This window comes from Pinus tabuliformis, chromosome Q, assembly GCF_031772625.1.
Source record: "Pinus tabuliformis cultivar Carrire ecotype Pingquan chromosome Q, CPIR1, whole genome shotgun sequence".
In the NCBI taxonomy this organism is placed as follows: domain Eukaryota; kingdom Viridiplantae; phylum Streptophyta; class Pinopsida; order Pinales; family Pinaceae; genus Pinus; species Pinus tabuliformis.
In genome coordinates, this window is record NC_142296.1 from 215728142 (window position 1) to 215800230 (window position 72089).

Sequence of the window (72089 nt, forward strand, 5' to 3'; positions counted from 1 at the left end):
CTTTTGAATAAGTGGCCATACTTATTCGTCCTTCTTCCATTCATCCCTTGCTTCGTTTATCCAATCTGGTTGGATAATATAAATAGCACAAAACAATGCTTCCACATCCTCATCCTTGAAGAGTCTTCCCATTCGGTAAGGTCGCCATTTTTTAAGTGCCTGCTGTTTCGTTTGATTTTGCACCGAAGTGGCGTTATCCTTTAAAAGTTGGAGAACTTGTTGTTGATGCTCGATGTGATCTTTCACTGCTTGAACCTTTTTTTTCTTGATATGTCCTTCTATCTCTAGAGTTTGAGGAGTGGTAATTTCTTCTAATCCTTTACAAGATATGGTCGGATTTATTTCTTGATGCTCATTGTGATCTTTCACTTCTTGAACATTTTTCTTCTTTATATGTCCTTCTATCTTGATAGTTTGAGGAGTGGTAATTTCGAACAATGAATTACAAGATATGGTTGGATTCATTTCTTCTTTCTCGATGTGATCTTTCACTTCTTGCACCTTTTTCTTCTTGATATGTCCTTCTATCTTGAGAGTTTGAGGAGTGGTAATTCTTGCCAATGCTTTACAAGATATGGTCTGATTCATTTCTTCTTTCTCTGGGGTGGGTTCCTGGCATATATCTTCTTCTTTTGTTGTTTCTTGATCCTTTTCTTCCTCCTCTTCATATTCTATGTAAAATAATTTCTTCTTAGCACACTTATGACCTTTAGTGCATTTGCTATCACAATTGTAACAAATCCCTTTTTCTCTTTTTTCTTCCAATTGTTGTGGTGTAACCCTTGTAGGTTGTGGAAGGTTAGGAGAAACAACACTTCCATCTTTATAGTTGTGAGGGGTACACTTCCTAGTTTCCATAATTTTTCTTTCCACTATGTCACAAAGCCCTTTTACTCTTTCCAATTGTTGTGGTGTTGCTCTAAAGAAGGTGTTGCTCTTTGTATCCTCATAATGTGCTATCATTTCCTCCGTGAAAATTGACCATGTAACAAGTTGTTTACGAGAACAAAGCCCTTTGTACCATAAAAATTGATCTGGTTCTAAATATGAAGATGCAATACATACCTTTTGTAACAATTGTACACCATGTATATCAAAATATTGCTCCATCTAAAGTATCCAATTTACCGGATCCTTGCCATCAAACTTCCTCATCTTGCTTTTTCTTGATTTTAGGAGCTCTATCTTGAAACGACTGTAACTCTGTACTTTCGGATCTTTAAGTTCTGAAATTGTGACCTGTAGTAGCCCTCTGTGTCCTTTTTCCAATGCCACCAGTCTGATCCAAATTGGATTCTCCAAGAAAGAGTTATGCACAATCTCCCAAGATGACCTTATTATAGACTAGTTCAGTAGAGCGAACTTGTACGACATGCCATGAGTAATTGTTTCAACCTTTGGATCTGAAAAATGCATACAAGAAACTACAATCTGTTCTATTTTTGTACCTTCTTATGAAATTTCAATCTGATCCCCAGAGAGAAAGTTATGACGATTTTCCCCAGGTCACTTGTTTTGAATGTAATTCAGGAGTCTGGAAAAAGACCAACTTCCTCAGATCATATCTCTGCAAATATCGCGCGAAAAGCTCTGCAATTTGGACCCAAGGTTCAGCGCGATTTATTCTCAAATGGGTTTTGTTTGCGACTTCTGAAACGTCACAGAAAACAAGTTATAGCGAAAATGCCACGATGACCTGTTTGGAGCAGCGAAACCCTAGAACCCAAAGCTCTGATACCAAATGTTATGAAACCAACTCAAGAAAAGATAGAAAAGATAGATCAACGCCTTAGAATTCAGCCTCTTTGAGGGGGCAAACTCCTTTACATTACATAAATGAACAGTTCTTGGATGATACAAATGAAAAGACCTCCTTTCTATATATAGGAGTCTAAGGGGTCATAACATAATCAGAGCCCACATAACAATAATAATGTAAGGGCACAATAATAACAATAGTGGGCTTCTATGGGGCACAATAGTAACAATATGGGCACTACATGGGTACATCAATATAATAAGTGGGTTATACTAATAACAATAAGGAGTTACACTAGTAGTATAGGGGTCTAACATGATCAAACCCAAAAGCAATAAGAACTTTCCTTATATAGGTCCAATTTACTTTATCATAGGCTTTTTCCATGTCCAATTGCATAATCATTCCTGCTTTCCTATTGCTGGACAGAGAGTGCACCACTTCATGAGCTTGAATGATATTATCAAGAATTTGTCTACCTTCTACATATCCAGATTGTTCCACAGAAACTAGAGAAGGAAGGAGAGGTTTGAGTCTATTGGCCACCACCTTAGATATTATCTTATAAACCACATTGCACAAAGCTATGGGTCTAAACCTGTCAGGTGTTTGAGCTAAGTCCTGTTTTGGGATCAGGGAGATAAAGGAGGTATTGAGCACCTTCAAAATGGTTTTATTTCTCCTGGAATCTTCGACTACATCTAGAATATCCTGTTTGACTATACTCCAGCAGGCTTTAAAGAAGTCCACGTTGAAACCATCAGGGCTGGGCGCCTTGCCATTCTGCATTTCCTTAAGGACCTCACTAACCTCCTCTTCAGTAACTGGCCTATTAAGGTTGAAATTGTCCTCACTAGACACCAGCCTGGGTATATGTCTTGTAAGAACCCTGATGTACTGTTCTCGATCTGAAATGGTTTCCTTTGCTATATCACTAAAGTGCTGAACTAGCACAGCTTCAATTTCTTCATGAGAATTGAGAACATTGCCACCCTTGTCCTTGATCAAAGAAATCTTGTTATGAGCTCTATTTGCAATTGTGGATCTATGGAAAAATTTGGTATTTCTCTCCCCCTCTTTTAGCCATTGAACTCGAGACTTTTGTCTCCAAAATATTTCCTCTTGTTTGCATAAACACTCCCAGTCTTGATGATATTTGGAAACCTGATCACTTTTATCCTTATCAAAGCCATCCGTGATAAGGGCTTGGTTGAGTACCTGCATTTTGCCTTCAACAGATTTTTTGGCTTCAAAAATATTGCCAAATTCATTTCTATTCCAATCTTTAAGCCTAAGCTTGATGTGTTTTAGTCTTTTTTGGAGAAGGAACATTCTTGAGCCCTGAATGTTCAAATCTTCTGCCCACCAGTTGGCAATGTTGCTTATGAAATCTGGGTGGGAGAGCCATATGTTCTCGAATCTAAAAGGTCTATTTCTGGGGGTTCCAATGCCTTGAACCTCCAGTTGAACCGGCCAGTGATCAGAGCCTCCAAAGGGGAGAACTCTAGCTATCATTTCTTTGTCTATGAGCATAAGATCTTCTGAAATTAAGAATCTGTCTAATTTAGAGGCAACCTGAGACTCACCTCCTCTTTTGTTGTTCTAGGTAAAGAGACCATTACTTGTTACAATGTCCACTAACTTCAAGTTATCTATGAAGGTTTGAAAAGCTAAAGAATCTTTTCTTGTAATTCTGGTCCCCCATTTCTTCTTCGAAAGTGATTTGATCATGTTGAAATCACCCCGAGGATCCAAGGTAATCCTGCATATCTGTCTCTGAGATCCTCCAGAGAATTTAGAAACCTGAGTTTATCATCCAATCTTTGAGGACCATACACATTTGTTACTAGGTAGGTTTCCTTATCTCCCACAGGCTGAATGACCACTGATAAATAATCCCTAGATGCCTCAACATCTATGATGCTAATTTTTTGGGGATTCTAAAGGGTGAGTATACCTCCTACAGTATTCTCTGCTTTGACTTCCAGAAACTCGAATCGATTGAGCCATTTGCTATGGATTTATTTTATTTTTTGAATGGAACATTTGGTTTCCTGGATGAAGATCACATCCGGAGCTACTTGCTTTATTCTATTACTCAAAATTCTTTGTTTTCTTTTACTACCTAGACCCCTATTATTCCACAAAGTGAACTTCATAGTTGAAGATTTGTGAAGGAGTAGCTAGTAAGGTATTTCATCTTACCTGAATCTATCATGAGCTTTCCACATTCCATCAGTAGCTCATTCTGATTTTTCCTACCTCTTTTCTTTCTTGGGTTTCTGGGTGCTAATCCTAGTGTGGTTTTCATCGTTTTCACACCTTCGCTGCTCTACTTATCACTATTTCTTTGTCTCTACATCCCTTTGGTTTGGGTTTTCCATAAAAACAACTGTTGCACTCTTGTGAACTCCTCTGGAGGTAACAAATCCACGCCTTCCCTAGTTCCTTGGTCTAAGAACCCTTCCAAATCTAGGTTCTCTTTCTCAAGTATTTCCTGTAGTTCCTGGTCCTCCATTTCCATCTCACTCTAGGTCATTTCATGGTCCATCTCCAGTTCTACCTTAGTAATTATAGTTTCTTTCTGTTTGATATTATCTTGTGCTTGATCAATATCTTCCTCTTTCCCCTCCTCCACTAGACTTCCTTCCTTTGTCTGGTCTGCATTTGTAATCCCGTCCTCCTCTTCAAGGACTTGGAACCTGTTCTGACTGGATTGCTGTCCTCCTGATTTTTGTGTCTTTGGCCCCATTTTGCTTCCTTTTTCCTTATGTGCTAATTTTTGAAAGCTTTCATCATCTTTCCTTGTGTTAGCTTTACTCTTATTCTCCATTTTACTGAGAGGGCAGTCTTTGAATAGGTGCCCATGTTCAGGGCATTTGCGGCATCTGAATGGTATGTGTTCATAATCTACTGCTTGAATCCATTCCTCATCAAATACTTCCAAGATAAATTCATTTGGTAGAGCTCCAGAGAGATCCATCTCCACACATATTCTAGCAAAGGAAGTATACTTTCCCCTTCTAGTGGCCTTAGAAACTTTGACAAAGCATCCTAACTTATTTCCTATGGTAGCCAAGGATTTTGTTTGCCAGTAATCAAGAGGTAGAGAGAATAGCCTTACCCAAACCGGTACCGAAGTAAAAGTCTCTCGCTCCGGAACAAAATTCATAATCCAAGGTCGCATATAGAGGCCTACTGCAGCAAAAAAGTAGGGCCCTCCTTCAAACACTCTGTCCTTGTCTTCAATATTAGAAAATACCACAGTGAAGAAACCCTTTGACCCAAGGTGTAGGTTAATGCTTCCTTTTGGTTTCCAGTGATATTTAATCCACATCTGTAAAGCTTTTTCGGTGGGCCATAAACCCATGAATTTGCAAATGATAGCATATGTCTGCATGTGTTCCCTGTGTGCCTACAGAGCAGGATCATTTAAAACAACTCTAGGAGTAACCGCTGATTTGGGTTTACATGGTCCCTTTTGTGCTTTGTCTTTTATTCTCTGTTCCTTATCTTCTTCCTCATTTTCCTTGGTGCTGTTGTTCTCCCACGATTTAGAGCCATCTTGTTCCTCTTCACTATTTCTTTGCCTTCCTTCTGAAGGACCTCTATCCTTCTCCATTGGTTTTTTACCCCTACTGACTACAGCCTGCTTGTAGGAGGGAGTGGAGCCCCCTCCTTTGTGACCATCCATGGTGAAAAAACTTTGCGCAAGCCTGTAACCCTAGCAAATCGCCTTCCGCACTCCCCTTCACTCCATCGTCCCAAAACCTTTCCACTTCGTATCTCGGGAGGTATTAAACTATCCGTTTACATTCATGTTTTTATTTGAGCACAAGTTGTCTATATAATTGACCAAGTTCACACGTTAGAGAATGAAACGTGTTGTAAATAAAATGTCAAGGATTAGACATCACATAGATTATTTGTTTTGACAAGTTATCTACAATCTGAGTTTTTCAGCATGTAACTTAGTTGGCTTGATTATGCATAAGCATTCTCTAAAGGTTGAGTACTAAGTTACTAAGTTTTCCTTTTCTATGGTGACATTTTACTTTATTTGTTTATACAGGTCATTTAACCACATAGTGTCCATTATCTAGACCAACTGAAGAAAACTAGTTCATGTTTCTTGCTTTAATGGAGAAAAATGGTATTGACATTACTAATGTTGAGGTATATGTCATATAAATCTTTTATAGTCTACTTTAGTTTATATTCCAATATTCACTGTATTTCATGCCCTATATTTGTTGGCATTATGAGACAAGTGTTGTCCTTGATGGAAAATCACACAAATGATAAATTATAGTGTAGCAAAGTTATTTTCAAGTTCACGCACTTTCATGCAGAGAAAAGTTTCTTTCATGTAGAGAAAAGTTCACGCACTTTGATGCAGAGAAAAGTTTCTTTCATGAAGAGAAAAGTTTCTTTCATGAAGAGAAAAGTTCACGCACTTTCATGCAGAGAAAAGTTCCTTTCATGAAGAGAAAAGTTCACGCACTTTCATGTAGAGAAAAGTTCCTTTCATGAAGAGAAACATTCACGCACTTTCATGCAGAGAAAAGTTCATGCACTTTCATTGTTGGTTCATGGTATTAGTCCGACAGTTTTTGATCCTATGGTTTTGGTCCATGGTATTGCATCCAAAAGTGTTGATCCCAAGTATTGGGTCCATGTTATTAAATTGTTATGGTTTTTGGTCCGTGGTATTGTGAAAGGCCTAAGGCTATAAAAGAGGAAGGAGATCATTTGGCAAGGTATCTTCTGATTAATTGAATATCTAAGTGCTAGATCTAGAATACGGTGATTGGGTTATGGTGCATATCTAGATCTGAATAAAGAAGGAACCTGAGCTTTATAAGGCGGATCTACTGATGGGTCAAGATCTCCTTGGTGCATGATCAGATCTGTAGATCTGATAGTGTGGGGTATGAGTAAAGTCTGAAAAATTGATCTATACCTGCAGGACCGCAGGTGCGACACGGCTGTAGGTGTGGAGGACCGCAGTCCAGGCACAGATTAGGTGCAGAGGTCGACAGGCGGTTTGCAGCAGAAATTGCGGAGGTTCGCAGGCCCAGAAGCACCACATGTGCGGAAATTCGCAAGCCTAGAAGCACCATAGGTGCGGAGGTTCGCAGGCCCAGAAGCGCTTCAGGTGCGGAGGTCCACAAGCGGGTTGTAGTAGCAGGTGCGGAGGTTCGCAGGCCCAGAAGCACCATAGGTGCGGAGGTTCACAGGCCCAGAAGCGCTGTAGGTGTGGAGGTGCACAGGCAAGCCATAGACTCAGGTGCGGAGGTGTGCAGGCAAGCAGCAGGAGAAGGTGCGGATGTACGCAGGTTTTCTATTGGTGAAGTTACGTATTTTTCATGAAATCTATTTAGCTGCTCCTGATTATTATTGCAGTATTCTGGGATCAGAAGTGATGTATGGGTACTGGTAGTGTGTTCTGATAACAACATTATGAGAAGTGATTGATTGATTGATTATGTTCATAATGACTTATCCTTATATGATCTGATGGACTAGATCTGATTGCTAACACACACATATTTTCCTTGTATATGTATTGATCTGGTGATTGGGTGATTCAGAAGATTGATTGATTATGTGCTTCAATGATATTTATGGGTCCAGTATGAAAATTGGATGAAATGTGGCCTTTCAGATTATGTGTTGGGCTTCAAGTGTATCCACTCTGAAAATGTATGAAACGTGGTACCTGGAGGAGAGAAGATTGTAGGCCGGCACCTACTTACTAGTATCTTAGCTAATACAAGAGATAAGGGGGTGGTAGCTCCTTTCCAGTAGTAGTTGAAAACTTTGGAGCATTGTAGCAGTTAGCAGCCTGCGTACTAATAAATGGATCGGCTAGTACAAGAACTATGGGGGTTGTAGCTCCCTTCCAGGAGAGACTGGAAAACGAGAGAGGGTTGTAGCTCTCTACATGTAGAAGCCTGTGTACTGGTATAAGATTGCACCAGTACAGAAATATTCAAAAGGATTTTCTTATTAAGAAGAAGATTGAGATGACTTGTAGCAGGTGGTTTTCTCCCACATTGGATTTCCACTTTATATCATGGTGTTCATGTGTGTGGCTTATGTGTGATGATCTGTTCTATTTTACTGCACTTGTTTACTGTTAATATGGTTGATAATGTTCTAATGCACTCATTGAAGATCAATTAACTGAAAATCCTTGTAATATGACTTGTTTACTGTTAATATGGTTGATAATGTTCTAATGCACTCATTGAAGATTAAGAAGTAATGTCTGGAAAAGGAAGAACAACTTCAGATTGAGGTAAATATCTTAAAAGAAGAAAAGGATAAACTGTTACAATTTCAAGATAGTATTAAAGTCTTGGATGATATTCTTAGTAGTCAAAGGTCTCCTACTATCAAAACTGGTCTTGGTTTTCATGAATCTGTTGAAGGTGAATCTAGTTCACAAGGTGAGGCAAGGGACTCTCAAGAGAAATCTAAAATGATCAACAAGGAGAGGAGAGGTCAACCCCATCAACAATCAAGGAAAGAGATTCTTCAAAGAAAATCTTTTACTCCTAACTGTGGAAGTAATAGTCGTCCATTTACTCAGATGAATAATATTGAATGTTATGAATGTCATAATCTTGGACATGTTGCAGCTAGATGTAGAAGAAGAATGGTTCAAGATCATCGCACAGAAAGATCATCACATTCCAGGTACTTTAATGGATATTTCTTTGCTTGCAATATGTTTGGTAACAAAGTTACTGATTGCTACAGAAGGAATATGAAACATGTAAGATGTTATGCATGCAACAAGCTTGGACATATAGCCAAGGAATGAAGGAACAAGGTACGAGCACCACACCAAAAGGAGAAAACATCATCACACTTGAAGATATGGAAGAAAAAGGAAGTACAGTCAGAAAAATGTGGCACAACACAATGTACAGGCACAACAAACTCAGAAGGAGCTAAAAGTGTGAAACTTCAGTATCCTGAATTTCATACAGAAGTTTCATAAAGGAAATTTGCGTATATACGCGAGTTGGTCACTGCACAGTCGTGTATATGATTGTTTGAGGAAAAGCAGTAGGGACAGGCTCAGGAAAGAGGGTCTGATATGATTCGGTCAATTATTTAACATGTTTGATAATTGTTACAATATGTTAATGATGTGTGGAAATGTCTTGATCCTAACTTGATGATGATGATGTCTTGATACTTCTTGTTGATATATGCGTGATTAGATTTGACAGTAAACAGATGTCACAGGTTCAGGGGGAGAAGATACTTTTAATAATGCATTGTTGGCATTATGGTTAGTGGTCCTTGGTGATGATGCTTAGGATACATCTTGCTATGATATGATTATGAGTTGTCCATATGCTGTTTGGGGTTACATAGTTGATGATCAGATCAGATTTGTGGTTGATTCTCTGATGTAGTGCTTACATGGTGATCTTTATAAGAATAAGGAAAAGTACAAAGATTGTATACACATCTTCATCACTTGATGATGAGTCTATCATATGCTGCTATCATCATATGCATAAAGATCATATAATGTAGTTGATGCAAGTCTCCTATAGTTCTTGGCTCTCATGTGGATGAGGATTGATACGGTTGATGATCTTGAGCTAAAGATATATAGTACTATATACAGTATGCTGGATACATGAATGATTACTCAAAATTGCATTGTTGAAGACATGATGATGATAAAATGACAAATTGATACTTACATATGCTGATTGATACAGATGTCCCCGATTGATGATACATGGATGATATATAAGATCATGCAAATCTTGATGTTGATGAGATGGCTATGATGTCTTTCAAGAGGATGAGTTAATATCTATAGGTAGACATACCTTGCTACAAGACATGTACAGGTTGCTGATTTGAATAGTGATTGACAGATGCTGCTGATATTAGTTATTGATAACTTTCATAGTCTTGCTCTAGATATTTCGTCTCTATGTCATATATGTCTTTTGTTATCAAGGTCATGTAACGACCTATTTTGGTTTCCCCACTATGCCTGGGATGAATGATGTAATGTACTTGTTTATCATGAGTAAAACTTCTGGTGTAAGCCCACTTGGATGGGTGGATGAGTCAATATTTGTATATCCTCACTTGGTTGAGAGATGGATGTATGTATGAGTCTTTGGTGATAGGAAGGTCATTTAAGATAGAGTCATGTTCTTCTTGTAGAACATCCTTTTGCAGATCTTGCCTACAGTCAGGGGGAGCATGAACAACACACTTCAGTGGTGCAAAGACTCAGCATGTACTCAGGGGGAGCATGGACAGATTCGTACACCTTGGCATATACAAAGGGGGAGCTCATTCAGAAATTTTAGTAGGCACTCAGGGGGAGTATGGACAGCAAAGGAAGAGAATATCTTGGTCCGCCCTTTGCCCTTGATGTCAAAGGGGGAGAGTGATTTGGTATTGTTGCCATCAAGTCCAAAGGGGGAGATTGTTGGAATTATGATGCATGTGTTGTACTTGATGGCAACCAACTCGTAGAAGATCAACTCACTTATATATATCTAGATGAATCTACGGAAGAGATATCAGATGTGACAGAATGCATGGGATGCCGGACAACTCAAAGGAATTAGATGACAGTTCTCAGTATGACAAGTTAGCTTTGCCATCAAGTCCAAAGGGGGAGATTGTTGGCATTATGAGACAAGTGTTTTCCTTGATGGCAAATCACAAAAATGATAAATTATAGTGCAACAAAGTTATTTTCAAGTTCACACACTTTCATGCAGAGAAACGTTTCTTTCATGTAGAGAAAAGTTCACGCACTTTGATGCAGAGAAAAGTATCTTTCATGAAGAGAAAAGTTCACGCACTTTCATGAAGAGAAAAGTTCCTTTCATGAAGAGAAAAGTTCACGCACTTTCATGCAGAGAAAAGTTCCTTTCATGAAGAGAAACGTTCACGCACTTTCATGTAGAGAAAAGTTCACACACTTTCATGGTTGGTTCATGGTATTAGTCTGACAGTTTTTGATCCTATGGTTTTGGTCCGTGGTATTGCATCCAAAAGTGTTGATCCCAAGTATTGGGTCCATGGTATTGAATTGTTATGGTTTTTGGTCCGTGGTATTGTGAAAGGCCTAAGGCTATAAAAGAGGAAGGAGATCATTTAGCAAGGTATCTTCTGATTAATTGAATATCTGATAAAGTGCTAGATCTGGAATACGGTGATTGGGTTATGGTGCAAATCTAGATCTGAATAAAGAAGGAACTTGAGCTTTATAAAGTGGATCTACTGATGGGTCGAGATCTCCTTGGTGGATGATTAGATCTGTAGATCTGATAGTCTGGGGTATGAGTAAAGTCTGAAAAATTGATCTATACCTGTAGGACCGCAGGTGCGACACGGCTGTAGGTGCGGAGGACCGCAGTCCAGGCACAGATCAGGTGTGGAGGTCCGCAGGCGGTTTGCAGCAGCAGGTGTGGAGGTTCGTAGGCCCAGAAGCACCACAGGTGTGGAGGTTCGCAGGCCCAGAAGCACTACAGGTGCGGAGGTTCGCAGGCCCATAAGCGCTTCAGGTGCAGAGGTCCGTAGGCGGTTTGCAGTAGCAGGTGCGGAGGTTCGCAGGCCCAGAAGCACCACAGGTGCGGAGGTTCGCAGGCCCAGAAGCACCACAGGTGTAGAGGTTCGCAGGCCCAGAAGCGCTGCAGGTGCGGAGGTGCGCAGGCAAGCCGTAGACTCAGGTGCGGAGGTGCGCAGGCAAGCAGCAGGAGAAGGTGCGGATGTATGCAGGTTTTCTATTGGTGAAGTTGCAGATTTTTCATGAAATCTATTTAGCTACTCCTGTTTATTATTGTAGTATTCTGGGATCTGAAGTGATGTCTGGGTACTGGTACTGTGTTCTGATAACAGCATTATGAGAAGTGATTGATTGATTGATTATGTTCATAATGACTTATCCTTATATGATCTGATGGACTAGATCTGATTGCTAACACACATATTATCCTTGTATATGTATTGATCTGGTGATTGGGTGATTCAGAAGATTGATTGATTATGTGCTTCAATGATATTTATGAGTCCAGTATGAAAATTGGATGAAACGTGGCCTTTTAGTTTATGTGTTGTGCTTCAAGTGTATCCAGTCTGAAAATGTATGAAACATGGTACCTAGAGGAGAGAAGATTGTAGGCTGGCACCTACGTACTAGTATCTTAGCTAGTACAAGAGCTAAGTGGGTGGTAGCTCCTTTCCAGTAGCAGTTGAAAACTTTGGAGCATTGTAGTAGGTAGCAGCCTGCGTACTAATAAATGGATCGGCTAGTACAAGAACTATGGGGGTTGTAGCTCCCTTCCAGGAGAGACTGGAAAACGAGAGAGGGTTGTAGCTCTCTGCAGGTAGAAGCCTGTGTACTGGTATAAGACTGCACCAGTACAGAAATATTGTAAAAGGATTTTCTTATTAAGAAGAAGATTGAGATGACTTGCAGCAGGTGGTTTTCTCCCACATTGGGTTTCCACCTTATATCATGGTGTTCATGTGTGTGACTTATGTGTGATGATCTGTTCTGTTTTACTGCACCTGTTTACTGTTAATATGGTTGATAATTTTCTAATGCACTCATTGAAGATCAATTAACTGAATCATAAGTTTACTAAATATACGTGGGTATTCTTAACTGAAGCAGCATATATGACTCAGAGTATGGAAATGAAAAAGTTTTATTGACTTGATAATACTGATTCACCCCCCCTCCCTATCAGTATTATTTCCAACAATATTCTACATTGTATCTTCTTTCGTTTTCAAGAGATGAACTAAATATTGATGGTAAGAAGCAAGAATTGACGAAAGAGGAGAACACTAACAATGTAGCGACAAATGAAATAAGAGAAAGAAGAGAACCAGTCTAGTGATACCCTTACATCCAATATCTTGCATAAGACACACAGATAGAGATTGATGGTCAAGTATTCAAAGTTGGTGAATTCACTTGCAATGTATTGGAAACATAGTGATAATGTTTTGAAGTGATGAAACAATATTTCATGTATAAATTGTAGTTCGACCAATATTAAGTTGGAAAATCATATTATAATACTTAACATTTTATATAATATAATTTATGGTTGAAATTATTTATATTTGCACATGATATTATTTAGTATTGTAATTAACATATGTAACTTTGTGTTTTCATACTAGATGAATATGCACATTGTATGACCTTTTTTTTACTTAGTCGCAAAACCATACTAATTAATATGCGATGATTAATAATGAACACATAAAATCAATATAAAACTACTAAATTAGTAGTGATATTGATTAATGATGAACACAAATAAAATGAATGCATGACTCAATTAGTCGTTTATAATGATTATTAATGAAAGTAAATGAAATTAATATAAACTACTAAATTAGTCGTTTATATAATGAATATGAAACTACCAAAAAAATATAAATGACTATTGCAAATGATAAAATTTTTATTACAAATGATGATTATATTTTGCATTAGTATGACTATTAGTAGCTAATTTATAGTATCTTATAACATGACCAAACTTTAGTCATATTTCTTTGGTCATTAATTGGTTTCAAATGGTGACTAAAATTTGTATATATATGACTACTTGTAGCTAATTTACAGTATCTTATAACACGACCAACATTTCGGTCATATTTCTTTAGTCATTAACTGGTCTTGTCAGGAGATCATATAGTAACATATTTTTTTGTATATTTGGTCATTAATTGTGGCAATTAATTACTAAATCAATGACTAAATTAATGACCAAATTTATGACTAAATATACTACTCGATGATCAAATTGAGACAACTAATTAATGACTAAGCTAAAAATGACTAAAAGTTAGTCGCATTATAAGATACTGTAAATTAGCTACTATTGGTCATCGACTAAAAAATGATAATTTATAAGAAAATTTTAATTGTTTTTTAGTAACTAATTAGCCATTTTCTACTAGTGATATTGCAGATAAATTGAAATTGATTTTTTTTATTAAAATGAGTTATGTGAAGAGAGAGCTAACAAGTAGTCATTGAAACTAGGTCGTTATGGTGGCCGTGTACCTCAGAACCATTGAACAACTCCCATAGTTGACATGTAGAGTTTTTCCACTTATTAAATCAATCAATTAAATAACCTATGATCATATATGTAGTGAGTAATTTTTATGTCTAAATGTCTCTATTTCAATTTATATTGTGTAATTGGAGATTGAAATAAAATAAAAAAACATAAATAAAAATTTAAAATTTACATTGAATAGAATATAAATATAGATTGACATATACATGGACAAAAATGTCTTATAAATTGACATATCCACTAAAATCAATACGTTAGAATTTAAATAGAACTGAAATAGAATGAGAAATTAGGAAGTCCACTAAAGTCAATATATTAGAAATTGACATTGTACATTAAAATCAATTCATCTAAAATTGACATGTACATAGAAATCAACATGTTTGACATTGAAATAGAATTAGAAGCTCACCTTAGAAATTGAATAGAATTGAAATAGCATTGAGATGTACACTAAAATCAATGTGCTGAAAATTTATATGTACATTAAAACCAATGCATCTAAAATTGACATCTACACGTTAGAAATTGAAATGAAAATAGATGCTCACATTGAAATAGAGATAGAAATTGAGCTTGATGTGTACACTGAAAAAAATATATATGTATATGTATATCGAATAGAATATCAAGAAGCATGTTTCTATATCAATTTCTAATATGTAAAATATTCCGGAAATTTTAAGGTTAAGTTGCATTTGAAATGAACACTAAAATCATGGCGTCTAAGAATTGATGGTCACAAATAATTTGATGCACCAGGACTTGAAATGAAAAAGGAAATTGACATTGAAAAATTAATAGTCATAGAAATTAAAATTGAAATAGAGGTTGACATTTAATTAAAAGTAGCATTGAATATAAATTGAGATGTACAAAATTAAATTGAAAATGAAATATAAATGGAATTTAAATTGAAATCAAAATAGAAAGAAACTGGAGTAGGAATTAAGGTTGATAATGAAGAGAAATTGAAATTGTATTTTTTTTTTGTTTTTTTTTTTTGAAATGAGTTATGTAAAGAGAGAGTTAACAAGCAGTCAAAAAGCACACATGTCAAAAGAGTTCATTGAACCTAGGTCGTTATGGTGATCTTGTACCTCGGAACCGATGAAAAAATCCCATAGTTGACATGTAGAGATTTTCCACTTATTAACTCAATCAATTAAATAGCTTATGATCATCTATGTAGTGAGAAATTTGTATGTCTCAACATATTTACTTCAATTTATAATGTGTAAATGTAAATAGAAATAAAAATTGAAATTGACATTGAATAGAATATAAATATAAATTGACATGTACATGGAGGCAATGTCTGAGAAATTGAAATGTACACTAAAACCAATGAATTAGAATTTGAATGGAACTAAAATAGAATCATAAATTGGGATGTCCACTAAAGTCAATGTATTAGAAATTGACATTGTGTTGGAAATAATATTGAGAGGGGGGTGAATCAGTATTATCAGATCAATAATTTTTCATTTCCCAAACAGATTTATATACGCTACTTCTGTAAAGTGAACTAGTGTGTACATGATACTTCTGTGAAGTGAACTGGCGTGTGCACACTACTGTGATTAGTGAAACCAACGTATACCCAGAGAAATTGTGATTTAGTTAATTTATAATGTGTTGATCTATAACTAGTGCATCAGTAACTTACTAAACAGTGCAGTAAAAAACAAGAATAAACCATCACACATAAGCAACACACATGAACACCAAGATTTAAGGTTGAAAGCTAATGTGGGTGAAAACCACTTGATGCTGTCGTCTTTTCCTTCTTTTAATAATAAGAAAACTTGTTTACAATATTGTACTAGTGTAGACTCATACCGGTACACAGGCACCCACCTGTAGAAGGCTACAACCTTCTCTCGTTTTCTACCTTCTACTAGAAGGGAGCTACAACCCCCTAGCTCTTGTACTAGCCAATGTGTTTACTAGTATGTGGGCACCAACCTACAGAAGGCTACGACCTTATCTCTTCCTCCAAGGACCACGTTTTAATAATTTTCAGACTAGATACTCCTGGTACACAATAATACACATGAAGGCCTCCTTTCATCAAATTTTCATACTGGACCCATAAGAAACTTCAAACTGCATCAACCAATAATCAGTTAATCTGAACAGTCAGATCACTGTCACCAGAACACTGTGTTGAACCCAAAAACTTGCATCATCATTCAGAACTAGCTGCAACCTCAAAAATCATACATAAGAATGTATATGCTACTTTACTGAACCCAACCTGTGTATAGACACTAATTTCTTTAATCAAACCTGTGTATACCTTCAAAACTACTGAAACATAAAACTTCTTAATCAAGTATGTACCAACCAACAATATAGTGAACATCTACTGTCAATTTACAAAGCTTTACACAGGCAGTAGCAGAGATTACCCTTCTCATTTATACAATCAATCAATCAGATATCAAACTCCTTATTAATTCATTTTTTCATTCAAATCTAAGAAGACTTCATTGACAAACAATTGCAAAACAATAGAACTAATCAAATAGATCAGTCAGACCCAAAGAAAAATATTTTCCTTTGTATACGCTACTTGGAAGAGTAGAACCTGCGTGTACATGCGCTTTTACCGAGATGAATGAGCATACATATCTGCAAATATTAAATCATAACTTTGCTACTATTTCAAACTTCAGAAAAAATCCAGATCATGACATTTAAAGAATAAAATAGGTGTACATAATTAGATCTGGCCCAACCAATATCAAATCATTCAATGATAAGTCATTTCAGGTCTCATGATCCTAATCCAACATTGAATTCAAGGTGCACAAAATATTTCAGATCAACTCACCATCATAGCCCTTGCCACATAAAATATACTTCAGATAGAATCATTCCTTAGAAACCCTTTTCACTTGCACACATTGGCCATATGATCTTCTCCTCCTTATATAGTTTTAGGCCTTTTTCAATACCTTGGACCAAAACCACTTATGACTCGTGGTATTCTTGGGCAGGATCAACTAGTCGTTAATCTGCTCAATATTGTGGGTATATGTATACATGATTTTTGTTTTGTGGACCTGCGTGTATACGCTGTCTTGACTAAGTGTACCTGCATATACATCTTAAACTTATTTTCACCATCCTTTACCTCCAACTTCTTCATTCTAATTAGTATAATTTAGTTCCATCTTCCTGTTATTTTGTACCAATGCCCTGTTACATCTGAATGGATCTGTTACACTGTGGGATGCCTTTCATCAAAACTAAACTGACCTGTGAATGAGTTGCCATCAAGGACAACACTTGTATCATAATGCAAACAATCTTCTCCTTTGGTCTTGATGGAAACCATGCTGGTGTTGATTACTGCAAGTTGTAGAAACTATTAGAGATAACAAGCAAAACCAAAATACTCTTACCCTTTGACATCAAGGGCAAAGGGCAGACCAAGTTATTCTCCCCCTTTGATATACATTATGCTGTCCATGCTCCCCATGAGTACATGCACTAGTACAAAATGGCTAATTAGTTACTAAAACAACAACTAAAATTTTCATATAAATGACTATTTTTCAGTCAGTGACCGTAGTAGCTACTTTGCAATATCTTATAACGCGACCAACTTTTAGTCATTTTTAGCTTAGTCATTTATTGATTGTCTCAATTTTATCATCTAGTAGTATATTTAATCATAAATTTGGTCATTAATTTAGTTATTGATTTAGTCATTAATTGCCACAATTAATGACCAAATATACAACAAAATATTTTACTATATGATCATATGAGAGAACCAATTAATGACCAAAGAAATATGACCAAAATGTTCATCATGTTATAAGATACAGTAAATTAGCTACTAATAGTCATACATATGCAAATTTTAGTTATCATTTGAAACCAATTAATGACCAAAGAAATATGATTAAATTTTTGTTGTGTTATAAGATACTATAGATTAGCTACTAATAGTCGTATATATGTAGAATTTAGTTGTCATTTGTAATGAAAAATTAATCATTTTTTGTAGTCATTAATATTGTTTTGGTAGTTTCATATTCATTATATAAATGACTAATTTAGTAGTTTATATTCATTTCATTTATTTTCATTAATAATCATTTTAAATGACTAATTTAGTCATATATTCATTTTATTTGTGTTCATCATTAATCAATATAAACTACTAATTTAGTAGTTTTAGATTGATTTTATATGTTCATTATTAACCAACAAAAGTTAATTAGTATGATTTTGCGACTAAATTAAAAAAACATCATACAATGTGAATTGGTTCATCTAATATGAAAATTCAAAATTACATATGTTAGTTGAAATACTAAACAATATCAAGTGCAACTATAAATAATTTCAACAACAAAAATTATATTGTATGAAATGTTGAGTATTACAATACGAGTTTCCAACTTAACATTGGATGTACTACAATTTACACATGAAATGTTGTTTCATCACTATAAAACATTATCATTGTGTTGTCTAGTCATTATAGGTGAATTCACCAACTATGAACACTTGAACATCAGTCTCTATGTGTGTGTCTTATGCGGGATATTGGCTTTAAGGGTACCACTATATGGGTTCTCTTCTCTCTCTTTTTGCATTTGTCGCTTCAGTGTTAGTGTTCTCCTCTTCCTGCAAACCCTGCTGCTTACCATCAATACTGAGTTCCTTTTCTGAAAACAAAAGAATCTAGAATGTAGAGTGTAAGACATGAAAGACGATGAACACTAGAATATAAATGAAAGTAGACTATAAAGGATTTATATTACATATAGCTCAACATCAACAATGTTAAAGCCATTCTTCCCCATAAGAGCAAGAATCTCGAACAAGTTTTCTTTAGCTAAGCGATAGTAGCCACTATGTGGCCAGATGACCTGTATAAACAAATTAAAGTCACCATAGAAAAAAACCTTAGTAACTTAGTATTCAACCTCCAGGGAAAGCTTAGGCACAATCATGCCAACTAAGTTACATGCTAAAAGGCTCAAGCTGTAAATAACTTGTTAAAACAAATAATCTGAGCTGTGATGTCTAATCCTTGTCATTTTATTCGTATCAACAATTTGTTGTTTAATGGATGAACTTGGTCAAGTATATAAACAACATGTTCTCAAATAACAACATGAACTGAACTTTTTGAATAATCATGAAAATATTTCAATACAAAACAGTGAAAAGGATTTCAATCAATATCGTGTAATATTAATTTCATCTTCAAGCTTTGGTTGTTGTTTAAATAGACATAATACCAAGTACTTTCAATTTCATAGTTAAAATACAAAGAAAAATTGAAATAAACGTTCAAAATACAATCAAACAATAAAGAGAGGATATCATGGAATGGAAATTGCAATTATATATATATTTTTTTTACATGTCCATCGATATCTTATCACACATTCTTAAAACATTTTCTTGCCCGAAATAACCATGAGGTGAAAGAATCACAATATTAAAAACCATAGGAATACTTACTAGAAACATTTCCACTGTCGATGGCTGAAGTGCCTGAAGGATCTCCAACAACAAATGAATCATATCCAAGACTTGATCTCTATATTGTGTCCCCATCATTTTTCCAATCACATTTCATGTAACCTTCCCACACTAGAGTCAAGTAACAATCAAATGAAGGAATTGGAATTTTTTTATATATTTTATATGTATAAACTTTGAATATAATTTGTTTTGGTAACATATCAATTAGTATTTACAGCCTTCTTGTCATGAAAATGTATCAATCAAGTAGAACATCAGAAAAATTGACCTCAATTAGGTCGTCTAACAATTTCTACAATATTAATATTTGTCTTGCTATGATATCTTGGATAGAAAAAGGAACATATCTGCAAACAAAGAAGCCATATATTACTTATGTTCAAACTATGTATATGGTGTATTCTTAGGTAACTTTTTAAGATGTCCCTCTACCTTTATCAAAGAGGATTGTAGCTTGGTTAAACTCTTTATCCTTTCATTGAACATCAATTTCTGCAAGATAAATGTCACACATTATTCTTTCCCATTTCTCAACATGCTAGATATGATAAATTGAAAGTCACATAAAAGAAAAAGAAAACCATTTTATAACCAAAACAAATAAACAAACAATGCCTCTAGTAAAACTTCACACCTCAGAAATTACACTGCCACGTCCTCAGACTAAAAGTGATATTATTTGAATCATCTTTAGGTCATATTTAATGGGATATTCATATTTTTACCATGATTTCAATTTGGTGCTAAAAGGAATATATAAATCTAGGTTATTATTTGTGAACTTCAAGTATAATTCAAAAAAATAATGTCATTATAAGGTATGGAGAGAGAAACATCTTCATAATTAGGATTCTCAATTTTAGTTTGGCTTAGTTGAGTTTGTATTTGAATATTCAGTTTTCTCTAAAGAAGTAAAATAGAAAGATGAGAATCGAAATAACTTTGTGAATTTTTAATTAATTCATATTATATATCTCTAAAATAGCCAGGTCATCCTTCTCTACTATTTGATAGAGATTTATTGTCATAGAATAATAATTAATTAACTATCAAACACAATGATACAATATATTAACCAAGGAAAGAAAAATAATTGTGTGCTTGAAGGAAATCCAACAATGGTTGTGTTCTTTCTTTATCATGAAATAGTATTGAAGACAAATGTTGGTTCAGAAATTGAACTCCGTTACCAATAGGAGATGGTCGTGTTGGGTAAGGAAAGGATGAATTGAAGGGCTCAAGGTCTATCTCCAATACATAGTTATCATTGTCACTACAAAATACAAAGTTGTCATCATTTGCTTATCCAAGTAAAAAGAAAAGTGAGTTTGTATTTTTGCACTTGTGATAGTATATTAAAAAGAGAGCACTAGTGGAAATCAAAGTGTGTTGTCCCATCATTCAACCTAACAAAAAACTTATAAATTTAGTTGTTGACTATAGTGGAAATCAAATGTAAAATCCACTCAACTTGATCTTTACATGACATAGTCGTAATGAACTAGTACAATAGAAGCATGCTACTCATAAACAAGAGATGATAAAAAAGAATAATGGAAGATTATTTCCTACCACATAAATGGCATGAATAAAATTTCCACATAATTCATCCAAAAAATGAGAAGAACTTATGGCAAAATAACATATCATTAGTGTTTTGTACTCTCATTAACACATGTAGCCTAGGGAAGTAGAGGAGGCGAAATGTAGCAAGATTCCAATTGTGTGGGATATAAAACAAAAATGTGGAAAAAAATTCCTGCCAAATCATGAAATCACACTCTAAATAATATAACATGTTGAGGATAGTAATGATGAAAATAGATCATGTATTAAGATCAAGCCCCTTATTGTTCATCATTAGCAAGGTGGCTAGTAATTTTTACTCGTAAAAAAAAAATAACATAATTAGTGTAATGACTGTGTGGATCTTTTTGCGAATTTTTATAGATTTATATTATGCTGTCCTTGCAGGAGAGAGTGATGAAAGTTCTCCAGGTTTGGTCTGACTAGTTTCTTCTTTCATATTCTTATGTGAATGGATGAAGAGCTATCTTTCTTCAGTTTGGAAATTCAGGTGTCCCTCCCTTTCATTCAATATGTGGATATGCCCCACCATTGAAGGACCTTGATAGTTCTGAATCCATAGACATAACAGATGGATCTGGTCCAAATCAAGATGGTTCTATGGTGATTGGAGAGGGAGAAACAACTCAAGAATTGTTTAGTATTCCTCTTGTGGAGCTTGAATGATAGTGTAGGAAAAATGGTTTATCTATTTGTGGTGATAGGGAGGTAATGTTTTTCCAATTGCTTAGCTTAGAATAAGAAGAGAATCATAAGAACCAAGATCAAGATGAGGATTTCAGGTATGGGTATAACTTTGCAATCAGAGGGAAGCATGCAAGAGAAACTGATGCTTATATACAGTTGGGAGGGGGAAGGTGGAGCATGGGTGAAGAAATAAAATCCATAATTTATGCTAATAAGGACTATATATCATTATCATCATCTAGGAAAAATTTTCAGGAAGAATCACCTTTGCGGTCATGGGTTGAGGAACGTGAATTAGTGCATGCCTCTTGCAGTGGAGCTTTACCAAAAAAAATTGGTGTCATGATGGTAGTGCCACGTGATGTGCCCCCAAAAGTTCAAAATATTCTAGGCAATGTGAAGGAAAATTTCTTTCTCAGCTCAACTCATATTTTGCCCCATCCATGTTTTGATAGACCAATAATCAAGATCATAGAATGATCTTTTCTTTAATGAAGGAGTCCAAGGGCTACAATTTATGGATATGATCAATTTTTTAAAAATGGATAGTATTGTCTGACTTGCAAGCACTTGGGTGTCAAACTTACTGTCGAGCCAATGTTATTCACATGCCAAAATTTTGAGTATGACTTGGGGTTGAGTTTGAATGAGAGGATTTTTCTTAATCCTGTTAAGTCAAGAAAAAGAACCAAATTCAGAGTCCATTTGAATTATGATTCATGAAGCATAGTAACAGATTTGGTGGGCTTAATAGGGCTCATCCTTGTCATGATGTGTTACATTCGAATGACATGAATGCATGAATTTCAAAAGGATGAGATATGATATAAATCTTGGGAAATTTTAACCAAATACATAACCCAAACCTTAAACCTAGTAATGTGAAATGCATTGTTTAAAGTGTGGCTATTGAAGACAAATTTCTTAAGTACTTTTAAAAATTAACATACAAATATTTTATAAAAGCATGGAATTTTGTTGTCAATCAAATGTCAAACTAGACAATTAAAGTGATAACCCACAATGACAATCCAAAATCGAAAAGGCATATTAGACAAATGTTCAAAACTCATTGGGAACATCCTAATCCTACAGGCTGCTCATCTAAAGCAACCGAAGATGTTACCTAGCTTGGGAAACTATTGGGTCCCTATAATACTAGTGATTACCCCATTACTATAGTAGTTGTATCCCTTATTAATATTGTTGTGCCCCTATTGTCCCCATATTGTTATCACTGTGCCCCATAGAATCCCTCTATTGTTATTTTTGTGGCTTTATATTATTATTGTTAGGTCGGCTGGGCTATATTGTGACTCCTTAGACTCCTATATATAGAAAGGAGGTTTTGTCATTTGAATCATCGAAGAATTGCTCATTTGTGTAATGTAAAGGAGGTTGCCCCCTCGAAGAGGTTGAATTCTAAGGCATTGATCTCTCTTTTCTATCTTTTTGTGAGCTAGTTTCATAACATTTGGTATCAGAGCTTTGGATTCTAGTGTTTCGCTGCTCCAAACAGGTCATCGTGGAATTTTTGCTATAACTTTTTTTCTGTGACGTTTCAGAAGCTAAAAAAAAACCCGTTTGAGAAGAAATTGCGCTGAATCTTGGGTCCAAAGTTTAGAGCTTTTTGCACTATATTTGCGGAGATATGATATGAGGAAGTTTGTCTTTTTGCAGACTCCTGAATTACATTCCAAACAGGTGACATGGGGAAAATCGTTATAACTTTCTCTCTGAGCATCAGATTGAAATTTCGTAAGAAGGTACAGAAAGAGGACGGACTAAAGTTTTTTGTACATATTTTTCAAATCCAAAGGTCAAAATAGTGACTCGTGGCACATCGTACAAGTTCACTCTACTGAACTAGTCTATAATCAGGTCATCTTGGGATATTGTGCATAACTCTTCCTTGGAGAATCCAATTTGGATCAGACTGGTGGCATTGTAAATAGGACACAGAGGGCTACTACAGGTCACAACTTCAGAACAGGATGATTCGAAATTGCAGAGATACATCAGATTCAATATCAAGCTTCTACAAAGTGAAAAAGGTGTGTAGTTTTTTTTAAATTTTTGTATAAGCTTGGTTTGAAAAATTAGTTTGAATTGGTAATTGATGCCCCGAGGAAAAAAAATGCAAACACCTAGTAAGCAACCTGAAAGCTCTAGCATGACTCATGAAGAAGAGGAAGAAATGCAACATGATATATCAAAATTACGAGACCAAGTGCAACAAGTGTCACTTGCACAAAAAGCAACAGAATCTAAGATGGATGGTTTAAGGAAAAATGTAGAAGCTAAGATGGATGGTTTAAAGAAAGTTCTAGAAGCTAAGATGGATGGCATGGAAGCTAAGATGAATGGCATGGACGCTAAAATTGATGGCATGGATGATAAGATAGAAGAATTGAAGATAAATATGAATAAGTTGCTACAAGAAATGGTAACTAATGGTGAAAGGGTAGTAAAGGAAACTCATGATGAGAACAAAAGAAATGTTAATCATGATTCCATAGACTCTAATGTTGGATTGAAGACCCACCATATTCCAAAAATCGATATGAGGAAGTTTGATGGCAAGGATCCCGCAACATGGATATTACAGATGGAGCAATTTTTCGATCTCAATAATGTGCAAAACACAAAAGGTACGTATTGCAACTTTATATTTGTAACCAAATCAGTTTGTATGGTATCAATGGCTTTGCTCTCGTAAACAAATTATCACTTGGGCAATTTTTACGGAAGAATTGATAGCACATTATGAGGATACAAAAAGCAACACTTTTTTTAGCCAATTGATAAGTCTCAAACAAAAGGGTTCAATAATGGAGCACATTGAGGAGTTCCAAAAATTGAACATAAGGGTAAAAAATATTCCAGAGGAGCATAGGATTGATGTGTTCATAGGGACTTTAAAGGATAATATCCAACATGATGTTCGCCTTTGGGAACCTGATTCATTAGAGAAGGCATTCAGGTTAGCAAGAAAAATGGAAAGCAAAATTATGGCAACCAGGAAGCATACCACTCACAACTATAAAGATGGAAGTGTTGTTGCCCCTAGTCTTCCACAACCTATAAGGTTGACACCACAACAATTGGAAGAAAAAAGAGCAAAAGGGCTTTGTTACAGTTGTGATAGCAAATACACTAAAGGTCATAAGTGTGCTGAGAAGAAATTATTCTACATGGATTGTGAAGAGGAAGAAGAAAAGGAGCAAGAAAGGCCAAAAGAAGAGGATATACTCCAGGAACAAAGCCTAGATAAAGAAGAAATGAATCCGACCATATCTTGTAATGCATTGGCGGGAATTACCACTCGTCAAACCATCAAGATAGAAGGACAAATCAAGAAGAAAAAGGTAATAGTGTTGATTGATTCAGGAAGTACCCACAATTTTATTCATTGTAAGGTAGCAAAAGAATTGAATTGCTTCTTATATCCAGCACCAGAGTGTCAAGTGATGGTTTCAAATGGAGGAACAATAAATTGCTCTGGAAAGTACCATAATATCAAGCTATCCATGGGAGAATATGTATTGACTAGCCCAATGCTTTCCATTCCAATGGGAGGTGCTGATGTTGTACTAGGAGTCCAATGGATACAATCCTTGGGTACAATAGCTTTTAATTTTCAAGAAATTTTCATGAAATTTTCTGTGGAAGGAAAGGAAGTTGAATTAAGGGGTATTGCAGGGAAACTAGGAAAGATAATCAGCTCTAATGGTACGACAAAGCTTCTAAAAAAGGAAAAAAGAGGTGTAATTGCACAATTATGTTCGCTAGATGTTTCCACATTAGAATCATCTATTTCTCCAGATCTCCAAAAGGTCTTGGACAATCATTCCAAGGTATTTGAGACTCCCAAAGGTCTCCCACCTATTCGTGATCATGATCATGCTATTCATCTGATTCCAGGAAGTGTTCCTACAAACATCAGGCCATACAGATATCCTTATGTCCAAAAGAGTGAAATTGAACGTATGGTTGCAGAAATGCTAGAGGCTGGTATAATTCAACCGAGTCAAAGTTCTTTCTATGCTCCAGTAGTATTGGTGCACAAGAAGGATGGATCATGGTGCATGTGTCCGGATTATAGGGAGCTCAACAAGCTCACTATTAAAGATAAGTTTCCCATTCCTGTCATTGATGAATTACTGGATGAATTGCATGGATCAATTTACTTCACCAAGTTGGATCTTCGTTCAGGATATCATCAAATCAGAATGAAGACTGAAGACATTCCGAAAACAACATTTAGAACTCATGAGGGTCATTATGAATTTTTGGTCATGCCTTTTGGCCTTACCAATGCACCTTCAACATTTCAAGGTTTGATGAATTCCATTTTCAAACCATTCCTTAGAAAATTTGTGTTAGTATTTTTTGATGATATACTAATCTATAGCAAGTCTTGGAAGGATCATGTTGAACATGTTGACAGGGTGCTACAACTATTGGAGGAGAAACAATTATATGCAAAAAGATCCAAATGTTTCTTTGGAGTACAAGAGGTGGAATATTTGGGTCATATTGTATCTCATGAAGGAGTTAAGGTAGACCCTAGCAAAATTAAAGCCATTAAGGAATGGAAAATCCCCACATCCATAAAGCATCTGCGAGGATTTCTCGGGTTGACAGGGTATTATCGCAAGTTTGTTAAGAATTATGGGAGAATAGCAGCACCTCTAATAACATTATTGAAGAAAGATGCATTTTCATGGACTCCAGAAGCAACAAAGGCCTTCGAGCATCTTAAAGAGGCAATGTGCCAATACACCAGATTTCACAAAAACCTTTATTGTGGAATGTGATGCTTCAGGAAATGGAATTGGTGTTGTTTTAACGCAAGATGAAAGACCCATTGCTTTTGAAAGTCGTCCAATCAAGGGAAAGTTTTTACACAAAGCTATTTATGAGAAGGAAATGTTGGCAATACTCCATGCACTTAAGAAATGGTGACCCTACCTAATGGGAAGACACTTCAAGGTAAAAATGGATCATGATAGCCTTAAATACTTTTTAGAACAAAGATTATCCTTTGAAGAGCAACAAAAGTGGGTCACAAAAATGTTGGGTTATGACTTTGAAATCATCTACAAAAAAGGGAAGCAAAATGTGGTGGCAGATGCACTCTCAAGAAAGGATGAGGATGTGGAAGCATTTTTGTGCGCCATTTCTATTATCCAACCAAATTGGATAAACGAAGCAAGGGAGGAATGGAAGAATGACAAAGAAGTGTGGGCACTTATTTGAAAGTTACAACAAGACTCCAGTACGTCTGATACATTTAGCTGGAAAAATGATTCGTTATGGTACAAAGATCACTTATACTTCTGTAAGAATTCCCAGCTAAAACAAAAGATTCTTATGGAATTGCACACTTCTCCCTTAGGAGGGCACTTAGGATTTTTAAAAACTTACCACAGGGTTAAGAAGGAATTTTTTTGGGAGGGCCTTAAATCAGATATTCAAAAGTTTGTGGTGGAATGTTTGGTTTGCCAACAAAATAAAGTTGAAACAATTAAGACACCGGGTCTATTACAACCTTTATCCATTCCAAGCCAACATTAGGAGGAGGTTTCAATGGATTTTATCACAGGTTTACCCAAGTTTGAGGGAAAGAGTGTCATCATGGTGGTAGTTGAGAGGCTTACCAAGTATGCACACTTTTGTGCATTATCACATCCATTTAAAGCCAGTGAGTTTCTACTGCATTTATGGAAACAATTCAAAAGTTACATGGAAACCCAAAGATTATTGTAAGTGACAGAGATCCCATTTTCACTGGAAATTTTTGGACAGAATTATTTTCTTGTCTTGGTACTCAGTTAGCTCATAGCTCATCTTATCATCCTCAATCTGATGGGAAAACTGAGATAGTAAACAAATGTTTGGAAGGATATCTTCGTTGCTTTGTATCTGATAAACAGACACAATGGGTCAAATGGTTGCCTCTGGCTGAATGGTGGTATAACACTTCCTTCCATACAGCAACAAAAATGATCCCATTTATGGCACTTTATGGATATCAGCCACCATCCATCACATCATATTTAAGAGAAAATTCTAAGGTTCAGGCAGTGGAACATCACATTGAACATCAACAAGAAGTCCTCCAACTCTTAAAGGATAACCTTGTGTTGGCACATAATTGAATGAAACAACAGGCAGATCAACATCACAACGAAAGAAGTTTTGATGTAGGTGATTGGGTATTCCTACGGCTACAACCATATAAGCAAATCTCCCTCAAGCAAGCTAAGAAGGATAATAAATTATCACCAAAGTATTATGGTCCGTACAAGGTGTTGCAAAAGATTGGTACTATGGCATACAAATTGGAGCTTCTTGTAGCTTCTCGATTACACCTAGTTTTCCATGTTTCATGTTTAAAGAAGGTTATAGGTGACAAGCCCCCAGTTCAAACAATATTTCCAGAACATGATGAGGAAGGAAAAATTATATTGGAACCAGAAGCAGTCACGGAAACAAGAACTTGACAGTTATGAAATCGATCAATTTCAGAGTATCTTGTCAAGTGGAAGAACTTATCTGCTAAAGATTCCACATGGGAGGATGAGAATTTTATACAGAAGCATCCAAAACTACTCAAGCGTTGAGGACAACACTTTTTTGAAGGAGAGGGGCATGTTGGGTCCCTATAATACTAGTGATTACCCCATTACTATTGTAGTTGTATCCCTTATTAATATTGTTGTGCCCCTATTGTTACCATATTGTTATTACTGTGCCCCATAGAATCTCTCTATTGTTATTTTTGTGGCTTTATATTATTACTGTTAGGTTGGCTGGGTTATATTGTGGCTCCTTAGACTCCTATATATAGAAAGGAGGTTTTGTCATTTGAATCATCGAATAATTGCTCATTTGTGTAATGTAAATTAGGTTGCCCCATCGAAGAGGTTGAATTCTAAGGCATTGATCTCTCTTTTCTATCTTTTGTGAGCTGGTTTCATAAAAAAAACATGGAATGTTAATGATATAAATGACAAAAAGATAAATAATTAAAACTGACTATTAGAACAAGCGCAAACAATGAATGATAAACAAAATGAAAATGGGGCAGAATGTCGCATACCCACTCCATGAGACTGCCATCTCCTTCCATACTCGATGTTACCCAAGACTAATCAGGTCATTACATTGTGTACACATTCCTATATCCATAGTAGAATTCATCCTCGTATCCACATACAACTTGCATTGGTCATACCCTTCCGCAAAGAATAAAATAAAATAAAATGAAGCTCGAAAGACTTTTTACTGGTCAACGATTTAGAGATTTTGAAGCACGTATTTAAAAATAAGATTCTCATACGAATATCCTTGCTTGCTTTGAAACTCTATTCAAATACGTCACTTCCTCCAAAAAATTTACATATTGTGGATCGTCATAATTCAAGTCATCAATTAGATGAATTTCTATCATCTCTAGAGTAGGGGTGCTCTCAAGAAAGAAACCTAATACACTGATTTCCCTATCATGAAATTCAGTTATAAACTTGTATATATGGAGATGAGAGAGTGGGGACCTGAGATGTCGAGGTATGGGATATTTTGAAAGTTCCTGCATTGCATTTCAAAACTATAATAAGCCAACTCTACACTCATTTACGAGGTAAAAGACATAAATATTCATTATGAAAATCATGGAAAAAAACCATGGAAGAATTTTATGGTATTTTCACATCTTATAGTAGGTTAAATTTCTTAATTTAGGTAGTGTAGATTTTTATTAAGGAATATATATGAAACAAAGTTGTTACTTGGTTTTGTTTCATATCTATTGGATATACTGAATTTTCCAACAAGACATAATAATGAATCAAAAAATAATAGTCAACCTAAGCTACATCAATATATTCTTTATATATAAAAAAATTTATGCTATACCTGACAACTAAGTAGCAAATGCAAACATTCTTAAACATTGAAACATGTTGTTCATTTCACATGTAAAAGAAAAGCATAAATTTTGTTTTTACCAAGATAGAGTTGTCGCCCATTAACAAACATTAGAGATTAGGAGGCCTCTTGAACAAAAAATTGAGAAGACACATATCTCTTTAAGCAAAGGCACAACACATATGACCAGCTCCTTTAATGATTTAAAGCTCCCCATCATATCAATCAATATGTCCACAAAGAAATTGTATGCATTATCGGGATATGAGCGCATTTCCAGTATGGTCAAGTTACTTCCACGTTGCATATTGAGTCTCAAGATAGAGAATGAAAGCTCTTGAAACAATATCCCATTCACTCTAAAATATTTTATCATGTATGCCCCTGCATACACATAGAAGACAACCTTTGTTTATAGTGGTTTATATTTTATCCACATATAACTTGCATTTACATTGGTTTCATTGTAAAGCGTTGAAAGTAATAGTAAAATCCAGACTTACATGGTTGTAGTTTGAAGAAATGTGATTGAAGAGGTTTTTCCCATATCTAGTGGTTGTTTGATGTAGATTCAATGATTCCTCTACTAAGGACAACAAACGTAGGGAGTGCATAGAAGGTCAAATACTGACGATCAAATATTCTTTATGGTTTGGCTAGTCAATTGGGGCGTTTGATAAAATTGGATGAGAATACAACTAAGCTTCAAAAGGGGTCATATGCAAGTGCTTTTAAATGATATCCCTTGGAAGCTTCAACAGAGTACTCAGTATCATCATACAAAGGACCACCTAAAAACAGACCATTTGATCCTATCGAAGTTTGAAGAACAAAGTCACCCTTTTTCAAAAGACCATTGCTACTATCATTTTGAGTAATTATTTTAATGTCAACACTTGAGATTGCTGGCAGCACTGATCCTGAATGTACTTTCCTAGGCACCCCACAAAAGAAGGAATAACAGGCTAGCACCCATCAATTTTAAAAGAAACATGCCGACTTCTTGAATAAAACAAGACCTTTTCAAAACTATTTTTCTCACTAGCATTCCTTTTATCTCTCAGAACAAAGACCATTTCATCTTCAAGATTGGCCGAGTGAGTGTACTGATATACAACAATGTTGCTTGGTCCATTAGCACTTGAAGCAAGTTTGAAATTATTGATCATATCTATAAATGCACCCTCCTTTTGCCATGTGTCTACAATAATGATTCGAGACAACTCATTTTCTTTGGGATAAGAACTTGAATAAACATGTATTTCACCACATAGTAGATATTTTTCACCACTCAAATATATAGGCTTATGGTTCAATACATTGAATTGTAATGAAGAAATTCCAAAGAAAATGCATAAGTTCAAGAAATGAAGCATGTGCACATGAGAAGCTTCTAAGAAGATTTGCTACCATCTTCTCTCAATTAACAAATTCATTGGTTCTTTGTTTGGCTGTACAATATAAGAAGCCACAGGATGAGTAGACATAATACGCAACAATAGCATTTTTCAATAAACACTATCTCTGAATGATCAAAAACACCAACATTGACATTAATAACCTTTCTCTCCCAACACCAGTCATCATCCCAATCTACCAAATCAGATGAAGGTCCATGTTTTACCTCAATATGTAATGCACCAGGTAGGAATTTCTCAAATATGAAGTCACAGCTCTTATTTGTTAAACTTAAAGAATTAATCTTCTCTGGACCTAGAGTTCAACATCCAAAGAAGTAAGTGATATAGAAATTGAGGAGTCACATCCTTCCTCACATATCATCGATCCATGGATATCAACAACGGCCTATATAAATTCAATGCCAAACATTGGTCTAGTTACTATCACATCAATATGTGATGGTGAAAATTGAAGACCATAATCACGTTCTGTTGTTGTGGTCAGTGGGGATATTCGATATTGACATTGTTGAACCTCAAAGTAGAAGTTTCCCATATCATCAATCCTCTTTAGTTGAGGCTTCACATTGTTTGGCCCATGTGTCAAGCCAACTTGACGCTTTCCATAACAACCATTTGTCACTAATTTTAGGGAACCACACATATTATAATGTGTTGCTTCTATCTTTGGGATTGAAGCCATGTTTGGCACAACCATGAAATTCTCCAAACAATTTTTAATTGTATCGAATCTACACAAATATATTAAAATTTTTATTAATGTATGATGCTTGATTACCAATCAAAACGTTTAAAAAAATACAGCACCAATAAATTGCATTTCATCTCCATTGCACATAATTCACCTTCCTTCGTAGAATGCATATGGCTGTAGATCTTTTCCAGGTGCTTCAATTGATGTAACATATATTTTGTAGATGATTTTGATAGATGATCTTGATAACCCCACTATCTGCAATATGACTATCAGTTTGCAATGATTCATTTTATGTATTTTTTTTATTATTTATAATTATGGTGAATCAATAATTCTTTAGATTAAATAATGAATCTACTCCTTGAACAAAGATTATATATAGAAATTATATGCAAAGTAAAATTTACATGAGTAAATTTTTAACTTTTCAAATTCCACTTATATTCATCAAAATTTCGAGTAAGAAACACAGAGTATCGTTACAACTTACGTTGTTTGGTGAACTAACCGTTGTGTCCAGAGCCTGCCCATAATTCTCCATAGTATTAACGCAGGTCAATTGCTTCAACAATTTTACTGGGTTTCCTTTGCAATCAATGTAGGGATTACATTTAAAATGTTCAAATATTATTTTTAAAAATTCTTGAATTGTTATGGGATTTACCACCAAAGAAGCAACCTGATAAACCTTTACACCATGCATTCCTGCATGTTTGTCCATGGCAACTAAAGTTTCATTCACCCTTTACGCCATGCATTCCTGCGTTTTTGGCCATGGCTACTAAAGTTTCATTTGCATTCGCAACCATGTCTACCGATATATGCAATTTGAATTCAACCCAAAAAAATAACACATTTAAGAAAAAAAGGATAATGGTTTTTTGGGTCGAAGTTTTGAAGACATATATGGAAGATTTGATCTCCCAAGAGAAATAAATAATGTATAGAAGCTCCAAAAAAATCAAATAAACATGATTTAAATAATTAAAAAATATCAAATCTAAGTTTGGAACCAGCCACTGTCATCTTCCAAATATAGATGAAAAATGCAATCTAATAAAAAAATAAATTAATATGGAAATACTTCAGAAAATATAAAATTAATTACTAAATGTTTTTTCACACTTTTCTAAGAGTTACTCACCAGATCTAACACAGTATCTGGATCGACCAAGAAGCAAGATAGTTTACCTTTTCCATAGTGCGTAATGATTGGATCAATCATTCTGCAAGCTAAATATTTGATTTAGCTCAACAACAATGTGAGAGTAATCTAGCATCAGATGCGAAGGTTTCCTCAACTTTGTCAAAAATCGACTTTTGATGAAACCTCAGAATCCATTGATTCGTCAGCAGTGGTTCGAACTATCAGACATGTAGCCCACATCTGAAGCACCCACCATGTCTCCATTACAAGGAACTTAGAATCTAAAAACCTACTAGTTTTTTTTCCAAGTTTCAACAGCTCACCACATCTCTCTTTCTCAAGTTCCCAACTATTTGTCAGTAGTTCAATTCCGATAGAATCTGAAATCACTCTGCTGGTTGAGATGTTGGTTTTCAGGGGCACCAAACACATGGATCCACTGAAAATCCAATTGCACAATCTGGACCACTTTTATCCTCCCAGAGATTTGGATAGGTGTTACCCTGGTAGAAACATTGCTAGATGTAAAACAATGCCTTTACATTGCCAATTATCAAGGAAAGATGATCTATAACCCCTATGGTTTAGGGAAAATCACCCAAAACCCCAAATTTATGGCAATTTAAATTATTAAATTATTAAGTTGTTTTGTAATTCAAAGTTTAAATTATAAAATAATTACAAATCTCTTTACTCTCTTTGAAAATAGAAAGCAACTTTTCAATCAAATAATACTATTTTAACTTTCAATTAATTGAAATTTATTTTATTTTAATTAATATAAAATTGTTTTTGGTTATTTATATGTATTGTTCAAATTTATTTGTAATTTCAGATTAAAAATAAAATAATTATTGTGCCCATGGGGTAGATCTCGCATAAAAATGTAAAATGTAAACTTAAATGTTAATGTAACATAAACGTAAATGTAAAGTTAATATTTAACATTTAACATTGTTAATTTAATGTCGGCCCTATTTAAAAATCAATCTAATTATTATTATGTATAAACATAACATAAATTTAAAATATAAAGAGGTTTAGGAATAGTAAAAAAAAGAGTTATGGTAAATAAATAAAAATATAAATAAACCAGAAGTATGGTAAATAAATAAGACTTTTTTTATATTTACTCCAAAGGTATTGATCTGATATGATCATATATTAAATACTGATGTAGATTTGATTAGCCATTAGTGAATTGACTGAAAACCGAAAGCACGGAAAACAAGGAAGATTGCTCGAGCAGAACACTTTATGACAGTTGATAAAACCATAAGAAAGATGCAAAACTAAAATGAAAACAATGAAAACACAGATATACCAAACATCGATATTGATTATGGAGTTCGTCTCTGATGGACTACATCTCTAGGTCCACTTTCAAGATGGGCGACCATTTTATTAGGAATGAGAAGAAGAAGTGGATTACACAGTGATTTAGTCAGAATTAACTTGCACATAGGGAATTCTGACCTTTGTCATCAGATAGCTCTCTGAACCAACTTTCCATCGCCGCTTATGGTTTCCAAATCCGATTCCCGATGCTCCCGAAACTCAGAAAACAAAATCGCCTCTATCCTCTAGAACCTACATACAAAAGATGAAAGTACTCTTTCTCTGTCTTCAATGAACAATACTGCCTTTATAGCCCTTCAAATACATGCTAACCTCCATGGATGGATGTATGATGAATTTGGTTGCAAATGGCTAACTTGAAGGGTCAATGTTTCCACCTAGGGTCTAGTCATGGTTATTTAATTAATTAAAATCAATTAAAACGATAAAAACCAAAAATAAACCATATGTTAGCCCGAATGCCATTAGCTGTTAGCTAACCGGGCGAGAATAGTTACAGTGCATGTGAACGCTGGAGTTAAACTGTTTGAGGGTCGGTTACCTCAGTGGCTTTCTCTCCGGTGGTTCCGGTCATGGAGATAGGTCACATGCTAATGGTTGCATGCAATTCCCTGTGCGGTTTGAAGCTATGGTTATAACTAGCGGCTAACCCTTGACTGAGCGGTGAACTTCCCATCACATGCCACCATGTCTACTGCAGTCAGCGCTGACAGTTTAGTCTGCGGTTTAACAGCTAACCCCGATGGTCTTTCCTGCGATGGTCACATGCTTCCTCGATGTGGTTTAGGCAACCCCGTGGTTTGGATAGCGTTAAAAAATTATATTGTAATGTTTTATATTACACATAGGCCAAAAGGGTTAATAGACCTAGTTTAATGTATTTTTGTGTAATGTATCATGTCCGATAGTGTTTTAGGACTTAGGTAATGGTGTTTAGCATAGTTTTAATGGATTTGATATATGAATGTAGATTAGGGTTAGGTGTTTGGATTTGTAGCATAGGATTAGGGTTTGAAGATTTTAGGCTTAGGGTATCATAGGATTAATACATAGATTAGGATTTATTTTAAAACCCATATGTAAAACATTGTCATAATGCGACATTCGTGACTTCATCACATAACGACAATAAACCCATGCCGATCATCGACACATGACGATATCGATCCTCTGCCATGATGAAAACCCATGCACATCGTCAACTCCAGTTTCCTTTGCAACGACAACTCTTACGATGAATCTATGCCACTACTGACACTGATGTTGACACACCAAACCATGCAAAGTCGATCGATGAAACACATGTCGGTGACCAAACCCTGGGGAACTATCGACGAACTCAAGTTGACAACCAGGTGCTAAACCACATCTCTATTGAATGCCATAAAACCATAACTACGAACATTACCTGAACAACTTGATCATTACCAACACTGTCGATCTATCAAAGCTAAACTGAAGCGACGACACTGAACGACACCCATGACAGTGATGACGACACTTTGAACATCTGTACAATTGGATTGATGGATCCTCCTGGATCATTCCTCTCCACTTGAAAGCTTTTGGACCACAAAAGTTTGACTAATTAAATAGTCGATGAGGGTAGTACTCCCTCTCTTTCCATATTGACCTGACGATGTACCAATACATTCGATCAATCATCTGCATGTGATGACCCTGATGATGCTGACCATGATACATTTTGATTCGGTGACCTGTTTCTTCCATCCGTAGTATGATCAATTTGCGACGATGGGAAAACAACCTGTTATCAACATGGAAATTGGATTCTTTCCATGAAGAATCATGAGTTAGTGATTCAGAAACATCTTTGAAAACAGTATTTGTAGAACTTTGTTCAAAACATCTGATGGGTATTAACAATCTACTTTCTAGAATAACTAAAATATTCAAAGACTCCTTTGATTTTGATTTTGTATCAATTACTTGACTTGATTTACTTTCCTGTTGAATGATTACTAAGTGAATTTGCTGCCTGTAACTCATCCAGCTGTGATGAAAATATTGCTGCAACTTAGTTTGATTTTGAAAGTATCTAAGTAATTGTTGATTTACTTGAATCACTATGTCCATTAACTAATATTTCCATTGACTAACACTTTCAGTTATTGCATTAGTTTTCAAACTATGGTAAGGAAACTTTAGATCTGCTTTTGAAAATGATTTGTCATGAAAACTTATAGCCTTCCTCTCCACTTCAAGAGAGGTTTCATTACTTCTAAAAGCATGAAATGATGATGCAATACTAAAGAAACACGACACTGACTTTCCCCAATACTGAACTGCACCCATGAAACTGAAAATAAACATACCATCTGAAACAAGTATTTGATTAGACTCACATGTACCATTCCCTGCAAAACACTGCTGATGATGATAGCTTCTATAATTCAGTTGAATGAATGAATTGAGATTCATGCTGTCTTTAAGAAGATGTTTGTAGGACATTAAATGTATCTCATGTTGCTTATCCTGTTCATAAATAAGACTTATTGGAAAAGAATTAACCACCTTAACCAATTGATCTATAAACTAAATCTCGCATCTTGAACAATTAACCTGATTTTGTTCCTTAATAACCATGAGTACATATTTAATTGAACTTATAAACTGCTTAACTTGATTTGAAACAATTAAATCCAAGTTTGATTTGACTTTGTGTGCCCTAACAATAAATTCAACCCCTTATTTCTTTAGGTGATATTTATGTTCTCTTCTGTAAAACACTGCATCTCTATCATAAAGATAAGGACTCCCTAAGACAACTCCACAAATGTCTACTTGGACCACATCTAACTCCACTTCATCAATGTAATTAGATGTAATTGAAAATTTTAACCGACACTGCTTTGTGACATGTCTCTAAGTTGATTTATTAATCCAACCCAATGGGTATGGTCTTGGATGATTCTGTGTTTCCAATCCCAAGTGATTAACTCTATGTTTATATATTAAATTTTCTTGCGACCCATGTCAAACATTGTGTCAATCTTTGTATGCTTAGAAGTTATCCTTATGTGGAAGAGTTCAACTCTTTTATCCTCATGTGGAGGATTTATGTTTGAAGTAGATACATTAGATTTTGAACTTGAACTAGTTTTAGAAGTTTTACCTGTTGTAACCATGGCGGTTATTTTATTTTCATCACCTGAATCTAAATCGAGGTCTTGCTAGACTGCTGCTATGGCCTTCTTTTCATCCTTCACCTTAAGGAACCTTTTGGCCTTATGTTCTGGATGAAGTTTCTAGCACTTCGATTCATCATGACTGATTCTCTGGCAATGAGAATAGGTAGGTCTTTACTTCTGAACGATCGCTGATTTCTTTCTCTTCGAAATGTTCCCCTTATTGTCTTTAGATTCTCTATTTTCCACCTCTTTGGATGACTGAGATGACAACTTGAAGGGTTTGCCACCTGATTCAATATGTATGGCTTGAACACACACCTCGTCAAAATCATCAGGATTAAACATTAATAAAGTGTGCTGCAAATATGAATGTAAACTACCAATGTATTTTAACAAAGTTTCATGTGTATCCAATGAAATACCAAGCGCCAACTCTTTCTTCCTGAACTCTTGACTAAACTCCTGAACATTCTACCCTTTACCTTGCCTCAAATGCTGCCAATCAATAACCGCTTGCTGCATGTATCCTAAAGGATATAACTGTTTCCTAAGAGCTTTCAAAAACGTAGACCATGAAGAGATAACTTTTCCTCTATGCTTAACATCTAACTGAGTTTTGCTTTCCCACCAGATTAAAGTTATTCCCCCCATTCTATGTGTAGCTAACTGAATTTTAGTTTTATATTTAGAAATGTTTTGAATACGACAATACACTTCTAACTGATTTATCTAGTTATCTAACTTTTCAAGACATTTCACCATCATAAATAGGTAACTCAAATTTAACATAAAGTTTCAAAAGAGATTATTTCTTAGGTTTCTTATCCGTTTCAGATCCTGCACTGGAAGAAGAAGAATAAGAAGAGGATGATGGAGATGATGGAGATGATGGAGGTGAAGGAGGTTTATCATCCTTGCCTTTACCTTTGTCCTTCTTCGATGCCTTCGAAGAAGAAGTTGCATCTCTCACCTTCTTGTCTTCGTACAATTCTCCCAACAACTGCTGCATTGTTAAGAATTCTTGTTGAAACTTTTCTTCACTCATATTAGTCTCAGTGTTTTCACCTGCATCAGGTCCTGACATGGTCAATTTCTAAATGACTCATCGCTTTCCAATCTATGGATTAATCTACTCAAGGATTCCTTCTCTTCATTGCGATTTTGGCCTAGTTAACATTCAATGGAAAACTCTACAAGTAGAACCTGCTCTGATACCAAATTATATGATCTGATATGATCATATATTAAATACTAATGTAGAGTTGGTTAGCCATTAGTGAATTTACTGAAAACTGAAAGAACGGAAAACGAGGAAGACTGTTGGAGAAGAACACTTTACGACAGTTGATAAAACCATAAGAAAGATGCAAAAATGAAATGAAAATAGTGAAAACATAGATATACCAGACATCGATATTTATTACAGAGTTCGTCCCAGATGGGCTACGTCTCCGGGTCTGCTTTCAAGATGGGCAACCTTTTTATTAGGAATGAGAAGATGAAGTGGATTACATAGTGATTTAGTCAGACTAAAATTGCACACAGGTGATTCTGACCTCTGTCATCAGATATATTTGTGAACCAGCTTTCCAACGCTGCTTATGGTTTCCAAATCTGATTCACGATGCTCCCAAAACTCAGAAAACAAAATTGCCTCTATCCCTCTAGAACCTGCATACAAAAGTTGAAAGTACTCCTTCTCTGTCTCCGATGAACAATACTACCTTTATAGGCCTACAAATACATGCTAACCTCCATGGTTGGATGTATGATGAATTTGGTTGCAAATGGCTGACTTGAAGGGTCGATTTTGCCACCTAGGGTATAATCATGGTTATTTAATTAATTAAAATCAATTAAAAGCATAAAAACCCAAAATAAGCCATAGGTTAGCCCAAATGCCGTTATCTATTATCTAACAGGGCGGGAATAGTTATAGTGCATGTGAACGCTAGAGTTAAACCATTTGAAGGGCAGTTATCTCGGCGGCTTGCTCACTGGCGGTTTCGGTCTGCGGAGACAGGTCACATGCTAATGGTTGTATGCAATTCTCCGCGCGGTTTGAAGCTATGGTTATAACCAGTGGCTAACCCCTGATTGAGCAGTGAACTTCCCATCACATGCCACCGTGTCCGCTGCGGTCAGCGCTGGCAGTTTAGTCTGCGGTTTAACTGCTAACCACGGCGGTCTTTCCTGTGACGATCACATGCTTCCCCGATGCGGTTTAGGAAACCCTGCGGTTTGGACAGTGTTGACAATTTATATTGTAATGTTTTATATTACACATAGGCCGAAAGGGTTAATAGACCCAGTTTAATGTATTTTTGTGTAATGTATCATGTCCAATAGTGTTTTAGGACTTAGGTAATGGTGTTTAGCATAGTTTTAATGGATTTGATACATGAATGTAGCTTAGGGTGTTGTTGGGAAAAGTATCCATTCGGAATGCCCCTATCCCACTCTAAGGTGTGATAGTGCCTTAGCAACAAATAAGGAAAACTACTTGATTATTTCTTCTTTATGAAATGTAAATGAGGAGAAAGGATGTGACTAACCTGTGTCTTCCGCTAGTTTGTCGATCCAATTGCTCCTCTCTTCGATAGCTCCCAGCTCCCTGCTCCCTTACCGGCCCAGCTTCACCGAATTCCTGCAAGATCACAAGAGAGAGAAACTACACAAAGATACAGATATACATTCATAAAAAGCTCAAGATCAGATTAAGCTAAACATGTAAGTATAACAAAACATCATTGATACACAGCATGTAGGAGAAACTCAAATAGTTTATTGATAGAATAAGAAAGTCCAAGAGGAGATACAACCAAGTGAGTTCTGATCCAGCATCTACCTCCCAGCAAAGGAATCCCTTCCTCTCCTCCAACAAAGCATAAATCACCCAATGTACTAATCTCAATCTCAAACCAATAGCAATTCTCTGCAAAGTACAAAATTCCAGCCTCTGGATCTCTGGGATGAGGGATCCATATATAGATGTAAGCAGAGAGGATGAGTCAGCTTATGTTTTGACTTGTGGCTTCTCTCTGTCAGTTCTTGCTTCCACTTGGAGACTGAGAGCCTCTTACTCATCACTTGGTTGAATTCAGTGAGGCAAGTGTCATTGGAGAAGATTCTGGAAGCTTCCATGGTCTCTCCACCTCGTTGAATGACTCTGCCACTTGTCATTTCCCGCTCAGCGCACCTGGGTAGTGTATCCAAGTGCGTTGAAATGCACCTAGCCAGTGCATTTGGGTGCTTTGCAACGCAGGCAGCTAGTGGAGCTTCTGAATTGATCCTGAATTGACTGTTTCTGAGTGGTTTTTGGTGGAGAACTTCTGGGAGAAGCTGTGATTGGTTGACCTTGTTCCTTTAGAAGCTGTAACAACATCTTTAGGGACTTTGGATCCCTTGGATTATGGACATTTCATGCTTATAGCTGTAAGGCACAAAAATGTCTATAACAGTTGCCCCCTAAAGTATGAGGCCGTTTATCGGGTGAAATGCTTTATTAGGAGGATCCGAAGTTCATTCAATGCTGGGCGGAGACCTGTAATAAGATACAATACAATACATTATTCTTCATATTGTTTTCATGATCTAGCTGAGGCGGGCATTCCCATGCTCAACTTTATAAATTCATTTTTATGTACATATGATAGACAATCATCTGATGGTAGATTGATGATTCTGATGAAATCATCATCCTTTTGGTAGGATGATTATCTGTTCTGCAGTGCTATACATGTCAATGTCTTTATTTTTCCTGAATATATATCGAAGCTCGGATGGATGAAACTAGATCCGGGGTCTTCAATCTCGTCCGATCTTCACTCTAAGTACAAGTCGATCCATGTGAAAAATGTTTTGAAGTCGAACATGGAAAGACCTCGCTTGATTACCAGTCAATGATGTAAACTGTTAACAAGCGCGAGAGGAATCACCGATAATGATAATGACCCTCAAGGTACTGCAGTACAATTCACGTGGTGTGAATAGAGGACTTGGCTTCGAACACCACGCAAAATCTTTCGGTCGAAGGTCATTGATGTATACCTGTCGTCGGAAGTGAGAAACTTGCCATTGAGGCATGCAAGCTTCAAAGTACTAAAGGGGGTGTTCCCAGATCAACTTCTTGGATAATGAGCTGATTTCGACAAGAAGTGATCCATCAAAGGAGGGCCTTAATGTATCCCACATCAATGACACAGAACGGAGCAAATGATTTTTATGGAGGTGAAAACGATCTGATCATATATGGTTCAGGGTGGCGGTCATGAAAGAATGAAGGATAATGTATGGTAGTGGATGGGATACAGTTGACTTCTCTGGATGACTTCTCTTGAACATATCGGCGGCACTTATGTGATGGATTGGTAGCATTTACCCCAAAGGTGGATGGTATGGCGAGACCATGGTGATGTGACCGGTGAATGAAACAACCCAACCCGACTCAGGCATGGAGTGGAAGTGTCATGTTCAAGAGCGACTTGCTACCAATAAAGGTTCTTTGAGTTTCTTCCCAATTTTTCCCTAGTCATTGCTGACCAGTACCTCTTTATTTTTGTCAAGCTTGAGGAGGATAACATATGCTTGTTCTATAATTTTCCCTTCGGGAAAACCCATCGCTATATTTTAACGAGCCTAGCGATAGTGAAACTTGCTCTAGTCTAAAGACAAGTTTGTCGCTATTAATGTTTTTTAACGAGTCTAACGACAAAGATAACTCGGTCCTTTTCATTTTTAGAGAGTCTGAAAAGGTACGTAAATTTAACTCCAAAAGTCCTTTTTCATCATCTAATCCCTTAAGTCCGAAAAAGTATAAAACAATACAGAAGGGATGAATTTTCGATAGTTTTAACGAGCCGAACAAAACAAGCGCTCGATATTTTTGTGCAATAATCCCTCAGGTCCAAAAAGATTAAAATTTAGAGGAGGGATAGCTCTTCCGGTCGCTTTAACGAGCTGGAAGGCCAAACCTTGGAAATCTTTTCATATTTTACGAGTCAGATGAAAAGAGCTTAAAGAAGACTCGTCTTTTGAGGAACGAGTGATAAAATGGGTAGCAGCTGATTCCAGGTAAGTGTTGGAATTTTCCAAGCACGGCAGTGTCACAAGGATGGCTAGTGAAATCACTCTTCGCAGCTGTTCCTCAAAATGGGTAAACAATCAAATGGAGGTGAATGATCGGCCAATGGAAAAGTGGAGGTGACGGTGCAAACACGACCAAGGCTTTAATGGCTGATAATGTTACATTCACGGTGGTTATTTACTGGAGGATAGTTCATTTTTTAACGAGCTTAAACGCGGGTTGAAACACTTGCTCGATCTTATGTTTATTTTTTAACGAGCATGAACTATGTGCTAAAACTGCTCGATAACATGGTCTTGTTTTGATTTTTTACCATAAATAGCTTTGCTTTTCAAAGATAGTACTGTTCTTTCAATTTCTTCACCAAACTAGTTAGAAATGGACAACATTTGCTTGAAAATGAGATTAAAATGCTAATATTTTACTTTGAACTACGTAAAAAGCAATAAAAAGTGTTGTTACCTCTCATTTTACCACTTCATTTGAACTTGGTTTGTTGGAGCTTTGGAGGTACCTCTTCCCCCTTGATTTTCATCAGCTGATTTCGGGAGATTCTATGGACGATTATTGGCGCCGTCTGGACCAGGTAGGAGCTAAACCTGAGCTCTTTCATTTCATGGTTTCCTTTCTGCATTCTGTGCTTCTTTCCTTGCTTTTCTGAGCACCTGGGGTTTGATGGGGTCGCTCTGCCATCAGCGCACCTTGGGCACTCGAAACCTGCGCTGAATGTCAAGCAGTATGAAGGCAGTTTGACCTTCAACGCAGGTGGAACACTGTGCAGGTGTGCTGGGCGCAGAAAAGGATTTTGTTGCACAGTTTTTGATGAAAATTTTTGCCTGTTTCTCATCAAAACCAGGATCTAACTCCTCTCATGTTTGTTTTTGCAGAGATATTGGAGCAAAATGACCCTTACATGGCGAGAACGAGAACATGAAGAAGAGGACATGATTGCCCTACATGATCCTGTTACAGTGAACGCGCTGCGGAACTGTGGTTTGCTGAAGTTCTTCCGCATCTCTAGCATGAGACAGCAGATCAACCTTTTGCAGTATTTGCTCGATGCTTGGGATCCTATCAACCAAGTTTTCTAGATTAGGGGAAAATCCATCCCCTTGACTGCAGTAGATATTTACTTCTTGACTGGCTTGTCGCGGCGGGGTGCCCCCATTTCTTTGTCAGGTTCGGCCCGAGGGAGTGGCTCTGTGAGAGATTATGTCCACCAGTATTGCAGGGAAGGATCTCAACCGAGTAAAGATGGCAAGATCATCATCCGAGACGTCGCTGACAGGTCCCTCAGGTCTATCCTGTTCACTTTTGGTAGGATGGCCGGGAGTGCGTCTCTTCATGTAGCCAACAGGCCTTATATGCAGCATGCCTTGGAGTGTCTCCAATCGAGAATATTCAACTGGTGTGATGCATTACTTCTTGTGATGAAGAGTTAGTTGACCAAGATAAACGACGGGAGGCTGAAGAACTTTTGGTTCGGTTCTATTTTGACCGCCTTTGCCTTGGAGAAAATACCACTGATGCAGCCGCAGTACATTGCACTCGACATACCTCCTCCTACTGAACCACGCATGCAGAGATGGGTTGACCACATGTCTAGGCATGCTGGTCAGTCTCAGATTTCTTTTTCCGATACCTTCTTCAGGTGGTTCGATCGGCAGGAGATGGCTTATGCCGAGTATCCATATGCTGGCATGGATTTCCGGGGTGATCCGGATTTAGTACTACCGGATGGCGAGCAGTGGGGCGCTATTGGTAAAATCTTTGACCATGTCACTGTTTACTGTTTTTATTTATAATGTCCTTGTGCTTTATTCTATCAAGAATTTTAATCAAACTCTTGTGTTCATGTAGATGTTGGTCCTGTTCGTCCAGTAGTCCGTCTGAGAGTGTCGGCCGCTGCCCCAGCAGGAGAGACTGCCGGGAGGGTTATCCTTCGTGACCTTGATGTGGCCGAGACCCTCACAGCTGTGCAGGAGCAGGTTGAGAGCCTTACTCTCGGTATTCCAGATGTGAGGATCGACGAGTTACCTTTACAGTTGCAGCGACATACTACTGGTGTGCCTAGACAATGTACTCGTCTCTTACGCATGATCGCACAGGCTGTGACGTGCTATCACGAGCATCATTAGACTAGGGTGCCCCCTAGCATTTTGAGTTTTTGGGTCATGTGACCGATTTTGTCTTGGTTACAGAACATTATATGTAAACCATAAACAGCTATATATATATTTTGATTTTCGGGTTTTATTCTGGTTGAGTTATATGATCCACATGTAAAACATTGATGATGTGTTTCTTTTTATAAATGTCGTAAATGTCTATCTAACACATAGTTTGCTAATGAGTCGGTTAATGTTTTTAAGTTTCTGGAAATATGTTGGTATTGAATAAAATTAAATTGTCTTTCCAAAATCTTAACTCTTAGGAACATGCGATAAATAGCTGGATTTCAGACGGAGTATATACCATTGAGTTGTAGTATTACGAGTTGTGAGTCTAGCCTGACGATTAGTCGGCATATACCATGGGTGATGGCATCAGAGAGAAGTTCTATCAACGTGCTATACTCAGCAATGTTTTTCATTGATTGACCGATACATACACCTTTGAAACTTGCTAACTCGCCACTTGGATCGAAAATGGCCCAGGCTGCGGAGGACAGGTTTTGCGAACTACGACTCGCTCCGTCGGCATATCCAACACATGTCTCCAAAAGGTTTGACATCTGTAATAAACGTAAAAAGGTGGATTACTCGACCAAAACTAACACTTTAGCGAAAACAAAATACAACAAAAGCACATTGGTTACTATTTAAGCATAGTAACGCTTGAGGTACAACCCGTTACGGGGTTGCGCCAGTGGAATTCCGTCATAATCCATTAACTCGTAGGCTCCTTTTGCTAACACTTGTTTAACAATATAGGGGCCCATCCATAAAGAATTAAATTTACCTGCTCCCAATTTATCGGATTCTTGGTCGTAAAGCAAGACCAAGTCACCTTCTGAGAAGACACGGGGTTTGACATTTTTGTCGAACTGCGCCTTGACTCGTTTCTTATGGGCTTCATTAGCCAAAGCGGCATCACGACGGGTTTCACCCAATTGGATTACTTCCAAGAAACGGGCCTCTTCTTCTGAAGTTCCGGGGAGGAGATCAATTGCGAGTTTAAGAGACGAGATTTCACACTGGACTGGTAAGACTGCTTCCAGGCCATATACCAGTTGGAAGGGTGTGAACCCGGTTGCATTCCTTACCGATGTTGGGTAAGCCCACAAGGCTGAGTACAGGATTAGGTGCCACCTTCTTTTGTGAACTTCGATCATCCTTTGCAACATACGCTTCAGGACCTTGTTGATCGCTTCAACTTGTCCGTTGGCTTGCAGATAGTACGGAGTAGAGCTGTCATGAGACAATCCTAGCTTCGCAGCTAATTCAAGCATCATGTGATTGCGAAATGATCCGTGACTATAGCCTGTGGTACGCCGAATCTAGCGACTACATGGTTGAAAAAGAAAAGGGCAGTTGTTTCACCAGTGTTATCTAATGTAGGCATCACCTCGGCCCATTTGGTAAAATAGTCAACTGCGACTATGATATACCCATGCCCCCCGGTCGAGGTGGGGTTACATGTCATGAAATCGATGCCCCATTTGGCGAACGGCCCAACAGCAACTGTTGGCTGTAGAGGTGCGGGTGGTCTTCTGGTTTTGCTATCAAAAATTTGACAAGCATGGCAACTTCTGACTGCGGTTATGCAATCCTTGAACATGGTTGGCCAGAAGTATCCTGCTCGTAAAATTTTTTGTGTTGTAGCATAACCAGATTGATGCCCCCCACAAGCTCATGAATGACACTCATTCAGAGCTTTCTCGGCCTCGTCATGGGTGAGGCACCTTCTCAGAACTGTATCGACACCACGACAGTAAAGTGTATCACCGACGATCATGTAGTCTTTTGCTTGGTATCGTATACGTTTCTGTTCTGAGTGAGAGGTGTTAGGCCTAAACTTTTGGGTTTGGAGATAAATTATTATATCTCCATACCACTCATTGCTTGTGGATATCAGAAACAAATTCTCGTCCACGATTGATTCTTCGAATGTTTCATCGTTGGACGACGATGGGAGATCGCATAACAATTCTGCAAAAACTAGAGCTTTCTTTGATTTGGATTTTACGAATTCCAGATCAAACTCTTGAAGGATTGCTATCCATTTTGAATATTTGCCCCCCAGCAACTGTCGTGACAATATATAAGTCATGGGGTTGCAATCAGACAGAATGGTAGTTTTCCGAAAGAGGACATAGTGTCGAAACCTTTGTATCGCTTGAACAGCTGCAAGCGCTAGTTTTTCAACACAAGAATATTTACTTTCTGTATCATTTAAGTTTTTACTTAAATAATATATAGGGTGTTCAATTCCATCGACTTCTTGAACTAAAACCATTGCGATGGTCGTATCTGCTGCAGCTAGATACAGGTTAAAATCTCTTTGATAACCGGGGGCATACATTAATGATGCTTTCATCAAGGAATCTTTTAAAGCATCAAAGGAAGCTTGCGCAACCTGATCCCAGACGAAGGGTACCTCCTTTTTCAAAATATGTGTATAACCTTTAGCAAGTTCGGCGTAATTTGGAATGAACCTCCTCAGAAAGTTTGCTTTCCCTTGGAGTTTCTGAATCTGAAGCAAATTTGAAGGTGGAGGCAAATTTATGATGGCCTGTACCTTGCACGGGTCGAGACGAATCCCATCCTTGGAGACTACAAAGCCAAGTAAACGACCAGAACTAACGCAAAATACACATTTGTGTGGATTGAGTCTTATCTTGTAGTGTCGGCAACGTAGAAATATCGCTCTTAAATGCTGTGGATGATCAGTCCCCTTTTGTGAATGAGCCGGAAGGTCATCGAGGTATGGTTGAATGATGTTCTTGATGTCATGGAAGGCATAATTCATTGCCCTCTGAAACGTCGCCCCTGCGTTCTTTAAACCAAAGGGTAATTTTTGATATGCGAATGTGCCCCACGGACAAATGAATGCAGTCTTTGACTGGTCCTGTGGGCGGATATTTATTTGATTATACCCGGAAAATCCATCCATGAATGAAAAGATTTCGCATCCGGCGCATTCATCAATTATCTGGTCGATGAAGGGTGTAGGGTAGTTGTCTTTCAGACAAGCTTGATTTACATCCCTATAATCGACACACACTCTAATTGTCCCTTGTTTCTTCATAACAGGGACAATATTCGATACCCAATCGGTTAGAGGAACCGGGTAGATGAAACCTGCATGGAGAAGTTTTTCAACTTTTGCCTTAATGGCAGCAGCTTTCTTGGGGTGCACCTGCCTGAGCCGTTGTCGTACTGGTTTGACATCTGGATACATCTTAATTTCATGTTCAACGATACTCGAGTCGATGCCTGGAATTTCACTGTATGACCAAGCAAAGACATCTCTGAATTCGCGAAAAAGAGCGTTATATATTTCCAGTTCTGAAGGAGAACAACATTTGCCAACATAAATATTCTCTACAACATTTGTTTTAGTCGAGATATTTATGGCTATAGTCTCTTCAATGTTGGATAAGTTTCTTTTGGAATCCACCGTATTTACAGTATTTGAAAGGAATTCAAAAACTGAAGGATGATAAGGTCATCTTGAGCATCTTCTTCATAATCTGGAAGAAGGGAACGATGGTGGCAATCATTCCATGGTGCCCCTTCAATCAACATTGATTGTACGATTCCTTCATCGGTTCCATGCACTCATGACCAAGGATCTGAAGGGGTACTATATTCTCTAGACCTATCTACCCAAACGCTTGACGAGCGCTGATTCGGGTTTGCCTTCCACGCTAGAAACATTGATTGCTATAATACTTCTATTGGGCTTGGGGAAAAACCATTGCATGATCCATGTCGATATCGTTTTCTGAAATCTTTGTGGAAGATATCATATTGCAGGTTCCTATCGACGCTACTTCCGCCAGATTGATTGGAGGCGGAAGAGCGAAAGTTCCCGTTAGTATAGGATCTTTTAGTAGGCCTACTATGATATTCTGAAGCGAATGGGGGCTTGCATGGATCATAGGAATGCTTCCTGTAACTTGAGAACCATTAGGGAGGAATTTTTGTTGATCGACGATCGTAATCACCCCTTGAAAGGGGAATGCAATCTTTCTAAAATAGGTCGACACAACAGCTGCCATGGCATAGATCCATGGTCTTCCTAGCAGGATATTGTAATCAAGATTCCCATCGATGACTTCAACATCTATTTCTACTGTTTTTCCCCTTAGTTCAAACTTCAAGTTATTTAGGATACCATATGGGGTATATGTTCTTCCGTCGAATGCTTTTAATGTCGTCGAAGATCGCGACAAGGTTGGAGATCCTAAAGTTTTCCAGCAACTCATCGACATAATACATGTAGATGCCCCCTCATCAATAATTGTTCGATGAACGGTTTTGTTGAGGGCTTTCACTTGAATAAGGAAAGCTAGTTGAGCTGGTAACTGAGGATTGTATCCTTTGTGGTCGAAGGATACAAGATTGGAATCCTTAGGATCAACCCCACCAATGGCTGATAACAAAGCCTGCCTTTGGGATGGGCAATTTTGTAGGACCTCAAGAGTCGACGTAGCGGATGGTGATTAGGCCAAATCTTCCACTATGTTATAATGCTGCGTCGCTCTAGCGCGGGGATTAAACGTCGACTTGTGTACTACTCCCTTTGGCGGTTTTATTGTTAATTCAGGAATGATGGGTGGTACAACTTCTATCGAAGTTATTGTCGAACTACTTGGTTGATCTTTATCCTTGTTGTTCGACAGCTGTGGATTCCCGTAATCTTTGTTCCTTGTCGAAATCAAAGCATCATTCTGCTGCTTTGAAATCGATAACATTAGCACTTGCGACGGGGAAGCATTTCCACTATCAACCAGATTTTGTCCTGGATTTGGAAACGGATCAGTTAACACAGCTGAGGTTTTCGAACTCTTAAAGAATCTTTTAAGCTCAGCTCTGTACGGACATTCTGCAGTCCAATGATCCTCATCGCATATATAACATGGATTTTTTGGTTTCCTATTTCCAGGAGGGTTCGAAGAAGTTTTTTCAGGAGATGACTCATCCTGTTTCTTCTTCTTACCTTTGCTTTGCTTCTTCTTGCTTCCTGGTTGTTTGGTTTCTTTTCCCTTATCTGTCGATACGGAATTTACTTCTGAAGCAAGAATTTCATCTTTTGCATTTTGATCTAAAATCTTACGGGCTTTCTTGGACGTAGCCTTTGTTGATTTCGCGTTTGTCATGCCAATCACGCCATCGCCGGCGTGAGAGTCATTGTTTGATTTAGGAGGAGGAGGAATTGAGAATTCCAGTCTAGGGGCGTCAGGTATTTTGTCATAGAGCGTGCCAGACTGAGTATAGACCAAGTCTAGATATTGTGCACGAGCGATGACTTGCTCTTCCGTTACGACTCCCCCCTTTGCCACATCTTCCGTTATAGCAGGAAGTAACGACTTGATAAACCATTCAGCTAATAGCTGATCGGGAACGTACGTTTTTACCATCCTACGACGACGTCGCCACTCATGTATATGATCAGATATGTGAGTGGCCGTTGTCTGCTTGAAGTTGGTTAGGATTTCCGTTCCCGTTTCATACCTTATCGGTAATTGAAAATGGGTTAAGAAAGTCGTGGCTAAGGTACTGAAGTTGTCGAACGAAGCTCTAGGAAATTCAATATACCATTTTGCCGCTGGACCCGTTAACGTCCTCTGAAAAAGGCGAAGCCTTATCGAATCATCGTTTAGGGTGTTTGATGAACACCATAGATGAAATGTCATCACGTGATTCGATGGGTCTTCACCTAGATTTCCATTAAATTTAGGAATATCTGATGGAAGTTTATGAGGAATCGCTGGCCACCAAGGGGCATAAGCAATTGGATCGTTTGTTAACCGGTGTAAATCGGGTAACTCTAAAGTTGCCACGAATGGTAACTGTTGATTCAGGTTAGGTGAAGCATACCTAGGGTACGATGGAATTGCCTGAGAAGTTGGCCTTTGCATACCAGCATAATGTAGTTGATGCTGGTACGACTGATACGGTTGGTTGACATGACCATTGTAAAGTGGTTGATTTTGACCATTTTGAATGTACGGCTGTCCATTGTTTGCAAAGATCTGCTGCTCAGAACCTTGGTACACTTGTTGGAATTGTGGTTGTTGGTATTGCACCAGCCACGGTTGTGAAGCCATGTTCTGTTGCGCTATACTAACCGTTGGACCAAGGTGTGGGGTAATTGTACCCGTTTGGACCTGTGTCGTCCCACCAGTTGGCAATTGTGGTTGAGTCACAGGGTCAAGGGGCTGTTGCATTACAACCTGAGAAACCTGAGGTTGACATACAACAGGCACCGTTTGAACTTGTGACATTGTTACAATAGCTGGTGTTGTCGGGATGTTCGACATAGGTACACATTGTTGCATAGAATACACAACCCTTGGTTATTGGGGTAGTATAGGTACCCAACCACTTGATGTAACTCCAGTATAACCTGAATACTGTTGTGAAATCCCGTATGGATATCCTTCCGGAGGGGGTAATGAAGGGCATACTGTCCCCCATACGGTGGTAATCCGGAACTCAAGGGGATTGTCTGCCCTTGGGGACTGGATTGCCCAAATTGACCTCCAAATGGATCAATTTGTCGAGTCTCAACATAAGAGTTGCCGGATATTATTCCGGAGGAACAAACAGGAACGGACCATACTGTTGAAATAGCCCCTGGATGGACTCCTTCTAGCGGTTGTGAGCTAGTCGGGATAGATGGTATGTTGGCAAACATTGTCGGAGTGACGGCAGGGAGTTCTTCTGTCGTTGTGTCAGTCGACACAGTCCTAGATGTTGACGGTTGTTCAGACATTTTGAGTCTATCCAAAATATTACCTAGCGATTCTACAGGAACTTCCACTGGTGGTAGACTAACTTTTGATGTCGAAGGAAATAGAGTGACCCCGACTCCAAAATGTGTTGGAGTACTTGCTTGCGGATCTTCTACAATTTCCTCTATCGCAATCAAACCAGGTGGAAGGGGAAGACCGTCAGGTCCGTAAAATATTTATGGTGCCGAAGAAGGGGTTGAATCGACAGCGACAGATGTTTGAGGAGAAAGACTCTCTAAACCGGTTGCGGATGGAACTGGTTCAGTAACACAAGTGTTTGCTCTCAGACTAGGATCAGTATCACTGTCCCTCTGTGGCTGTTGAACTTCTTCTATAGGGGCAGGGTTTCCAGAAATGTTTGGAGTAACCAGAACCTTAGATGTTGTTGGAACACTTGTTCTAACTTTAATAGGAGATTTCGAACCGGTTAAACGAGTTCGCTTTGTCCGTACTGTTTTCGATTCCGGAGACAAAGACGGTTGACTCGTAAGCCTCCGCGAACAACGGGGTTTCAATTGACTTTCTTCCACGATTGCGGATTACTCGATCAACTAAAATACAAAAGGGGAAATATGTTTCCGAATTAAATGAATTTTAGACGCTTTGGACACAACTTGCTTTTTCAATTTTAAAGAGTCGAGAAAAAGCAAAAGATGACTCTAGTCTCCTTCGATTTTTTAACGAGCCCGAAGTGACAAATGCTCAGATGGACTTTTTCCATTATAGAGTCTGAAAAAGGCCAAAAGGAATTGCTCTGGAGATCTAGGTAGAGGGTGTGCCAAACCTTTCGCAAAACTGCAGAATACGTTTTAAGGTACGGGCAGTCAATCTTCCCGAATGCTATGTTCAGTACATTGCGATCAGTAGGGCGGCCGACACGGCTTCCTATGGATAAAGGTTTTATGCCTATAGGGGTCTCCCAATATATACTCGACGGTACGTGGGAGCAAAATCCGTGCTGGTGGTTATCGTCTCTCAGGAGGAATCACCCAACCATCAGCGAGATCGACAGTCACCAGGTTTTACGACACCGGAACACGTCTCTAGCCTAGACCTCTATGTTGTGCGTTAAGTTCCAATGCGTTGTTAAGTTCATTTAATTTATTTTAGGTTGATCTTTTTTAGAAGTTTGCCTTTTTGGATCACCACGAGATGTATATACAATTCCTAAATGCAGTCTAAAGATGATAAGCAAGCTTTTATCTCTTTTCAACAATGAAAATCCTAGCTACAAGGGGAAAAGAAAGACACAATCTTTTCTCAAAGAGCATAGAGCACACTGTAAATGCAATTTTCCTAAATCAAACCATACAAACTATCAATATGAAAATGCACAAATGCATGTATTTGTTTTCACTTTCTTAATATTGATGCCTAAAAAGAAAGCTGTTGTACAAATTTGAATTCGATTTCAAGTGAAAACACAAAAAAGTTTCTTTTTGAAATCAAAAAGACGATTACGACACTTTATGATTTTGAAGCAAACACTTGTTTCGACACTAGAAATTCACAAATTCAAACCAAAAGACAAAAGTAAAAGCATAATCAACTGTGAACAGCAAACAAACTCACTCCTAATATCAAAACGACACTTACGACAGGTCTAGATCTAAGGGCGATAGTATGACTAGTTTACTTTTGCAATGGGAAACTGCAAATGATGTAACAAATACACAAAAACAAATACAATTTCTTTATACAACTGAGGCAGAATTAAGGCAAAGAAAAGGGGTTTCAGATAGGTACACACACTGATAACAGGCTACAAAAACAGAGACAAAACTGAGAAAAAGGAAGCAGGGAACCACAACTGCACAAGGCAAAGGCTGATCAGCACACCCCCAGCACAGAGAAACTGAACTTCAGCGCAGGTAGCCCTCTCGGTACCTACGTTGAAATGCAGAACCTCTTCACAGAGCCTGCGCTAAAGTAGAAACGAGAATTGTCTCTAGGTTCTGGGTCACGGTTTGTAGTTTAATCTACAGTTTTTGGCCGGATAAAAGCTATCAATTAGGTACAATTAGGAGGATGATTTAAAGGAGGACTAAGATCTATCACAAAGGGCTGTTAGAGCACTTGTGGATCAGCTGTTCAGATCATAAACAGGCCCAGTGAATGGACTAGAGTAACAGATCTCTACTTTGCATTTGAAAATGGCAAATGCATTTCGATTCAGCACTCCTGAGTTTATGAGAAGAACAACAATAGAAACACAAATAAACTAACAAGATACGATCCCCAGTGGAGTCGCCAATTTGTTGTTGGGAAAAGTATCCATTCGGAATGCCCCTATCCCACTCTAAGGTGTGATAGTGCCTTAGCAACAAACAAGGAAAACTACTTGATTATTTCTTCTTTATGAAATGTAAATGAGGAGAAAGGATGTGACTAACCTGTGTGTTCCGCTAGTTTGTTGATCCAATTTCTCCTCCCTTCGATAGCTCCCAGCTCCCTGCTCCCTTACCGGCCCAGCTTCACCGAATTCCTGCAAGATCACAAGAGAGAGAAACTACACAAAGATACACATATACATTCATAAAAAGCTCAAGATCAGATTAAGCTAAACATGTAAGTATAACAAAACATCATTGATACACAGAATATAGGAGAAACTCAAATAGTTTATTGATAGAATAAGAAAGTCCAAGAGGAGATACAACCAAGTGATTTCCGATCCAGCATCTACCTCCCAACAAAGGAATCCCTTCCTCTCCTCCAACAAAGCATAAATCACCCAATGTACTAATCTCAATCTCAAACCAACAACAATTCTCTGCAAAGTACAAAATTCCAGCCTCTGGATCTCTGGGATGAGGGATCCATATATAGATGTAAGCAGAGAGGATGAGTCATCTTATGTTTTGACTTGTGGCTTCTCTCTGTCAGTTCTTGCTTCCACTTGGAGACTGAGAGCCTCTTACTCATCACTTGGTCGAATTCAGTGAGGCAAGTGTCATTGGAGAAGATTCTGGAAGCTTCCATGGTCTCTCCACCTCGTTGAATGACTCTACCACTTGTCATTTCCCGCTCAGCGCACCTGGGTAGTGTATCCAAGTGCGTTGCAACGCACCTAGCCAGTTCATTTGGGTGCTTTGCAACACAAGCAGCTAGTGGAGCTTCTGAATTGATCTTGAATTGACTGTTTCTGAGTGGTTTTTGGTGGAGAACTTCTGGGAGAAGCTGTGATTGGTTGACCTTGTTCCTTTAGGAGCTGTAACAACATCTTCAGGGACTTTGGATCCCTTGGATTATGGAAATTTCATGCTTATAGCTGTAAGGCACAAAAATGTCTATAACAGTTGCCCCCTAAAGTATGAGGCCGTTTATCGGGTGAAATGCTTTATTAGGAGGATCCGAAGTTCATTCAATGCTGGGAGGAGACCTGTAATAAGATACAATACAATACATTATTCTTCATATTGTTTTCATGATTTAGCTGAGGTGGGCATTCCCATGCTCAGCTTTATAAATTCATTTTTATGTACATAGGACAGACAATCGTCTGATGGTAGACTGATGATTCTGATGAAATAATCATCCTTTTGGTAGGATGAGTATCTGTTCTGCAGTGCTGTACATGTCAATGTCTTTATTTTTCCTAAATATATATCGCAGCCCGGATGGATGAAACTAGATCCAGGGTCTTCAATCTCGTCCGATCTTCACTCTAAGTACATGTCGATCCATGTGAAAAATGTTTTGAAGTAGAACATGGAAAGACCTCGCTTGATTACCAGTCAATGATGTAAACTGTTAACAAGCGCGAGAGGAATCACCGATAATGATAATGACCCTCAAGGTACTGCAGTACAATCCACGTGGTGTGAATAGAGGACTTGGCGTCGAACACCATGCAAAATCTTTCGGTCGAAGGTCATTGATGTATACCTATCGCCGGAAGTGAGAAACTTGCCATTGAGGCATGCAAGCTTCAAAGTACTGAAGGGGGTGTTCCTAGATCAACTTCTTGGATAATGAGCTGATGTCGACAAGAAGCGATCTGTCAAAGGAGGGCCTTAATGTATCCCACATCAATGACACGGAACAGAGCAAATGATTTTTATGGAGGTGAAAACGATCTGATGATATATGGTTCAGGGTAGCGGTCATGAAAGAATGAAGGATAATGTATGGTAGTGGATGGGACACGGTTGACTTCTCTGGATGACTTCTCTTGAACATATCGGCGGCACTTATGTGATGGATTGGTAGCATTTACCCCAAAGGTGGATGGTATGGTGAGACCATGGTGATGTGACCGGTGAATGAAACAACCCAACCCGACTCAGGCATGGAGTGGAAGTGTCATGTTCAAGAGCGACTTGCTACCAATAAAGGTTCTTTGAGTTTCTTCCCAATTTTTCCCCAGTCATTGCTGACCAGTACCTCTTTATTCTTGTCAAGCTTGAGGAGGATAACATATGCTTGTTATATAATTTTCCCTTCGGGCAAACCCATCGCTATATTTTAACGAGCCTAGCGATAGTGAAACTCGTTCTCATCTAAAGACAAGTTTGTCGCTATTAATGTTTTTTAACGAGTCTAACGACAAAGATAACTCGGTCCTTTTCATTTTTAGAGAGTCTGAAAAGGTACGTAAAGTTAACTCCAAAAGTCCTTTTTCGTCATCTAATCCCTTAAGTCCGAAAAAGTATAAAACAATACAGAAGGGATGAATTTTTGATAGTTTTAACGAGCCGAACAAAACAAGCGCTCGATCTTTTTGTGCAATAATCCCTCAGGTCCAAAAAGATTAAAATTTAGAGGAGGGATAGCTCTTCCGGTCGCTTTAACGAGCTGGAAGGCCAAAACTCAGCAATCTTTTCATATTTTACGAGTCAGATGAAAAGAGATTAAAGAAGACTCGTCTTTTGAGGAACAAGTGATAAAATGGGTAGCAGCTGATTCCAGGTAAGGGTTGGAATTTTCCAAGCACGGCAGTGTCACAAGGAAGGCTAGTGAAATCACTCTTCACAGCTGTTCCTCAAAATGGGTAAACAATCAAATGGAATTGAATGATTGGCCAATGGAAAAGTGGAGGTGACGGTGCAAACACGACCAAGGCTTTAATGGCTGATAATGTTACATTCACGGTGGTTATTTGCCGGAGGATAGTTCATTTTTTAACGAGCTTAAACGCGGGTTGAAACACTTGCTCGATCTTATGTATATTTTTTAACGAGCATGAACTATGTGCTAAAACTGCTCGATAACATGGTCTTGTTTTGATTTTTTACCATAAATAGCTCTGCTTTTCAAAGATAGTACTGTTCTTTCAATTGCTTCACCAAACTAGTTAGAAATGGACAACATTTGCTTGAAAATGAGATTAAAACGCTAATATTTTACTTTGAACTACGTAAAAAGCAATAAAAAGTGTTTTTACCTCTCATTTTACCACTTCATTTGAACTTGGTTTGTTGGAGCTTTGGAGGTGCCTCTTCCCCCTTGATTTTCATCAGCTAATTTCGGGAGATTCTATGGATGATTATCGGCGCCGTCTGGACCAGGTAGGAGCTAAACCTGAGCTCTTTCATTTCATGGTTTCCTTTCTGCATTCTGTGCTTCTTTCCTTGCTTTTCTGAGCACCTGGGGTTTGATGGGGTCGCTCTGCCATCAGCGCACCTTGGGCACTCGAAACCTGCGCTGAATGTCAAGCAGTATGAAGGCAGTTTGACCTTCAACGCAGGTGGAACACTGTGCAGGTGCGCTGGGCGCAGAAAAGGGTTTTGTTGCACAGTTTTTGATGAAAATTTTTGCCTGTTTCTCATCAAAACCAGGATCTAACTCCTCTCATGTTTGTTTTTGCAGAGATATTGGAGAAAAATGACCCTTACATGGCGAGAACGAGAACATGAAGAAGAGGACATGATCCTGTTACAGTGAACGCGCTGTGGAACTGTGGTTTGCTGAAGTTCTTCCGCATCTCTAGCATGAGACAGCAGATCAACCTTTTGCAGTATTTGCTCGATGCTTGGGATCCTATCAACCAAGTTTTCCAGATTAGGGGCAAATCCATCCCCTTGACTGCAGTAGATATTTACTTCTTGACTGGCTTGTCACGGCGGGGTGCCCCCATTTCTTTGTCAGGTTCGGCCCGAGGGAGTGACTCTGTGAGAGATTATGTCCACCAGTATTGCAGGGAAGGATCTCAACCGAGTAAATATGGCAATATCATCATTCGAGACGTCGCTGACAGGTCCCTCAGGTCTATCCTGTTCACTTTTGGTAGGATGGCCGGGAGTGCATCTCTTCATGTAGCCAACAGGTCTTATATGCAGCATGCCTTGGAGTGTCTCCAACCGAAAATATTCAACTGGTGTGATGCAGTACTTCTTGTGATGAAGAGTCAGTTGACCAAGATAAAGGACGGGAGGCTGAAGAACTTTTGGTTTGGTTCTATTTTGACCGCCTTTGCCTTGGAGAAAATACCACTGATGCAGCCGCAGTACATTGCACTCGACATACCTCCTCCTACTGAACCACGCATGCAGAGATGGGTTGACCACATGTCTAGGCATGCTAGTCAGTCTCAGATTTCTTTTTCCGATACCTTCTTCAGGTGGTTCGATTGGCAGGAGATGGCTTATGCCAAGTATCCATATGCTGGCATGGATTTCCGGGGTGATCCGGATTTAGTACTACCGGATGGCGAGCAGTGGGGCGCTATTGGTAAAATCTTTGACCATGTCACTGTTACTGTTTTTATTTATAATGTCCTTGTGCTTTATTCTATCAAGACTTTTAATCAAACTCTTGTGTTCATGCAGATTTTGGTCCTGTTCGTCCAGTAGTCCATCTGAGAGTGTCGGCCGCTGCCCCAGCAGGAGAGACTGCCGGGAGGGTTATCCTTCGTGACCTTGATGTGGCTGAGACCCTCACAGCTGTGCAGGAGCAGGTTGAGAGCCTTACTCTCGGTATTCTAGATGTGAGGATCGACGAGTTACCTTTACAGTTGCAACGACATACTACTGGTGTGCCTAGACGATGGACTCGTCTCTTACGCATGATCGCACAGGCTGTGACGTGCTATCACGAGCATCATTAGACTAGGGTGCCCCCTAGCATTTTGAGTTTTTGGGTCATGTGACCGATTTTGTCTTGGTTACAGAACATTATATGTAAACCATAAACAACTATATATATATTTTGATTTTTGGGTTTTATTCTGGTTGAGTTATATGATCCACATGTAAAACATTGATGATGTGTTTCTTTTTACAAATGTCGTAAATTTCTATCTAACACATAGTTTGCTAATGAGTCGGTTAATGTGTTTATGTTTCTGGAAATATGTTGGTATTGAATAAAATCAAATTGTCTTTCCAAAATCTTAACTCTTAGGAACATGCGATAAATAGCTAGATTTCGGACGGAGTATATACCATTGAGTTGTAGTATTACGAGTTGTGAGTCTAGCCTGACGATTAGTCGGCGTATACCATGGGTGATGGCATCAGAGAGAAGTTCTATCAACGTGCTATACTCAGTGATGTTATTCATTGATTGACTGATACATACACCTCTGAAACTTACTAACTCGCTGCTTGGATCGAAAATGGCCCAGGCTGCGGAGGACAGGTTCCGCGAACTACGACTCGCTTCGTCGGCATATCCAACACATGTCTCCAAAAGGTTTGACATCTGCAATAAACGTAAACAGGTGGATTACTCGACCAAAACTAACACTTTATCGAAAACAAAATACAACAAAAGCACATTGGTTACTATTTAAGCATAGTAACGCTTGAGGTACAACCCGTTACGGGGTTGCACCAGTGGAATTCCGTCATAATCCATTAACTTGTAGGCTCCTTTTGCTAACACTTGTTTAACAATATAGTGGCCCATCCATAAAGAATTAAATTTACCTGCTCCCAATTTATCGGATTCTTGGTCGTAAAGCAAGACCAAGTCACCTTCTGAGAAGACACGAGTTTGACATTTTTGTCGAACTGCGCCTTGACTCGTTTCTTATGGGCTTCGTTAGCCAAAGCGGCATCACGACGGGTTTCACCCAATTGGATTAATTCCAAGAAACGAGCCTCTTCTTCTGAAGTTCCGGGGAGGAGATCAATTGCGAGTTTAAGAGATGAGATTTCACACTGGACTGGTAAGACTGCATCCAGGCCATATACCAGTTGGAAGGGTGTGAACCCGGTTGCATTCCTTACCGATGTTTGGTAAGCCCACATGGCTGAGTACAGGATTAGGTGCCACCTTCTTTTGTGAACTCTGATCATCCTTTGCAACATACGCTTCAGGACCTTGTTGATCGCTTCAACTTGTCCGTTGGCTTGCGGATAGTACGGAGTAGAGCTGTCGTGAGACAATCCTAGCTTGGCAGCTAATTCAAGCATCATGTGATTGCGAAAATGTGATCCATGATCCGTGACTATAGCTTGTGGTACGTCGAATCTGGCGACTACATGTTTGAAAAAGAAAAGGGCAGCTGTTTCACCAGTGTTATCTAATGTAGGCATCGCCTCGGCCCATTTGGTAAAATAGTCAACTGTGACTATGATATACCCATGCCCCCCGGTCGAGATGGGGTTACATGTCATGAAATCGATGCCCCATTTGGCGAACGGCCCAACAGCAACTGTTGGCTGTAGAGGTGCGGGTGGTCTTCTGGTTTTTCTATCAAAAATTTGACAAGCATGGCAACTTCTGACTGCGGTTATGCAATCCTTGAACATGGTTGGCCAGAAGTATCCTGCTCGTAAAAATTTTTGTGTTGTAGCATAACCAGATTGATGCCCCCCACAAGCTCCTAAATGACACTCATTCAGAGCTTTCTCGGCCTCCTCATGGGTGAGGCACCTTCTCAGAACTGTATCGACACCATGACGGTAAAGTGTATCACCGACGATCATGTAGTCTTTTGCTTGGTATCGTATACGTTTCTGTTCTGAGTGAGAGGTGTTAGGCCTAAAATTTTGGGTTTGGAGATAAATTATTATATCTCCATACCACTCATTGCTTGTGGATATCAGAAACAAATTCTCGTCCATGATTGATTCTTCGGATGTTTCATCGTTGGACGACGATGGGAGATCGCATAACAATTCTGCAAAAACTAGAGCTTTCTTTGATTTGGATTTTACGAATTCCAGATCAAACTCTTGAAGGATTGCTATCCATTTTGAATATTTTCCCCCCAGTAACTGTCGCGACAATATATAAGTCATGGGGTTGCAATCAGACAGAATGGTAGTTTTCCGAAAGAGGACATAGTGTTGAAACCTTTGTATCTCTTGAACAGCTGCAAGCGCTAGTTTTTCAACATAAGAATATTTGTTTAGAGAATCTTCGGCAAAATCACATAATCAATCTTGTGTCGACGCGTTTCGAACCGACCAGTGTGGTTCATCGTCAGGACAAGTTGAAGACCAATCCAGCTTAGCTTGATTAAATAGAGTGTGCAGAGATTCCAACGGCTATAATTGCAACATCTAATTTTGACTTAATAATCTTGATCAAATCACTAAATAATTTGATTAATATTCCTAGAAATAGCTAAAATAGGTAAAAAAGAATTCATTTGTTAATATTAAAAATAAATAGATATATTATTATTTACGAAAATTCATACCCATATCTAATATTTTAATAATAATAATCTATATTTATTATTCCAATATGGCAATAATTCTTTATTAATCTTAGAATATAGTTACCATAGGTAATTTTGAAATAATTATTTAATGGTCCATTGGTATAATGGTCATTAAAATAATATATGTATATTAAATAATCTAAATCTAATAATCATTTATAATTCCACACAAATTTTTAAGTCCTTATTATTTCTAGAATTAGGTAAATAATTTAGGGTTGATAAAGTATGACATCATAATTCATCCTTTAAACCTAATGGTCAAATTATTAATTCAATATTTATTTATTCAATAAAACAATTCAAGCTAACTAAATCAATTATTACTTATAAGGTAAATATCATAATTTAGGGTAAATCATAATATTTCTATAAGCCTAATGGCCAAATTTATATTTGTTAATAATCAATATTATTTCATATTTATTTATTCCACTCAAATAAGAATATTTACTTTCTGTATCATTTAATTTTTTACTTAAATAATATATAGGGTGTTCAATTCCATCGACTTCTTGAACTAAAACCATTGCGATGGTGGTATTTGCTGCAGCTAGATACAGGTTAAAATCTCTTTGATAATCGGGGGCGTACATTAATGATGCTTTCATCAAGGAATCTTTTAAAGCATCAAAGGAAGCTTGCGCAACCTGATCCTAGACGAAGGGTACCTCCTTTTTCAAAAGACGTGTATAACCTTTAGCAAGTTCGGCGTAATTTGGAATGAACCTCCTCAGAAAGTTTGCTTTCCCTTGGAGTTTCTGAATCTGAAGCAAATTTGAAGGTGGAGGCAAATTTATGATTGCCTGTACCTTGCACGGGTTGAGACGAATCCCATCCTTGGAGACTACAAAGCCAAGTAAACGACCAGAACTGACGCAAAATACACATTTGTGTGGATTGAGTCTTATCTTGTAGTGTCGACAACGTAGAAATATCGCTCTTAAATGCTGCGGATGATCAGTCCGCTTTCGCGAATGAGTCGGAAGGTCATCGAGGAATGGTTGAACGATGTTCTTGATGTCATGGAAGGCATAATTCATTGCCCTCTGAAACGTCGCCCTTGCGTTCTTTAAACCAAAGGGTAATTTTCGATATGCGAATGTGCCCCACGGACAAATGAATGCAGTCTTTGACTGGTCCTGTGGGCGGATATTTATTTGATTATACCTGGAAAATCCATCCATGAATGAAAAGATTTCGCATCCGGCGCATTCATCAATTATCTGGTCGATGAAGGGTGTAGGGTAGTTGTCTTTCGGACAAGCTTGATTTACATCCCTATAATCGACACACACTCTAATTGTCCCTTGTTTCTTCATAACAGGGACAATATTCGATACCCAATCGGTTAGAGGAACCGGGTAGATGAAACCTGCATGGAGAAGTTTTTCAACTTCTGCCTTAATGGCAGCGGCTTTCTTGGGGTGCACCTGCCTGAGCCATTGTCGTACTGGTTTGACATCTGGATACATCTTAATTTCGTGTTCAACGATACTCGAGTCGATGCCTCGCATTTCACTGTATGACCAAGCAAAGACATCTCTGAATTCGCGAAAAAGAGCGTTATATATTTCCAGCTCTGAAGGAGAACAACATTTGCCAACATAAATATTCTCTACAACATCTATTTTAGTCGAGATACTTATGGCTATAGTCTCTTCAATGTTGGATAAGTTTCGCTCGGAATCCACCGTATTTACAGTATTTGAAAGGAATTCAAAAACTGAAGGATGATAAAGGTCATCTTGAGCATCTTCTTCATAATCCGGAAGAAGGGAACGATGGTGGCAATCATTCCATGGTGCCCCTTCAATCAACATTGATTGTACGATTCCTTCGTCGGTTCCATGCACTCGCGACCAAGGATCTGAAGGGGTACCATATTCTCTAGACCTATCTACCCAAACACTTGACGAGCGCTGATTCGGGTTTGCCTCCCACGCTAGAAACATTGATTGCTATAATACTTCTATTGGGCTTGGGGGCAAAACCATTGCATGATCCATGCCGATATCGTTTTCTGAAATCTTTGTGGAAGATATCATATTGCAGGTTCCTATCGACGCTACTTCCGCCAAATTGATTGGAGGCGGAAGAGCGAAAATTCCCATTAGTATAGGATCTTTTAGTAGGACTACTCTGATATTCTGAAGCGAATGGGGGCTTCCATGGATCATAGGAATGCTTCCTGTAACTTGAGAACCATTAGGGAGGAAGTTTTGTTGATCGACGATCATAATCCCCCCTTGAAAGGGGAATGCAATCTTTCTAAAATACGTCGACACAACAGCTGCCATGGCATAGATCCACAGTCTTCCTAGCAGGATATTGTAATCAAGATTCCCATCGATGACTTCAACATCTATTTCTACTGTTTTCCCCCCTAGTTCAACCTTCAAGTTATTTAGGATACCATATGGGGTATATGTCCTTCCGTCGAATGATTTTAATGTCGTTGAAGATCGCGACAAGGTTGGAGATCCTAAAGTTTTCTTGCAACTCATCGACATAATACATGTAGATGCCCCCTCATCAATATTTGTTCGATGAACGGTTTTGTTGAGGGCTTTCACTTGAATAAGGAAAGCTAGTTGAGCTGGTAACTAAGGATCGTATCCTTTGTGGTCGAAGGATACAAGATTGGAATCCTTAGGATCAACCCCACCAATGGCTGATAACAAAGCCTGCCTTTGGGATGGGAAATTTTGTAGGACCTCAAGAGTCGACATAGCAGATGGCGATTGGGCGAAATCTTCCACTATGTTATAATGCTGCGCCGCTCTAGCGCGGGGATTAAACGTCGACTTGTGTACTACTCCCTTTGGCGGTTTTATTGTTAATTCAGGAATGATGGGTGGTACAACTTCTGTCGAAGTTGTTGTCTAACTACTTGGTTGATCTTTATCCTTGTTGTTCGACAGCTATGGATTCCCGTAATCTTTGTTCCTTGTCGAAATCAAAGCATCATTCTGCTGCTTTGAAATTGATAACATTAGCACTTGCGACGGGGAAGCATTTCCACTATCAACCAGATTTTGCCCTGGATTTGGAAAGGGATCAGTTAACACAGCTGAGGTTTTCGAACTCTTAAAGAATCTTTTAAGCTCAGCTCTGTACGGACATTATGCAGTCCAATGATCCTCATCACATATATAACATGGATTTTTTGGTTTCCTATTTCCAGGAGGGTTCGAAGAAGTTTTTCAGGAGATGATTCATCCTGTTTCTTCTTCTTACCTTTGCTTTGCTTCTTCTTGTTTCCTGGTTGATGGGTTTCTTTGCCCTTATCTTTCGATACGGCATTTACTTCCGAAGCAAGAATTTCGTCTTTTGCATTTTGATCTAAAATCTTACGGGCTTTCTTGGACGTAGCCTTTGTTGATTTCATGTTTGTCGTGCCAATCACGCCATCGCCGGCGTGAGAGTCATTGTTTGATTTAGGAGGAGGAGGAATTGAGAATTCCGGTCTAGGGGCGTCAGGTATTTTGTCATAGAGCGTGCCAGACTGAGTATAGACCAAGTCTAGATATTGTGCACGAGCGATGACTTGCTCTTCCGTTACGACTCCCCCCTTTGCCACATCTTCCGTTATAGCAGGAAGTAACGACTTGATAAACCATTCAGCTAATAGCTAATCGGGAACGTACATTTTTACCATCCTACGACGACGTCGCCACTCATGTATATGATCAGATATGTGAGTGGTCGTTGTCTGCTTGAAGTTGGTTAGGATTTTCGTTCCTATTTCATACCTTATCGGTAATTGAAAATGGGTTAAGAAAGTCGTGGCTAAGGTACTGAAGTTGTCGAATGAAGCTCTAGGCAATTCAATATACCATTTTGCCGCTGGACCCGTTAACGTCCTCTGAAAAAGGCGAAGCCTTATCGAATCATCGTTTAGGGTGTTTGATGAACACCATAGATGAAATGTCATCACGTGATTTGATGGGTCTTCACCTGGATTTCCATTAAATTTAGGAATGTCTGATGGAAGTTTATGAGGAATCGCTAGCCACCAAGGGGTGTAAGCAATTGGATCGTTTGTTAACCAGTGTAAATCGGGTAACTCTAAAGTTGCCACGAATGGTAACTGTTGATTCAGGTTAGGTGAAGCATACCCAGGGTACGATGGAATTTCCTGAGTAGTTGGCCTTTGCATACTAGCATAATGTAGTTGATGCTGGTACGACTGATACAGTTGGTGGACATGACCACTGTAAAGTGGTTGATTTTGACCGTTTTGAATGTACGGCTGTCCACCGTTCGCAAAGATCTGCTGCTCAGAACCTTGGTACACTTGTTGGAATTGTGGCTGTTGGTATTGCACCAGCCACGGTTGTGAAGCCATGTTCTGTTGCGCTATACTAACCGTTGGACCAAGGTGTGGGGTAATTGTACCCGTTTGGACCTGTGTCGTCCCACCAGTTAGCGATTGTGGTTGAGTCACAGGGTCAAGGGGCTATTGCATTACAACCTGAGAAACCTGAGGTTGACATACAACAGGCACCGTTTGAACTTGTGACACTGTTACAATAGCTGGTGTTGTCAGGATGTTCGACATAGGTACACATTGTTGCATAGAATACACAACCCTTGGTTGTTGGGGTAGTATAGGTACCCAACCACTTGATGTAACTCCAGTTTAACCTGAATACTGTTGTGAACTCCCGTATGGATATCCTCCGAGAGGGGGTAATGAAAGGGCATACTGCCCCCCATACGGTGGTAATCCGGAACTCAAGGGGATTGTCTGCTCTTGGGGACTGGATTGCCCAAATTGACCTCCAAATGGATCAATTTGTCGAGTCTCAAAATAAGAGTTGCCGGATATTATTCCGGAGGAACAAACAGGAACGGACCATACTGTCGAAATAGCCCCTGGATGGACTCCTTCTAGCGGTTGTGAGCTAGTCGGGACAGATGGTATGCCGGCAAACATTGTCGGAGTGACGGCAGGGAGTTCTGCTGTCGCTGTGTCAGTCGACACAGTCCTAGATGTTGACGGTTGTTCATACATTTTGAGTCTATCCAAAAGATTACCTAGCGATTCTACAAGAACTTCCACTGGTGGTAGACTAACTTCTGATGTCGAAGGAAATAGAGTGACCTCGACTCCAAAATGTGTTGGAGTACTTGCTTGCGGATCTTCTACAATTTCCTCTATCGCAATCAAACCAGGTGGAAGGGGAAGACCGTCAGGTCTGTAAAATATTTCTGGTGCCGAAGAAGGGGTTGAATTGACAGCGACAGATGTTTGAGGAGCAAGACTCTCCGAACCGGTTGCGGATGGAACTGGTTCAGTAACACAAGTGTTTGCTCTCAGACTAGGATCAGTATCACTGTCCCTCTGTGGCTGTTGAACTTCTTCTGTAGGGGCAGGGTTTCCAGAAATGTTTGGAGTAACCGGAACCTCGGATGTTGTTGGAACACTTGTTCTAACTTTAATAGGAGATTTCGAAACGGTTAAACGAGTTCACTTTGTCCGTACTGTTTTCGATTCCGGAGACAAAGACGGTTGACTCGTAAGCCTCCGCAAACGATGGGGTTTCAATTGACTTTCTTCAACGATTGCGGATTACTCGATCAACTAAAATACAAAAGGGGAAATATGTTTCCGAATTAAATGAATTTTAGACGCTTTGGACACAACTTGCTTTTTCAATTTTAAAGAGTCGAGAAAAAGCAAAAGATGACTCTAGTCTCCTTCGATTTTTTAACGAGCCCGAAGTGACAAATGCTCGGATGGACTTTTTCCGTTATAGAGTCTGAAAAAGGCCAAAAGGAACTGCTCTGGAGATCTAGGTAGAGGGTGTGCCAAACCTTTCACAAAACTGCAGAATACTTTTTAAGGTACGGGCGGTCAATCTTCCCGAATGCTGTGTTCAGTGCATTGCGATCAGTAGGGCGGCCGACACGACTTCCTATGGATAAAGGTTTTATGCCTATAGGGGTCTCCCAATATATACTCGAAAGTACGTGGGAGCACAATCCGTACTGGTGCTTATGGTCTCTCAGGAGGAATCACCCAACCATCAGCGAGATCGACAGTCACCAGGTTTTACGACGCTGGAACACGTCTCTAGCCTAGACCTCTATGTTGTGCGTTAAGTTCCAATGCGTTGTTAAGTTCATTTAATTTATTTTAGGTTGATCGTTTTTAGAAGTTTGCCTTTTTGGATCACCACGAGATGTATATACAATTCCTAAATGCAGTCTAAAGATGATAAGCAAGCTTTTATCTCTTTTCAACAATGAAAATCCTAGCTACAAGGGGAAAAGAAAGACACAATATTTTCTCAAAGAGCATAGAGCACACTGTAAATGCACTTTTCCTAAATCAAACCATACAAACTATCAATATGCAAATGCACAAATGCATGTATTTTTTTTCACTTTCGTAATATTGATGACTAAAAAGAAAGCTGTTGTACAAATTTGAATTCGATTTCAAGTGAAAACACAAACAAGTTTCTTTTTGAAATCAAAAAGATGATTACGACACTTTATGATTTTGAAGCAAACACTTGTTTCGACACTAGAAATTCACAAATTCAAACCAAAAGACAAAAGTAAAAGCGTAATCAACTGTGAACAACAAACAAACTCACTCCTAAGATCAAAACGACACTTACAACAGGTCTAGATCTAAGGGCGACAGTTTGACTAGTTTACTTTTGCAATGGGAAACTGCAAATGATGTAACAAATACACAAAAACAAATACAGTTTCTTTATACAACTGAGGCGGAATTAAGGCAAAGAAAAGGGGTTTCAGATAGGTACACACACTGATAACAGGCTGAAAAACAAAGACAAAATAGAGAAAAAGGAAGCAGGGAACCACAGCTGCAGAAGGCAAAGGCTGATCAGCGCACCCCCAGCACATAGAAACTGAAATTTAGTGCAGGTAGCCCTCTCGGGACTTGTGTTGAAATGCAGAACCTCTTCACAGAGCCTGCGCTGAAGTAGAAACGAGAATTGTCTCTGGGTTCTGGGTCACGGTTTGCAGTTTAATCTACAGTTTTTGGCTGGATAAAAGCTATCAATTAGGTACAATTGGGAGGATGATTTAAAGGAGGACTAAGATCTATCACAAAGGGTTGTTAGAGCACTTGTGGATCAGCTGTTCAGATCATAAACAGGCCCAGTGAATGGACTAGAGTAACAGATCTCTACTTTGCATTTGAAAATGGCAAATACATTTCGATTCGACACTCCTAATTTTATGAGAAGAACAACAATAGAAACACAAATAAACTAACAAGATACAATCCCCAGTGGAGTCGCCAATTTGTTGTTGGGAAAAGTATCCATTCGGAATGCCCCTATCCCACTCTAAGGTGTGATAGTTCCTTAGCAACAAGCAAGGAAAACTACTTGATTATTTCTTCTTTATGAAATGTAAATGAGGAGAAAGGATGTGACTAACCTGTGTCTTCCGCTAGTTTGTCGATCCAATTGCTCCTCTTTCGATAGCTCCTAGCTCCCTGCTCCCTTACCGACCCAGCTTCACCGAATTCCTGCAAGATCACAAGAGAGAGAAACTACACAAAGATACAGATATACATTAATAAAAAGCTCAAGATCAGATTAAGCTAAACATGTAAGTATAACAAAACATCATTGATACACAGCATGTAGGAGAAACTCAAATAGTTTATTGATAGAATAAGAAAGTCAAAGAGGAGATACAACCAAGTGAGTTCCGATCCAGCATCTACCTCCCAGCAAAGGAATCCCTTCCTCTCCTCCAACAAAGCATAAATCACCCAATGTACTAATCTCAATCTCAAACCAACAACAATTCTCTGCAAAGTACAAAATTCCAGCCTCTGGATCTCTGGGATGAGGGATCCATATATAGATGTAAGCAGAGAGGATGAGTCAGCTTATGTTTTGACTTGTGGCTTCTCTCTGTCAGTTCTTGCTTCCACTTGGAGACTGAGAGCCTCTTACTCATCACTTGGTCGAATTCAGTGAGGCAAGTGTCATTGGAGAAGATTCTGGAAGCTTCCATGGTCTCTCCACCTCGTTGAATGACTCTGCCACTTGTCATTTCCCGCTCAGCGCACCTGGGTAGTGTATCCAAGTGCGTTGCAATGCACCTAGCCAGTGCATTTGGGTGCTTTGCAACGCAGGCAGCTAGTGGAGCTTCTGAATTGATCTTGAATTGACTGTTTCTGAGTGGTTTTTGGTGGAGAACTTCTGGGAGAAGCTGTCATTGGTTGACCTTGTTCCTTTAGGAGCTGTAACAACATCTTTAGGGACTTTGGATCCCTTGGATTATGGACATTTCATGCTTATAGCTGTAAGGCACAAAAATGTCTATAACATAGGGTTAGGTGTTTGGATGTGTAGCATAGGATTAGGGTTTGAAGATTTTAGGCTTAAGGTAGCATAGAATTAATACATAGATTAGGATTTATTTTAAAACCCATATGTAAAACATTGTCACAATGTGACGTTCATGACTTCGTCACATAACGACAATAAACCCATGCTGATCGTCAACACACGATGATATCGATCCTCTGCCATGACGACAACCCACACACATCATCAACTCCAACTACCTTTGCAACGAAAACTCAGACGATGAATCTATGCCACTGCTGACACTGATGTCGACACACCAAACCATGCAAAGTCGATCGAAAAAACACATGTCGTTGACCAAACCCTGGGGAACTGTCAACGAGCTCAAGTCGACAACCAGGCGCTAAACCACATCTCTGTTGAATGCCATAAAACCATAACTACGAACATTACCTGAACAACCTGATCATTACCAACACTGTCGATTTGTCGAAGCTAAACTGAAGTGACGACACTGAAAAACACCCATGACACTGATGATGACACTTTGAATATCTGTACAATTGGATCGATGGATCCTCCTACATCAGGTATGTTAAATAAAAAATAAAATAAAATAAACTAGAGGTATGGTAAATAAATAAAAACTCTTTTTATTTTTAATCCATTAACCTCTTTATATTTATGAAAACTCAAAAAATAGGTTTTATTTAGGTGGATCTTGCCATACACATAATTATTATTACCATGGGCCAATTACCATATTTATAAAAGAGGTATGATAAATAAATAAATATAAAAGAGGTATAAATATGTATGGTAAATAAATAAAAACATATCAAATAAGATTAGAAATCAACGTTTAATTATATACCAAGCCTATAGGCCAAATACAGTTGTAAATAAAAGAAATATGATAAATAAATAAAAATATAAATAAACAAGAGGTATGGTAAATAAATGAAACCTCTTTTTAGATTTGCTCCATAAACCTCTTTACACTTACTAACACTCAAAAATAGTTTTTATTTAGGTGAAGCCTATGGAAAAAATACCATGGGCGAAATTATTATTAATAACATGCAAAAAATACTATTAACCATAATATTAATATTAAAATATTATTATTATTAGATATAATATTCATATTAATATATCATAATATTTATATTATTAAATATAATAACTTGGTTTTAATCCAATATTAAATTTGTTATATTATAATATATATAAATATATCATGATATATATTAACTCTATATATAGACATAAAGTTATAGAGGTGGAGAGATAGGGGGAGTGACAAGGGAGAGATGGAGATAAACTGAAGGAGAGGGGAGAGGAGGAATAAAAGGAGAGAGAGGTAGAGAAGGGTAAAAGAGGGAGAGGGAGACACAAATATGGAGGGGGAAGAGAGAGGAGAGTGGGAGGGAGATAGTGAGAGGATTGGAGGGCAGAGAGAGAGAGAGAGAGAGAGAGAGAGAGAGAGAGATATGGGGGAAGAGAGATAAACGTAGGAGAGAAAGGGCGAGAGAGGAAGGATGAGAGAGAGGAGGAGAGAGGGAGGGATAGAGATATGGAGTTGGAGGGGGAGAGAGGAGGGAAGAAGAAATACATAGAGAGTGAGAAGTGGAGAGAGAGAGGGACTGACAAGGGAGAGATGGAGAGAAAGAGTGTATGTTTAGGGGTGAGATAAAGAGATAAATAAGGAGAGATAGAGAGAAGGGGGGAGAGAAGGAGACAAAAGGAGAGAGGGAGGGATATAGTAACATAGGTAGAGAGACAGAGAGAGGGTAGAGAGAGATAGAGAGAGTGAGAGAGTGAGAGAGAGGAAGAATGAGATATAATACTTGAGAGAGAGAAGGAGAGTGATGGGGTAAGAGAGAGGATTAGAGGGAAAGGGGAGAGAGAGAGAGAGAGATGGGGGAAGAGAGAGGAAGGTAGGAGAGAAAGGGAGAAAGAGGAAGTATGAGAGAGAATATTTGGGAGAGAGGAGGAGAGAGGGAGGGAGAGAGGAGCAAAGAGGGATGGATAGGGAGATGGAGTTGGAGGGGGGGAGAGGGAGGGAAGAATAAATACATAGACAGTGAGAAGTGGAGAGAGAGAGGGAGTAACAATGGAGATATGGAGAGAAAGTGTGTATGTTTGGGGTTGAGATAAAGAAAAAGAAGGAGAGATGGAGGGAATGGGGGAGAGAAGGAGAGAGGGAGGGATATAGTAATGGAGTTGGAGGTTGAAGAGTAAGAGAGAGAGAGATAAAGAGAGGAACGAAGAGAGAGTGGACGTGAGAGAGTGGATTGAGGGAGGGAAAGAGAGATGGAGTTGGAGGGGGGTAGAGAGAGAGGTAAGAAGAAATAAATATAGCGAGAAAGGTGGAGAGAGAGAGAGAGAGAGGGAGTAATAAAGACGATGAAGAGAGATGGAGAGAGGAAAGAAGTAAGAAAGATAGATAGAAGTGGTGGAGAGGAAGAGAAGGGGAAGATATATATATATATATATATATATATATATATATATATATATATATATATATAGATATATCTATATATATATCTATATATATATATATATATATATATATATATATATATATATATATATATATATATATATATATATATATATATATATATATATATATATATATATATATATATATATATATATATATATATAGAGAGAGAGAGAGAGAGAGAGAGAGAGAGAGAGAGAGGAGGAGGTGGT